The sequence below is a fragment of the Equus asinus genome, chromosome 2 (genome assembly GCF_041296235.1).
Source record: "Equus asinus isolate D_3611 breed Donkey chromosome 2, EquAss-T2T_v2, whole genome shotgun sequence".
NCBI classification, from domain to species: domain Eukaryota; kingdom Metazoa; phylum Chordata; class Mammalia; order Perissodactyla; family Equidae; genus Equus; species Equus asinus.
This window is the reverse complement of record NC_091791.1, coordinates 13,916,438-13,988,526: the sequence shown is the minus strand read 5'-3', so window position 1 is coordinate 13,988,526 and position 72,089 is coordinate 13,916,438. Positions and strand designations below refer to the sequence as shown.

The window sequence follows — 72,089 nt, the reverse complement described above, 5'->3', positions numbered from 1 at the left end:
TGCTTTTTGTCGTTATACTATGGCCTATCCTTATCTCACTCTTACTTCACACTTTCTTCTATGGTGTTCTGTGTTACTGTTAATAATAATCTACACCCCGCTCTCTCATTTAATTTTTTTCATTTTAGTATCTCTTTCTTCATGTTTTTGTTTTACTATATTTGTGTATGTATATATATTCATTTATACTATATATTATATGTTATTAATTAATCCAATTATTTAATTAGTCCAATTGATTAATCCATTCAGGTGAGAAATGTTCATTTGAAAGCCTACTATATGTCAGGTGGTACTCTAAATGCTTAGGATAGTGATAATTGCGCAAGAGTGTAATAATTAGTACTACACTTGATCTGTCTTTTGTTATATCGTGTGGTTCTTATGAAATAAATGGTGAAAAGGTCACTGGAGTTAAAATCAAGAAGGTAATCGGTGTCATAGCCTCATCGAGCCTCAGCTTCCTATCTGTAAAATGAATTTTGTGTCAATGTATCAATAACACCACCGGCAACAAAACAAGCCCCCTGCTCCAGTTTGTGTGTATCTGGTCTATATCAGGGTTACTCTTTGACTGGAGATTTCACTTTCCCTCTTTGGCCTGGGGACTAAGGTGACACCTCTGTAGATGGGTACAGCCATTATTGTAAAACACTTGATAATCATTCTTAATGCTGTATTTGTCATTAATGTCTTTAGACTATCTTTATGACAGACAAAAACTATTACCATTTTGCGATTCCCTCCTTCCCCTTCGTCCATTCATTTCTTTGTTTATTTCAACCCAAAATTCTGAAACATCTCTATTTTTCTCCTTCAGTTTTCTTGACTTAATATTCTTTTGGTTTAATAGTAGCTCCAATCAGTTAGATTTTTCAGCAAGAACTCTTTCCTTAATATTTGTTACTTATTTACTTTCCACCAGCTATTGACTCATGGTTGTTGCATCCTCCAGCATTCTTTGATGAAAAACGGTACATGGACTATATATGCCCTAAAACAGCTGTTCTGAAAATGCCTTTTAGTTTCAGTTCATTCTATATACTCACCCTGGTCAACTGCATCTACTCCTATGACATAATCACCTTCTTTATACTGATGTCATTCAAAGCTATTTCTCCAGCTCAAACCCACAGATCCTGCCACCTGCCTACAGGGTATTTCCCTGGCGTGTCCCCCAAAGCTGCTCCTTCTTCTGAATTCCCTAGTCCAACTGCTCCAGCAGAAACCTCAATGTCGTCTTCAACCTCACACTCTCCCATTGCTTGCTTGCCGTCCACCTGCATCTTAACTATCTCGCAAATACATTTGCTTCTTTCTACACCCATTGCCACCACCCTGGTCCAAGCTGCCACCATTGCTTGTCTGAACAACTACAAACCTTGTCCTTACTCATCCCTCTCCCACCAATCTTTACTCATCTTTGATTCATTCTCCCCTCTACATCCAGAGGATTTTTGAAAATGCAAAACTGTTGTATTATTCTCTTGGTTGAAACATTTCAGTAGCTCCCCCGGTGCCTTCAGGATAGAGTCACAAGGTGTTTAAAGCGGTTTGTCCGCCATGTGCCTCTGCAGCCTTTCCCTCCATGTCCCTGTCCATACTAATCCTCTGTCTCTTTCCCTGCATGATTCCTTCTCATCATCATTCAGACCTCTGAGTAGGTGCCCCCCACGACCACCACCAGAAACTTTCCTTATTTCCTTAGAGCTCTATAAGTATTGAGCGCTTGGGAGATGATGACAGATAGAGAGATATATTTTTCTATTAAATGAATAAGTGAAGTAATGACTCAGTTGCCTTTGTGAATGAAAAGCATTCTTTAGTCTCATTCTTTCTCCTTGAAATGCTTTCCATTGTTTCTGGCTTTGATCATTTAAGTGGGAAAGGATGTAAAGCCTCTCCAATTTGTTCTCTCTTGTGGGTAACCTCAATTCTTGACTTGTAAACCAGCAATATCCCTTTTCTTTTCATAAGGCTATATTTTGGTTGGTCTCCATCTATAGCACATCAACCCTATGAACCTTCTCAATTTCCAATTTCATACGTATACATTTTGCCTATCTTCTTCAGGAATTCCTATTACTCACCTGTTGGATCTATTCTCCATCCTGCAGTTCTGCCTTTTTTCTTTGTTTACTCTATATTCAGTTTATATGGCTCAAGTTTATCTTCTCTTTTTATGCTCTAATTTTAGTACTTTTATTCTAATTTTTATTACTTCCAATGAGGAGCTAGTGTTCTGCTTCCTTTTTCGTTTCTTTCCTTTCTTTCTTCTTTTCTCTCCCACTGCTTCCTCCTCTCCCTGTCTCTCTCTCTCTTCCCGTACCAGGCTGCACATGTTTAGCACTGTACCTCTTCTGTTATCTCTTTGAATATAAATTCCAGGCATTCTCAGAAATATCTGGGGTCTTTTGATGAACATTCGTTTCAGATGTAGTCTCTTTTTCACATTTCAAATCTTTTTTCAAAGCTACTTTTAAATTTGTTTATTCATGCATTCTTAAATTTCACCCACCAAACTTTGTTGAAACTTCTGAAAGTGGCCTCTGTTTCAGATGTTAAAGATTTGTTGACGGAATTTAAAAGGAGGAGATTCCTGTCGTTCCTGTTAGTCATTCCAAATGAGTCCCTCAGAAGGAGGTATGTTTAAAGAGTTGGTTAGCAGTTAATATAGAGGATGGATAAGGAGGAGTGACCGGGGGCAACACAACAGTCAGGAGGCTTTGCAATAAGCCGTGTCTGCAGCAATATGAGCTTTGATTAGGAGGACAGAGGAATAGGAAACAAACAAACACAAAGCCGCCCATGAGCTATGTTCTGACTGACCTCATCCAGAGCAGATGTTCTGCAGCATGAACGATACAAATGGATCACTCTGTCATTTAACCCATTTGACAATGAACATATTAAAAATGCTGACTAACAGCTCTCACTTTTCTTGGACAGTAATGACGATCTATTGTTTTTGAGCACAAGTAAGGAGAACACATTTCCCCCAAAGAAAATCTATCAGAGCTGCCTTTCATCAACTTTCTCCGTGCAAGCGCCCCTGTCGTCTAGACAGCACAACACAACGTGACGCTCTGATAGGGCCTTGAGCTGCAGGAAGGTGAGGCAACCACCCTTCCAGCCGTGGTCTATGGTAAGCCCACCATTCACCTCTCGTCCCTATGCGATTGTTAAACGTAAACTACAGTAACAGAGCTAATTCTTCCTTTCGCGTTGCCCCAACGTTACTGACGTCATTATTGGAGTACTTGGGTCTCTTGAGATGAGTTCTGGAAAACTCTTGCAAAGAGGAGTTAAAGGCCTGCCTCCATTGAAGAGTGACGAAAATGTAAATTTCAGTAATCTTACTAGTGAAGCAGACATATTTCACCAAGGCCAGATTAATTTAACAGCTACATTTTCATTCCTGCGTGCTCTTAAGTAAAACCAGACCTACAAAACAGTCAAACAGACAGAGGAGATTCTCTAAATACGCGTAGCGTACAGAGGCCCTGGCCAGCAAAAAGGATCCCCACAGGGACCCTAAAAGGTATGTGATGACACATTGCAGAAGAGAAAAAGGCTTTCTGTGTTGCAATTATTTATATAAATATGGTGTAGGAATGCTTAAAAGCAATACATCAGATGTGTTTTGGGATAACCAGAAAGAAAAGGCCCCAGGATATTTTACTTTAGATGGAATTGGGAATTACGTGTATACTGCTTTTGCCTGACTCTACCAATTTGACAAGTGACCACAAATTCCAAAGCTGTGACCTCTAGTTGTTGCTCAGCAACTGACTTGTGCTACAGCCCTATAAGAGCCACATAACCCTCCAGGTTTCAAAAGCCCTGCTTTATAAAGTACATCAATGTCTCACCATGCAAGTATTTTTGAGGACCTTCATTGTGCCAGAGATGCTGAAGCAGGCAAATAGGAAGGACCCTGTGCCTGCCCTCAGGGAATTTACAGAGTAGGTGCCAGACAGGCATCAGGAATCCACAAGGCAGGTGATGGGTCAATGGGAAACTGTATAAAACCAACCCAATGGGAACGAGTGAATTTGGATAGGGGGTGGGGAAAAAGAGCAGACATGCTAAAAGAGCTACATTTGTGCCCCCTGGGAAATGCAGAGGGCCCCTTCCTTCTCTGGTCCCATGATTTGGTATCCATCCATCTATTACCATTGATAGCACTGTATCATAATCATTTGCTTTTAGGTCATCTCTGCAGCTCACGTGGGCTCATGCCATGTCTCTCTATTTTTCCCCACAGTGCCTAGCATATAGTGTGTGCTCAATCTGCTTGTCTAATAAATAAATGCACGAACAACACTTCATCATCAAAGTGGGAATAAATCTGCCATGTCCATTAACATAGGAAAGATTGGTTTCCCTCTCCGCAGTGTGAACTCTCTCTGAGGGCAATGGTGCCCAAGAAGAGCTTGAAAAGTGTGCACGTGTGGTAGAGGAGGAGTTGCTGGTAGATCTGTCCTCAGGAAAGAGCCAAAGGGTGAAAGATGGAAGTCATCAGTGGGACATCAGAACTGGAGGAGCTGAGCAAAACCGAGAATTCAAAAAACCAATAAGGAATGGTGAAGTTGGGAAAATAAAGTAAAGCAAGCAATGACTTGGGCTTTATGGGGTGGCCTGGTGCCACTTTCGGCTGAGGACAGAGTCTTAAAGTAAAGTTGCCAGATATAATATGTCCCAAATATTTCATGGGACATCTTACACCAAATCCTCCACGGGACATACTTATACTAAAAAAATTATTCATTGTTTACCTGAAATCCAAATTTAACCAGGCATTTTGTATTTTTATTTGCTAAATCTGGCAACCCTGTCTTAATGGAACAACCAAGATGGAAATAAGGGTGGATAGGACTGGTGGATGAGGCTATGGAAAGTTAAATTCCGGGAAGCTTCACTTGGCAATTTTATTCAAACATTATTATTAGGTGATCAAGAAGTCTCGCAAAAAGATAAGAATGGATTTTGTGAGTAAGATAACAAGGTGATTCTCAAGTGATAGCAAATGTTGAGTTTTCCCCCCTCCTCAGACTTTCACACCTGTACCTAGGGTCACTTGAACTTATAAACATCCCACATGTGGCTTCTGTCCAGGAGCCAGTCACCCAACCCTCACACCAGATTCTACCCTCCAGAGGCTCAGGAGAAAGAAACCTTTCCTCTGTCTCTCCTGTGAGAAACAAAGGACTGAATGAATTGTCCACATGGTGGGTGGTGGGTGTACCCAATGTATACACCAACGTGTAGGAGATATTTGGCTGCAAAATCCCTACTTAAGACATCTTAAACAGAAATTTGTTTTCCTACATAGCAAGACATTTAGAAATAGGAATCTGTTGGCACTGGTTTAGTTGTTTAGCAATGTCAAGACCACATGCCTAAAATGCTCTGTTGCTGCCTCATGGTTGCAAGATGGCTGCTGTAGCATCAGCAAACACATTCCTGTTCAAGGGAGGAAGAAAGAGAAGAGGGTAGAGCCATTCAGCTGTTTCTGATCCTATTCTTCTTTCCCTAAGGAAACAAATGGCTTCCCGAATGCTGCCCACCTCAGTCAACTTTTGGTTATATCTCATAAAAGACTTTCGAGCTTCTCTAGTGGGAGATGACTAGGAAGAAGGAAGTGGAAGCAGCTTTTGGGTGGTCAAAAAACAGTTGAAAGGAGCCCTAACCTGGCTAGCCTTCTGGAAGGAACAACTCTGAAAAGTACTAAAAAGAATCCAGGCTCTGGAACCCAACAAACCTTGGTCAAATGCAGGCTCTATCCCTCACTACTTATGTGTCTTTGAGCAAGACACTTAAACTTTCTGAACTCTCATTTCCTGACTGGAAGAATGAGGGGAGTAATGGTGTCCTTGAAGTAAGAGGAGAGGTGAATATTGGAGATAATGTACATTAGGCACCTGGCATAGTATGTGGCAGTAGGTATGAAATGAAGAGTAGTTATTACTTGGAGACATCTGCCAAGTAAATGTGAATTTTTTCCTATTTGGATAAAATATACCTTCTATTTGGTACATATTTTCTAAAGATTAAGTTCCATATTATGAATATTTTAGCTCTCCAATGTATTTGCAATTCAACAGAATCATTATAGAACAATTAAAATGGTGACTTTTATGGGGCCAGCCTGGTGGTGTAGTGGTTAAGTTTGTGCCCTGTGCTTTGGTGGCCCAGGGTTCACGGATTTGGATCCCGGGTGCAGAGCTAGACACCGCTCATCAAGCCATGCTGTGGCGGCACCCACATACAAAATAGAGGCAGATTGGCACAGATGTTAGCTCAGCAACAATCTTCCTCAAGCAAAAAGAGGAAGATTGGCAACAGATGTTAGCTCAGGATCAGTCTTCCTCACCAAAGGAAAAAAAATGGTGACTTTTGGTTGTCTGGATTAATCATGGACATTTATCTACATAGACATGTCATTAGCAGAAATCAAAAAGTATTACAAAAAGAGACTTTGTAGACACAGTTTGGGGGCACTATTCTGATATTTGTAAGTTGTCATTTCTTTCTTAAAATACATGAAAAGAATTTTTGATTCAAGGAATATTTAGTTCTTACATGAAACAAGTAAGTGCCATCTTGAAAGCCCTTCATTTAAAAACATATCTTATATTCAGGTTCCCATTGGAAGAAGACTATAGAACTCAAGGTCATCAAAATGGTTTCAAGGCCCAAAGAACAGGACCTACAGACTGCGATAATCATCTATAAAATATCCCTCGACGCCTATCAGCATTTACTCTTTTTGACAATTGAAGCCCAATGAACTCTTCATAAGGACAAAAGAGAATCATGTACGTTATTGCAACATTCGGGCATTAGAAGTCTAAATATGGGCTAGAGAAATTAGGACAAACCATTACACACACACAGGTGTTTAAAATTTGCCAGTAATAAACTCACATGCCAGAACTTGAGAAAAATGAAAGAAGAAATGGCATTAGAATTCTTTATTGTTTGTAAAAACGTCTTCCATACAAGCCAATATAATACAGACAACGCAAATAGCAATGACTTGTCCAAGGAAATATTGAAATCCATTAGAATTGCACGTGCATAATCCGATTCAACAAGTAGGTATATTTTTCTCAAAAACATAGTATCTTTCCTGCATTGTGTGAGATGAAGTTTCGATTACATTTCTTGCCTGTGCAATAATTCCCACATCATAAATTCTGATGAAATTATATCAATACATAAAGCAAATGGATGTCTGACCCACCATCGCTTTCTAGTTCTCAGAGAGAGAGGCTGCCACACGAGCAAGTCCCCAGCTGCTAGGAGCGATGCTGTTACAGCGTGCCTTTGCCTGGGGACTGTTATTAACTATCTTGACCAGGAGCGGCTGCTAGAGTTTGTGGTTTCTGCTCTGAATATTAAACTTGGGCATACAAGAGTCCTTATTGTGGGGAGCACTTGGAAATGGTACTACAAAATTGCTTTATATTTGCGGGATTTGATTGCTTTAGATGATACAGCCCTAGCTGGTGGGCCTCTCTCACTGCTTGTATTTCCAGATTGTAAATCATTCTTTTGACAGGGTATCTGCCACAACCAGGTCTCAGTTTCCGTGGTATCATTTTTTATATTACAACTGGCAACTGCTCTTCTAGGCTGTTCATATACGTGACACATTTCACATAATTTATGAGAATGGGGTCAAAATCAAAGTTAATAAAAGCCTCCCCAACTTTTCTCGTACATGTCAAGGCATCTCAGGCTTTGAGTTTTGAGAGGACTGGTCATGGATAGAGGACCTTAGATTTTTGTACGGTGTTGGTAGGCACCATGTTTACCAATACTGAAATTCAACATCACAAAGTAAACACAATGCAAAGCTACAGCCACAATTAGGCAATCAGTTTCTGATACTCCACATTAAAGAGCAAAATAATATCTCCTTAAAATTTTCATAAAGAGACAAAAGCATTTAATGCATCCACACATAGAAAAGGCAGCTAGAAGTGAGTGCCTCGTTTTCCACTTCTGAAAATAGGGGGCGTTGAACCTGATGGCCCACAGGCTTCCTTCCAGTTCTGACATTTTGGTGAAGCTACAAACTGCACTGGTGGACTTAGAGTCCGGTGAACGCAGACAGCAGTAATGAACCTCTGCTCCTTCCTTGTTACAGACACGTTTAGATTTAGACCTAAGATTAAGAACCTGAAGGTGTCTTTCATTCCTGGGACCCACTACCAGCTAGACAGTAGAACCCATTTCTAAATGACACATTTGAACTCCCGGGACACAGCTGACTTCTGGTTGTGCCTTGGTTTCTCCCTGTGTGAATTTAGGGAGATATTAATTCAGAAAACGATACTCAACAAGCATAATGAGATCCAAGTAACAGTGTTAGATGCCTTCCAAATTATGCTCTTACGAATTTATGAATGAAGGAGTCGATAGTTTAAAAGACTGTTTTGAAAGAACCTCTGCCCAGAAATAAGAAGCTCTCACTCACTCTCCCCCCAGAGGCCTGGCTTGCTCTGGGCAGCCGTGGTTGTTCTGATTATATCAACGCTTCTTTGACATTCCACTCATCATAATACAAAGCAGGAGCTGTGAGCCCCGAGGTTCAACCCTAGCCAGGAGCGGTTTCCAAATTAACCCAATTCAGCATTTCCTCAGCAATCAGTGACCCTTCTCCATCCAACCTCCCCCACCACCCAAAAGAAGATTTGTGTATATTTTCAAATATAATCAAAATATACTTGTAGCATAATCAGAGAAATCTGGTACAAAACCTCTGTTGGAAACCCAAAGAGATGGTCCCTGCGCCACGTGAGCTCACTGAAGCAGTTTCCATCCTTACGGGCTGGGTTCCTCTGCATGGTCTGCACTCTTCACAGCAATCTGGGAAATCATGTCTTTCCAAAACATGGAAGATAGAGCTCAACTCTGCAGAAGAATTTTTTTTTATTGATAATTGTTGAATGCTGAAATTGATTCCTTGGGGAATTTTACTTAATCATTGGATTTTAGAACTGAGGAGAGTTTACGGACAATTCCTTCATTTTTCAGATAAGAAACTAAGACCCAGAAAAGTGAAATGCCTTGCCCAAGGTCATAGAGGCAGCAGCAGAATTGAGACTAGAACCCAAGGACTCCTGACGCTATACACACAAACAGTGACTCAAGCTCTCTGGCTTAGGAATCGCTGCACACAATGTATTGTCCATTGTAATCCAGTTACATGTGCATCCAAGCAACAGAAGCAGAATTTCAAGGAATAATTCTTACCTTTATTACATGTGATGTGCTCTGATCCATTCTGTTCTGTTCTGTTTCACTTCCTTTTTTTTTAACTCTGGTCATGAACTACTTATGCTTATCACCTACACCTTTAAAAACACTGTCCCACATTACATTTGCTCAAAAATGGCTTATTACATTCCCTTTAATAAAGACTGTCCACAAATAAACCCCTGCTCTGCCTCCCCGTCCGAGAGGCAGAGAAGGATGCGATACCTCATCCAAACCCTGCATTCCGCAGACCTGCTACATTTGATAGAAACAAACTCAACTCCTACAGGAAGTTATCAATTTTCGTTAGTGTTAGAGACTAGAAAAGCTTAAATGGCAGGAAAAAGAAAACTCAAATAATACAAGATCCAGAAGAGATCAAAAGCAACAATTCCACTAAAAGGTGAGTTGTTCAGACAATAGGAGTGGGCTGCTCTGCAGAGACGCTTACTCAGCCTCTTGGCCTAATGTTATGGCTCTTTGCCTTGGAATAAATGGCTTTTATTAATTACTGCTCCATAACACCCAGTGCAGTGTTTTGGCTTATTTGGGTGACTGTGGTGTACACTGAAATGCGTTAATCCAGTTTCACTAGCAGGGGGGAAAGATGGGTTTTGCTAAGGAGCTAAGCCAGGGTGCTAACCCATCAGAGAATGAGATGGAGAAATCGCCCCCCTAGTGGTTTTTAGGTATTTGTTTGCTTGCTGGTATTCAAATGATGCTCTCAGGTGATTGGTGCCACCAATCTTCTCTCTGGTAAAGCACACAAAATCCTAGTTTCAATACTTACATCCCTCGTTTAACATGTGGCGAGTATCCTTTCCTCGCCAGGGTAAAGAACAGAGCCAGCAAATCTGAGCGGCAGGAGAAAACTGTAAGTCTCCGGGATTCCAGGAACAGGAAACATGGAAGCAGTTCTCAGAAGACAGGTTCTCAACGTGGGCCAACTCCTGGCCTGTGATGATGTGCACACTTCCCATCTGAGTGGCTCCTGGCCAGGAGTGTGACCATGACAAGCAGGAACTCCCTTTGTCCACTTCCTCCATGGGACAAGGCATGGACCTTCAGCTCATCAGTTCACAAAATGCTTCCTTCCAGCCCTGGGCTCATCCTTACAGACTGGGGATGGAACAGCTTAGCTTCTTTTACTGGAAATCCCCATGCCTCCAAGCTATGGTAATACAGAGCCAGCCAAACCTTGTTTTTCACTCAGGGATGCTTTCTGGCAAAATTCCCATTCCAGGACTCCAGCACTGACAGAGGTTAATGGGTACCATTTAGCCACTCTCGGCAGCATTGGTTTGATCTCCTCCTCTTGGCACAAGAAGATTCAGCTTTTGCCCTTTATCTTGTTATCCAAGAGCCTGAATGCCCACGACAGCAGTGGATGCAGATGCTGCCCCTTCTAAGTCCTTGGCAGAGCGGTAGAATTCAGACCAACGCAGGCAACGTGCACCGAGCTCTTTATTTTTCCCTAAACAGCCAGCTGGTCTGTTGCTGAAACCAAGACCAATCAGAAAAGACACATATGCATATGTGGCTGATCTGCTTGTTTTCTCCTCCACCAAGAAAGACAGAGGAACAGATAGGGGCTGGAGGAAGCAGTTTCTCGCTCTTAGTAAGGAAATATGATTAAATCTGCTCTGAATCCAAAGAACTCTTGACTACCTCGGGTTCTCAAGTCCCTCAAGGTGCATCAGCCCCCAAAGTTACATATGAACATGACTTAGGAAGAAATTTGCCAAGGTAAACTTGACTGCCTCTTGGCAAACTAGTGCACCTCAGTTCCAGTTGCAAACAATGGGTCACCCTCTTCTGGGGTGCCCACTGCTTCCTTAGGTCCACTCGGAAGGCTCCTGATTCTCAGCCTCAGATTCCATGGCAGAGAAGTAGGAACGAAAAGGGCACACAGAGGTTAGGGCCACGGTCAACATGGACTAAGGAAATGGTGGGAAGTCATATTACTCTTGAAGACAGCTAAAGTCACCCATCAGGTGCAGCATTGCATCAAGCTTCTACTGAGGCCACTCGGGCGTATCAGTCCAGTCAGCACAGCCATTTCTCCTCCAGCACTGGAATAAATTGCTCTTTCTTTGGTTGAGCACCAGATGCAGTGGTTGGCTTGCATTTAGAAGTACAAAATGTATATCTTTTAACCCAAGACACACTTGGCAAAGCAAGTAGCTTGAAGGTGGGACTGGGACCCACTGAGGACACTGCATCCCTCTGTCGGATGCCTGCAGGTGGAGTGGCACACAGAATTGCCGAATCAGGGAGACACACACATATGACTCCATTTCCCTGGCTGCACCCGCCTGCTGGCCCTCCTCTCTTCCGCCTTTTCTTTACAGGCATAGAACTGAGTTTGCCCATGTTTGGGAATGAGTCTTCATTCTCAAATACAGCCAGGAAGGGAACCCAACTTCCTATTTAGAATTCCTGCCTTTCCCCACCATGAAGATTCTAGAATTATTCTTGAATAATTCCCATTTCTAGCTACATATAGATTCTGCAAGTTCAAAACAGTTGGAATGAGGACGTTGGGAAATCAAAATTCTGCTCATGAAGAACTCTGCAGAGGGAAGAGCGGAGATCTGAGGGAGCCTCAGTTTAACAGTGCTGAAATGGGCGTAGTAACACCCTCCTCTGTGGAAAGGGTGGAATCAGGTTAATTAATTGGCTTCTTCGGAGCAGAAAATGTGTCATCTTCTTCAAAACCCTAAGATGAAAGGTGTGAAATGGTGTCATTGTTTCATAAATTGCTGCATCAAACACGGGACGCCTATAAACCTGCAACACGTAATTATCATAAAAATAGCACACTGTTAAAACTTCCAGAAGAGTATGGCATATTTGATGGAAAAGGAACACTCGAGGTACCGAGCAAAGAGCTCCCAGGTCCCAGCCACTACCACCTCTCCTTGAATTTCTGTAACAGCCTCCCAGATGTTCTCTCTGATTCCATCTGCTCTCTGCGATGTTGTGATTTATAATAAGAAATATAAATTTGGTCTTCCTCCTCATTTCTGGCATGGAGCCCCTAAAACCCTCGGAATGTCCTAAGTGGTAAGAGTGACAAAGTTATCTTTTGTTACGCCAATGAGGTGACTTGAAGCCCCTAAGGGCCTGGGTGCCAGGCAACCCAAGCTTGAGATGAGAGGGTTTGAACTTTCAGTCCCCAAGCCTCCTGGGAGGGGAGAGGTGCTGGAGGTTGAATCAATCACCAATGGCCAATGATTTAATCAATCATGCCTATGTAATGAAGACTCCTTAAAAACCGAAAAAGGATGAGGTTTGGAAAGCTTTCGGGTTGGTGAACACATAGGGGCCTGGCAAGCTCAGAGACAGCACGGAAGCTCTGTGCCCGTTCTCCATACCTTGCCCTATAGATCTCTTCCATCTGGCTGCTCCTGAGTTATATCCTTTTATCATAAACTGGTGATCTCCGCGTTCTGTGAGCTGCTCTAGCAAATTAATCGAACCCGAGGAGGGAGTTGTTGGAACCTCAGATCTATGGCCAGTCAGAAGCTCAAGTGACAACTTGAGCTCGGCATCTGAAGTGGAGGAAGGGCGTGCAGTCTTATGGGACCAAGCCTTTAACCTGTCAAAGCTGATGCTATCTCCAAGTAGAGAGCAGTGTCATAATTGAGTTGAATTGTAGGACACCCAGCCAGTGTCAGTGTCAGAAAATTGCTTGGTAGTGTGGAGAATCCCCCCACACATTGGAATTGGGAGGAGAATCCTCCAGTCCTTCAGTTTGTTCTCTACACAGCAGCCCGGTGATCACGGCACTCCTCTGCCCAAACTCTCCTGTCCCCTCCCACCTCGCTCCCATGAAGAGCTCAAGTCCTGCAGTGGCCATTTCCTGAGCCTTACCTGACCATTACCTGTCCGGCCATTACCTGTCTCACCTTGTCCTCAGCTACCCTCCCTCTGGGCAACCCTCAAGTGTGGCAGCCTCAGGCCTTTGGGTTTGCTGTCCCCTCTTCCCTAATGCTTCCCCTGGATATCCGTATGACCTGCTCCTTCTCTTCCTCTGGGTCTTTGCTCAAGTGCTATTTTCTCAGTGACACCTTCCCTGACCCCCTTACTTAAAATCACAACCCTCATCCCACACATACTGTCCCGCCCCCTCCTGGTTTATTGTTCTCCCTGATTCTTGATCCATTTCACCTACTATTTTGTTTGTTTGTTTATTTTCTGCTTCCCCAAGACAACACCATCTCTGTGAAGGCCAGGATTTTGCTCTGGTTTGCTGACTGCTGCCTCCCCAGCACCTAGATCAGTGCCTGACACAAGGAGGTATTTAAGAAATATTTGCTGGATGTATAAATGAATGACAATTTCTTCCAAACGGAAGGACTTTTTGCACTTTCTGTAAGATTATCCTGGTCAGACTCTACCATTTCTTCAGTTGCCTTCCGACTATTTTCAGATGTTTGCATCTGCCCTAGAGGGCAGTATCTGGTAGAGGTGAGGGGAGCCAAAAAGAAAATGCCATTGAATGAACTCTTAAAATTTGTTTCCCAATGGTGGGGACAATGCTGTCTATTCTTTCACATCCCACTTGTTTATATTCTATCTTATACAGCCCTGAGTGCTAATTAGGAGCTTCTGGGATGAATAAATGAGTTAACAAGTGAGTGGTTAGACCCTTTCCACCATTTTTGGTTGAGATCCAATGGAACCCCTTTGTGAAGATGGCACTGGGGAGAAGATTAACATCTGTGTGTGTCTTATTAAAGACCCTTCGGTTGCAAGTAGGAGAAATCCATTCCAGTTGACTGAAGCAATAGAGTGGGCTTTATCAGAAGGACACAGGAACAGCTCAAACAACCTCAGAAAAGGAGGGACTCATGAGTGATTGAAATCGTGAACTGGAAAGCCTGCATAAGCAGTGTTTACTCTGGGTCCAGTCCCATGGTTTCTCCTCACAGCCGGCCTTTTTGTACCTGTTTTGTGCACCACTCTGTGTCTTCAGTTGGCGGTTATCATTTTCTGTCTCTCTGTAAACGTGGGTTAGACATGGCTGCCCCAGGTGACTCTATGGTCTTTTCAGGTCAAGCACCATCCAAATCCCACCAGCATCCCAGAGTCCCTGTTCCTAATTCCAGGGAGAGAAAATCTGATCAGCTGGCTTGGGACAGAAATTCACCCTGCTGTAATTTTCAGTGGTAATAGGGTGATGTCTTTTACAGGTCTGTAATTCCTTATCTGAAATTTGTGTGTCCAAAAGTGTTTCAGATTTTACAGCTTTTCATATTTTAAAATGGTAATGTGGTTCATACACTGTATATTACATGACATCATCAATGGGTCCGGGGCCACATTCTAAAATTAAAGACATGAGCATTCTGCAGGAAAATGTATGAATATTCATAATAAATGGGACAAATAAAAATTATAAACAGCTCCAAGTCAGGCCAGGTCAGCTTTCGCTATCAAATGAGTTCAGATCAGGTTTGAATTTGCCTCAAATGAGCTGGAAAATCTTTCAATTTTCAGAGTCATTTGGATTTCTGATTGAGGATAAGTAGGGCAATCATGTAATTTATTGGCCAAACTTCACTTCTGAGAGTAAATGGGATGCTATTAAGAATTGCATTGAGAGGGAATGCTGAACATACATGGTGTTCTTTTTTAATCTCTCCAACTCTCCTATAATTACAGAGCAACTAGGACAGCAAAATCAAAGCCTATGAACAACATCTACTAAAAACACTAAGTGACAAGTATCCCCATAAACTCCAAAAGGCAATTAAATATTTAAGAGCTACAAGATCTATGCAGCGTCTGCACAGGAGGAAGGAAAAGGAAGTTATGGGTCATTGAATGGAGCTGAGAACAGGAGAATCCTCAAATCTCCAGCAGGCACATGCTGGAAATGTGGCAGGCCAATCTGAAAACAGCAGTTAAAACTGAGAGGGATTGTTGCACAATTCAGTTCTCAGGGGAGTGCGAAGTTTTATGGGAATATCTTAAGCGGCTGCAGTAGTCTGGGCCCTGTGAGCAACAGCAAAAAAAAGCAAAGCAGCTTTCCTTCCAGGATAAAGCTGCTCCCTGGGAGTAGGATCCAGGGTGGAACAGGAATTCAATAGTAGACAGCAAAGAAAAAATAAGATCCAGATAAAGCTGTGGGCAGGCAATGCAGGGGCAGTTCTCTGAAGTTCGAAGCCACGTATTTTTAATCACTCTTTGGGGGAAAAAACAGAAGAGAGAGCTCTAGAGCCATAAAGGTAGAAAACAAATGTCCTAGTTACCCCCACCCCCACCTAATAACCAACAAAATATGATTGCAGTTGAATCCTATACAAACATTATTTTTTTAAAAGAGAATAAGTAGCACGTTAGAAAGACATGCCCACAAAATACATAAGAAAGGCAACCAATATTTCAAAATGAGCTAAAAAATAAAGAAGATGATATAAACTTATGGAAAATATCAAAGAAAATCATAGGTCAGAATTTTAAAACTTCAGACATGAGGTTATAGAACTCAGGAAAAATTTAGAAATAAAATAATCAATTGTTTCATAAATGAAGACCAAATAGTAAAAAATAAGTGAGTAAATGCAGCATGTAATGCTTTATGAGATATAAAGACAGAAGGAAAAAAGGAAATTTTTTTAATTAGAAAGAAATAAAGAGATAAAAAGGATTTAAAAGAAAATGGAAGATATAGGAGATAGAAAAAAAAAGTGCAACATATGTATAATAGAAGGTCCCCCTGCCCATCAAAGAAGGAAACCAAAGTAGTGTAGCAGATCAAATACGGAAAACTAGAATTCAAGAAAAGTTTCCAGAAACAAAAAGTTACTTGAAACCACATATTAAAACGACATACCATGGACCTGAAAAAAAAAAAAAAAGAAAAGGAAAAGAAAACCCAGAATGACCAATATTGAATTATAGTCTTGAACAACAACTAGACTTTAAGGAAAAGAAAATTCTTTGGGCATCCAAGAAAGGCCAAGTCACTTAGAAAGGAACTAAGATCATCATCAGACTGCTCAACAGCAACAGTTTATGCCAGAAGGAAGTGGAGCGATGTCTTTAACATAATGAAGGAAGAAAACACGATTTTGTATTTTTTTATCTAGTCAAATTGACATTAAAGTATAAATTATGCAAATAAACTGTTATGAACAGGAAAAAGCCCAAAATGTTTTCCTCATGAGCTCTTCTGAGGGATCTATTAGACAGCAAGCTTCATACAATCAAAATGGCGGGAGAGACATTGACACGAGGACTGGTGATTCAGTATTCTTGGCATGAGAAATGGAGAAACAAACGTAAGACAAAAGTTTTAAGTAAAAATCCTGTATTCCTGAACTCGAACTGAAAGTATCAGCATAAACTCATGATATACTTTACTTTTAAAACTTTCCTATCTGTGCCCACTGCAAAGGCCTAGAAACCATGACCAGTCAATAGGAATGAGCACCCTACTGCCCAGATTGTGGTCACTAAATACTACGTCCTTGGAGCCATAGCTGATTCCAGGACTGGAGCAAGAAGTGTACAAGATGAGCCTGGAAGCTCTTGTTATATTAGAAGCAAGGAAGTTACCAAAGGCTATCGGGATCTTGTTAAAGAACTCAAGAGCCAACTTGAAGAAGTCCCCACTAACCAAACATGGGACACTTTGAACATCAATAAGGATAATAACTGTAATGAATTGAAACACATAAAATGTACTTAAATCCATGAATTAATAATGACATAAAAATAATCAATTGAAAGTAAAAAGAGATAGAGAGGGAACTTATAAATGGAAGGAGACAACAGACATATCAAAATATTGCAGTGTGGGTCCTTATTTGAATCCTTGTTCAAACAAACAAAAAATGAAAAAGAAAAGAGCACATTTATAACATTTATGAGAAAAGTGAAAATTTTAACACTGACAATATTTGATTATATTAGGGAATTATAGCTCACTACTTCAGGTGTGATAATGGTATTGTGGTTCTGCTTTTTTTAAAGTTCTATCTTTTATAATTATGATGATTTGGATTTGTCTAAAAATAACACAGGGGAGGGAATAAGGATACAAGGAGATTTATTATTCTGTTCTGTGTATTTTTGTATATTTTGGAAGTTTTCCGTAAGAAGAGCTTTGTAAAATTTTTACATCAGGATAATAGAGTGCCCCAGAGAAAACAGGCTGTAGTTCACCCTATCGATAAGGGATTGTGGGTATATGCTCCAAACCTGGTAACAGGGGCCCAGAGATGTAGGTGACAGGCCTGTCAAACACCCCAAAAAGTGTCCAGAATGATTACATTCTGATCATTTAGCATTTTTGACATCATTAGCTAATCTATTTTTATTTTCATTTTTACCTACATCAATCCACACTTAATTTGTGTAACCACAATTTCTTATTTGAGAAGTTCCGCCGTGTGCTTTTTTTCTTTTTTTTAAATCTAGCTCAGTTTCTCCAAGAGAGCCTCCAGCAAACAGGCCACTAAAATTTGGCAGCTTTATTGTTGAATGCATTCAATTATCATTTTTTAAGTCTAGCACCACATTCCTTTAATGATTTAGGAACTTGCACGGTTTTAAATGTCTCCCAAAGCTTTCATTGTAAATTGTGTTAAACATCAAAGGAGGGAAGCGATGCCCAGATGCTGTTTACCTCCCGTGAAATTCTTCGCACTAAATAGGATGGGTGCCCTCGATGGCTCCAGCGCGAGAGCTGGGCAGAGAGGAGGAACCTGCAGGTTTGGATGCTAGTCCGACGCCTCGCACTGAGTATGCAAAACCACCCTAGAAAATCTTTTTAAAATTGATCTTCTGCGATGATTCCTTTCCTTTTATTTCCAGTCGCATCAAGAAACACAGTGACAATTCCCATGTCCACAGAGGCAAAGAGGTCCCATGAGGCTGCAGCTGACTTAGAGTCAGTATCACTGGGTTTCAGTGGCATTGTTTAAATGGGGCCCTGGAGCCAGAACTCTGGAAAAGTCCTCCTCATCTTTATGGTTTGTTTTAAAACAAAAGCGAAAACAGTATGTCGACATTCCCTGCTCCCTTCCCTGCGGTGTCCTGCTGTGGCGATGCTGTTCCTGTGCAGGTATGGTTGCTGATGCCAATGCCTCCGCTCACATGCTTTGATGTGGTTGGGACATTTGTGTAATTTTTAAGACAGCTTATTCTAAGGATATATTCCTTGTGCTTCAGGCCAGATTTTTAAAGGAAAAACATAAAAGCCATTTCTGCTCACCCCCCACCACCAGGGCATCTTTTCAAACCATTGTCAGCTTTGTGTTTCTCTGGATGGCTGGTTATTTTGTGACATGAAAGCCTAGCATTGGTCCATCTAGTCTGGAATTTGTCAGTGGGGAAATTCTCTCCATCACTTGGTTGTAGAGAGATCCCAGCCTTTCTTCTCCCATGCGGACATTTATTCTCTTCCCAGTAGATACCCCTGTCTGTCTGTCTGTCTGTCTGTCCCCAGATGTTTAGCAAGCATAGTTTTATGCTCCAGCATAGTTTTAGGCACTGGGTTCGCAGTCATGCAACCAAAGACCTTCCTTCTTTCCTTCTCTAATGCTTTGTTTGGTGCAGACAAATCTGCAGTGTTGAAGTTGTCCCTGGGTCCCGCTCTCTGTGACCACAGGGCAGGAGCACGGGCTCTGGGGCCAGGCAACCTGCATCTGAGTTCTGGCTTTGCAACCTCAGACAAGTCGTCACCTAGGCCTGCTCTGCCTCAGTTGACTGATCTGTAGTACGAGGATAATAAAGTTCCTATCTCCAAGGGTGGTTGTGAGAGTTAAATAAATCAATACACGGAACAGGGCCTGGAATGGTCCAATCAGTGCTCCACCCGCATCAGTGTCTATTATGAATGCAGAAGGCACGGCTGTGGGCTCCCACACAGATCGAGGCCTCCCTTAAACGCCTCCCTCTCTTCTCCTCGGCCCTGTGCCACCCCCAGCCCTCTATTATCATCCTTGTTTGCTTCTCTCACCTTCTCCCCTAGCCTCCTATTTTCTCATACTTCCAAATCATCCTTTTCTATCCCCAAAAAAGAAAGTATAAACTCTGATATCCTAACCTACTTTTTATAAATGACATCTGTCAGGTATAACAAATTCATAGTGTTTCATGGACGAAAACAAATACGAAAGCATGAGAATTTGTAACTCTCCCCCTCTCCCTTAAAGAGGAGAGCTCCCTGGGCCTGGCTCTGCTGCTCTGAGGCAATGGATGGAAAAGCAGACAGAAGAAGCTGAGAACGTGGCATCCTCCCCACATGGCAGGAGGGGCTGTCAGAGCCTCCCCAGAGAAAAGAAAGCACGCTGGAGGTTAGGAGAGGGCACCTAAGGGAGCAGAGGGGCAGCAGGGAACTGGTATGTGCTGGAATTTGGGGGGGAAAAAGGGAGAAAAGTGATTTGGGGCACTTTGGGGAGAAAGATGAATAAGGAAGATATCTAAGAAGTTTGGCTGTGTGCTGTGTGTACCATCTTCCCTCTGCTGCCCTTTCAAGAAAGCGTTCTGTAAGGACATACAAATTATTGTTAAGGCTTTTGGAGCTCTGATTTGAGCTTCTTTTGGACTCTATGAGCAGAACAGCCTGATTTGATGGGGTTACAATTGCAATAGCAGCCAGCACTCACAGCATACCCACCGCATCCCAACCGCGGCACTGGGGCCTCGCACGCAATGTCTCTAATCCTCACAGCAGCTCTGCAAAGCGGCTAGGATCATTCCTTCTTCACCGGAACTTAGTTCTGGTGACGTTAAACAAGATGCCCTGAGCCACACAGCTAATGAGAGAGGCAGAGCTGGGATTTGAACCCAAGTCCATGCAATCCCAAAGCCTGGATTCTTCCCACCATGCCACTGAATCTGAACATAAGCTTTTACAGCGCATGTCGAAAATTCTGTTACATTATTACTATTACCACTATTTTAAATTTCAGTGGTATGCCTAATGTCACACCATGTGCAGGCTAAATGTGTTGTCTTTAGCCCCTTTGAATTAAGATACCATTTTCAGGGGCCAGCCTGGCAGTGTAGGGGTTAAGTGCACACGTTCCGCTTCGGTGGCCCGGGGTTCCCCGGTTCAGATCCTGGGTGCGGACATGGCACCGCTTGGCAAGCCATGCTGTGGTAGGCGTCCCACATATAAAGTGGAGGAAGATGGGCACGGATGTGAGCTCAGGGCTAATCTTGCTCAAAAAAAAAAAGATACCATTTCAGAGTTCATAGATGCTTCTGATTATATAGTTATTAGAACTTCATATCAAAACCTCATATCCATGTGTTGAAAATGAGCCTCAAGGAAATTGATCATTTCTCAAATATTTTATTGTGTGTGTCTACGTACTGGCAGAGAAAGAAAGGCTCCAAGGAGGCTGTTTAAGATTTTAGTGCAGCTACTTAAAAATAAGTACATAATGTTGTTTGATTTCCGAGAGGCCTAAAAGAATAGTAAACAAATCTTGTAGCCAGTCCTTCATAACACACTACCTGGGAAAAGCATTGTTTGTTCACAGCAAATATGTAACCACAAAACACATTAAAATGCAGAAAAATCATCTGACCAAACAAAATAACGATAAATCAGCTCGAAACTTGTTGCCATTACAGGATCGTGAATACGCTCATCGAGGCAAGCGTGTGCCTTCGTCACCTATTTAAATGTGCACATAATTAAAGGGGTTGCCTCCCTCTGATTTATAGGTTGCATCTTCTAATTACTTAGCTGTAGCAATTAGGATTTTCTTTGTATTACACTTCTTCAGGCCAAAGATGCCTTCTATCGCTCGGGCCAGATTTAGGAGGGCAAATTCTGGCTGCCATCCCATCCCCTGTGACGCGCCCCCCAGTTGAAGTTCTTCCCAACTGGGGATCTGAAAGGCGAATCCAGTGCTATTGGGAGGAGAGAGGGGAAAGTCACTGTGGCGGCGGAAGTGTCCCCTCCTAGGAAGACCAGCTTGCTTTGGGGTTTCCTCACAGCTTTAGGAGGCCCACTGCCTTGGACACTTGGGTTCCTATCTTCCTTGACACGGTACCTTCCAGACATTTCCTTACTAGGGAAAAAGCAGAAGGGCCAGGAGTTGAAAAGAAACGTATATAACATTTTTTAGGCCTACATTATTCCATAAAAGTATTATTCAAATTTTTTGAAAAAGGCTTTAGGAGGCAGTGCAACAGGATCCGGAAAGGGGAGCACTTCTATTACTGATCTCTGCTCTACGTGCAGCGGTTAACAGCACAGGCTCTGGAGTCCAAATGCCAGGGTTCAAATCATGGCTCAGACTCTTATCAGCTGTGTGGCCTTGGGAGACTTAATTAACCTCTCTGAGCTTCAGTTTTCTTATCTGTAAAATGGAGCTATCAAGAGTACTTACCTCAAAGAGCTTTGAGGTTTAAATGAGATACCTTTAAAGTAAGATCATTTAGTATAGCTCCTGACATATAGTAAGCTCTTCATTCACGTATTATTTTTAGTGTATTTAATATTTCCAACCTTATGAATCCTTTATTCACTCACTTTTTCACTCAGGCAGCACATATTTGAGTACCTACTAATTGACCCAGAAGGCCACGTTCTTTTTGTTACCCATCCTTGCCTTCCTGGGACATAAACCTTAAACTCCTGGGCACAGGAAAGCCATTTATTATGTTGAATGAAAACAAATTCAACTTTTTGAAGTGCCAAAGGCTTGGATTTGGGCAGGTGTAAAGCAGTGTTCCCTGTCACAGAGCTCTGGAGAACACACACAGCCGGAACGTCAGCACAGAGCTGGGCCACGCGGCCGGAGCGCAAGCAGCCTGTTGGGCTTTCCTGTGATGGTTAAATAAAGCTCGGAGGTGCCTCGCAAGATCACGTCCAAGGGCTGGGAGAGAAGATGGACCCTCACTTCAATTCTGCAAATATTCACTGAGTTATGCTGTACACCAACTCTGTGCTGGAACCAGGGATCCAGAGATGAGCAGCGACCCATGATCTCTCCTCTTGATGGTCTTGTGGTCCGACAGGGACATGAACAAGCAAACCAGCATTGCCATACCAGTGACAAGAGCAAGAGAAGCTGCGAGGAAGAGTAGCTGATGCTGCCTGGTGAAGTCTCGGGCAGCATCCAGAGGAGGACACAGGAGCTGAGGATCCAGCTAGTGTTTGCCCGGAGGACACGTGTGGAAGAATTTCATGGGGAATGAAAAGAAGGCCTCTAACAGGAAGTTTTGAACTAAATGATAATAATAAAAATAGCTACTGTGTATTTAGTCAGATTCAAGATCCATATTAAACATTATTTTTTTATTTAAATGATCTTATCATTTAGCTGTTTGAATGACTTCCCCAATTTGAAGACATCTCTCCCAAATGAGATTCAGTTAATTAATGGCAAGATAGTGGGCCCCACAATGCTTCAAACAACAAAGAATGCCCAACAGGCATTCATCAAGACGTCCTGAACTGAGGGTGCACCCCCACAGAATACCTGGCATCTCTGGTCTTCTCCGTAGCCTGCATGGAAAAACTACATTAGTCTCTTGGCTTGTTTCCTTTGGCAAAGAGAATTATACAGTGTGCATTCTTTCTATTTATGAAAAATCAGTCGTACCCAGAAAAGCATACTATTTGTGTTGGCAATACAAGCAGAGATGGACTGGTTGCCACCAAATGATACCCAGGCCATGAAATATACACCCATCAACTTTCAATTAAATAAATAGGACCCTTTGTCAGTGGAAACAAAATAGTGTGGTCAGTTAGCAAATAGCCTAGATGGAAATACTACCCTATTTCATTTGGTGGGTCACTTGACTTTGCATTAGGGTGTTTGAGATTCTGATAAGTGTTTGGAGTGGGTTTTTCCTTTTTAATTTCATTAAACAGCATTTCCTTGGGACAAAGTCAAAGGTTTGATCTCAACAATTAGGAAGTGAGCTTCTCTTTCACCACGCGAAGGGAAAAAAATACTTCAACTGAGATAAGACCAGCAGGAAACGCCATCTTGAATAGCAGTTGAAAAATATCTCTCTCCCCAAGAGCGTTGGTGCCTGCTCAACACTGAACGTGCCTAGGAGTAGTGGGAACTAATGAGGACTCATTTACCGTCCTTATCCGGGGAAAACCAGTGGGACTCTCATGTTCATTCTGCCCTCTGGTGGCTAATTTTGTTAAATGCAGCTGGAAGGCTACATAGTAACAGGAATGATTTTCTTTTTTTCTTGTGATTCATATGATTTTATGTAATTCTTATCTACAATTACAGCGCCCCAAGCTTGCTATCTTCTGACCTGTAGACCTCAGATTCAGTTTTCTAATCAAATTGACTGAAATCCTGACTTTTATTTAATTAAACACAGAATGAGGGTTTAAAAATGTCTCAACATTCAGCTAGTTCAGGTGAGCGGCAGATGAATCGTTTTAATGAAGGAATTCACCTGGTGGGTGAGACCCAGCACACTGTATGATCAAGCCCTCGGGCATCGCAAAGATGAGTGTATTTAATTGATCAGACAACAAGTTCATTTTTTAACAGGCTATTGGTGCGCCAAAGCTAAAATCCAGATGACCAAGAATGACAAAAGCTATTGAAGAAGAACAAAGAAGCAGGACTTGCTGACTATAAAGATATACTAACTAAATCAGTGTTGGCACAAGAATAGACAAAGTTCAGAAACAAATCTCCATATGCCTAGAAACTTGATACGGGAGAGAAGGGTATTATAAGTCAGAGGGGAAAGGATGCACCCATAATAAACGCTACTGGGAAAATTGGCGATTTGTTTGTGCAAAAGTAAATTTAGATTATACCTCAAACTATAGAAAAAATAACAAAATAGTTTATATGTATGATATACCTAAGTGGGAACACCAAAATTTAAACATTTAGAAGAAAATATAGGAAACTCTGTATAAATGATATGCAAAAATACCTAGACAAAAAAAAGCAAAGATAGATGTATACAATTACACGGCATAAAACTTTTGTAAAAGTCACCTTGAAGTTAACAGAGAAGATTAGAAGAAAATATTTGCAGCACACATGACCAATGAAATCCTCATATCCAGGCTATATAAAGAATTCCTATAATCAATTTTGTAACAGGCAAATAACCCAATAGAAAAAAGAGAAAAATACATAAACAGACAATTCACAGAACAGGAAGCCCAAATGGCTAATATAATGCACAACCTCGTAGGAATGAAGGAAATGCAGATCAAGACTTCAATGAGGGACCAGTCCAGTGGTGCAGTGGTTAAGTGCTCACATTCCGCTTCAGCGGGGTTCACCAGTTCAGATCCTGGGTGTGGACATGGCACCACTTGACAAGCCATGCTGTGGTAGGCATCCCACATATAAAGTGGAGGAAGATGGGCACAGATGTTAGCTCAGGGCCAGTCTTCCTCAGCAAAAAAAAAAAAAAAAAAAAAAGAGGAGGATTGGCAGCAGATCTTAGCTCAGGGCTAATCTTCCTAAAAAAAAAAAAAGACTTCACTGAGATGGAATTCAGCTCCCATCACCTCAGCCATTAAAAAGAGAACGCTGACAATACCAGATCTGGACATAGACAGGATCTGGAGAAAGTGGAAAAGCTGTATATTGCTGGTGGAAGTTTAAATTGGCATAATCACTATTTAAAATTTAATAACTAACCAATTAATTATAACGAACCAATTAATATCTAATTGACATTTAATAATAATTGATGAACATCTAATAAATATATAATTAACATATATTAAACTCTCAGTAATATCCAATCAAGCTGATGACACACATTCTTTACAGGCGAGCTCTTCTGGATCTAGAGCATTTTTTTTGTACACACATACTGGGAGTCAACGTAATGGGTTGATGGGACATCGTTGCACAATCCAGCCCCAGGCGCCCCAAAGCTCCTGTCATGCTTCTGACAGAGCCCAGCATGGTGGTTACAAGCACGGGCTTTGGAATCACACAGACCTGGGGCTCTCACACTTTGTAGCTGTGTGACCTCCAGCAATTGCATAATCTCTCTAGACTCCTGTGTTCTCATTTGTGAGTGGGGATAGTAATGTTTCTATCCTAAACCTATTGGGAAAATTAAATGACAGATCTATAAAGTATTTTGCACAGTGCCTGGCACATAGTGGATGCCCCATAACAGCTGCTATTGTTTTCATTATCATTATGACCCTCTACACTAGGGATTAATAATAATTCATCACTAAGGAGAAATTACCTTTTTTTTTTTAAAGATTTTATTTTTTTTCCTTTTTCTCCCCAAAGCCCCCCGGTACATAGTTGTATATTCTTAGTTGTGGATCCTTCTAGATGTGGCATGTGGGACACCGCCTCAGCATGGCTTGATGAGCAGTGCCGTGTCCGTGCCCAGGATTCAAACCGCCAAAACACTGGGCCGCCTGCAGCGGAGCACAAACTTAACCACTCGGCGACGGGGCCGGCCCCAAGAAATTATCTTTTTTGACCAGGAGGACAGATATCAAGAAAGAACATTCATGGGGCTGACCCAGTGGTGTGGTGGTTAGGTTCACGCACTCCACTTTGGTGTCAGTCCGGGGTTCATGGATTGGATCCCAGGTGTGGACCTACACACCGCTCATCAAGCCATGTTGTGGTGGCATCCCATATGCAAACTAGAGGAAGATTGGCACAGATGTTAGCTCAGGGCCACTCTTCCTCACTAAAAACAAGAAAGAAAGAAAGGAAGGAAGAGAGAACATTCAAATGATATACTCTTAGGATAGTAAGAATGGCAGTCAGAGAGTTCCATTGGGGAAATAACCAGAGTTAATGAACAGTTTTACCATCCATTAGATTATAAACCAGAGAATCTCATCACCCCCAAGTCATCATCCTACTGGAGCCACTGCAGTCCCCTCTCATTCACAGGGAGATGGGTGGAATGTGGTAACTCATCATACTTCTCACTCATTGACAGACTTGGCTTCTGACTGTCAATAAGATACATGCACTAAGTTTGTGAAGCATCCCGTGATTCAATAAGGAAAGAAAGAAGACAGTTACCTTGATTTGATGCTCAATTCCTGACCCGGCCAAAGGGAAGACCAAGAAGTCAAATGTTCCGAATGAAGTTCTTGGGCTGGTACATGTCGGCAGGATGGAGACCTGAAGGATGTTAGACCAGATGAAAAGAAATAAGACCGAAGTCAGAAGAGGACTTTGTTTAAAATGGAGACTGAGGCTTCCCACCATCAAATGCATCCCAGTTAAGCAGCAGGCTGGTGCAGGGGAAAGGCAGGTAAAATTCTTTGGGTCACAGCATTTCCTGTGAGCTGAGGCTCTTTTAGAATTAATTTGCTAAACTGATATTAAAAACCCTTATGCCACTGTCTTCGTTTTTGCTCATCTCTGGCTTTCCTCAAAGGTCTTAGCTCAGAGGCCTCTCAGAATTTGAAAGCCACATAGAAATAGCATAATGAACTATAGTTTATACTCTATAAAGAGTATAAACTATACTCCAGAAATCACAAATATATTTACATAAGAAATGCAAATTAAAGGACTCTTTCACCTGTCTTTACCAGAAAGTTCCATCTAGGGCATAATAAACTGAACTTAATATTTTACATTAGATACTATTTTCCAATTCTCCAAAATGTTCACTCTTCCCTTTAAATTATATTTAAGGCATGTTAGAAATGAAAACATCAAGTAAAATTGCTCTAAGTTTAGCTTTCACTAGGAATCAGTCATCAACTGTGACGTCGTTAGGTGCTAAGATGTATAAATTCCGGAACTTCCCTTGAGTTGAAGTCACTTTTCTTCCTCAAATCCTAAGTGCGTTTTTTCCCTTCCAGTAAGATTCAGACACGAGGTTATGTCTGTGGAAGAAAGACGCTCAAGGTATCTACGCCTCTATAAGCAAAGACAGTCGTCTGTACCATTGGTCTTTGTTTCTGAAATTCATTTGCAGGACAGTTGGCGGAGTAGACTGAAAGAGCAGATTGACAGAAAGAATGTAGAATTTTACATGGCACGCCAACTGTAGCAGGGGGATGGTTGACAAGAAAAGAAATCAGTACCAAGTCAAATAATTTCACGTATATGTAAATTGGCTGGAAATGTGCCTGTCAGCCCTCGCTTCCCTTACCAGAGGCCTGAATGCTGAAAGGTTCAGGAAATTCAGTTCTTCCACAGCAACCAGCACCCACAATTTCCGAGTACCTAGCTGTGCCAACCGCCACTGCTCCCTGGGTCAGGCTGCAGGCACTCTCGAACACTGATTTGTTTGCGTATTAATACGTCAGTCATTAACTGAGCACCGGCTTCACGCAAACACAGAGATGTGGTAACTGCCATGAGATGCTTTGGCTTAAGAAGGAAGCAGACCCTTGGGACATCACCAGGACTTACCTCAGCACTTTCATCTCTTCGCCAGTCCCTCTGCCTAGCCAGGTGCAATTACTCACCTGCCCTCTCACCTGCTGGCTCCAGGCTGCTCACACCCTGACGTGACATGCTGCCCCAGGGAGCACATGAGGAGTGCCCAGTGATGTAGTATCAAGATTAATCACCCCATCTGTTTACCCACGCCTCGTCCCGTCTTCTTGACTCTCCAGAATTCTGCTTGCTCTCCTGCCTGGCAGATGACTGTGGGCTCCTTAATTCTCCTGCTGCCCAATTAGGGACACCTGTTGTCTGCAAAGCTTTCTTGTTCTCTCTTTCTCTCTCTCTCTCTCAGCATCATGTTCACAGTCCTCTCCTTCTGGCATAGGTTGAGTTTTCTGGAAGCAGATGTGTGATGGAGTTTGGGCTGCAAATGTTTATTGGGGATCAACACCTGCGAAAAGAAGGGGACGGAGTCAGGAGTGGGAAGAGGGGTAAGTCATGCAGGCCTGACAAAACTCCATCAGCTTGGTGGGAGCTCTGGAACAAATATTGCCTGATAGAGTTTTCCCATGTTGAGGCAAAAATGGCCCAGCCTTTATACTCCTGTTTGGATGATCCAGTCTCTGGATGTGGGCTTCCCCAAGGAAGCCTGTGACCCTGGGCAGGGAGCTGTCTACAGCCAAGAGAGCCCTGGAAGAGCTCACAGTTGGAAGCTGTCTGCTGATCCCACTCGCCAGAGCTGGGCAGCAAACCCTCCCTTGATGGGGTTCTGGGTGGCATATCTTCATGTCCATTACACCTGTCATCTTCAGTGAAAACCCCTGCTGGCTTTGACCTCACAAATCTGCCTGCCCAGGGCTCAGACCTATTCTGGTCTTTGTCTACAGACTCTCTTTTGACTTCCGGTGCAGAGGCTCTGTCTTATTATGATTATCGTGTGGGTGCCCAGGAGGTACATTCAGGGATGCATTTTGTGGCCATCCATCCTGGAAAGCTCTGCTGTCAGTCCACTGCCCATTGCTGTGGTCCATCCCCCTTCCCACCCCTCACCCTAGACACAGTCCTGCCTGCACCCTGGGTCCTATTGCCTGGTGCTATTCCTGAAGAACTCCCAGTGGAGAAAAGGAGACTAGAAGAGGGAGCTGCCTCTATGCCCAGGTTAACTCATCGACATGCTCAACCACAGGGCAGACACACCGTGGGGCAAACAGTAGGAGAAAGAGAATTGTATTTTATGCGCCAATATCTGCAAGACAGTTTCAGCTCCTCGCAAGTGATGCTGAAAGAAGTCATTCAGGGGGCCCGTGGTATATTCGAAGCTTTAGAGGCCATGGAAAATCATCTGAGTGGCCAGTTTCTTGAGTGTTCTGTAAATCCTGCTCTCCCTCCAATACCATTCTCATTTCTCAGCCCAAGGACTAACCCCGTCTCTTGGAGTCCTTGGCCTGGGAATCATTTCCTTTAACCCCCAGCCAGGCCTTCTCCTCCCCTACCAGACTGCTCACCTCTCTTTCTACCATTATTGTTCCTGCTTTTGTGCAGAAATAATTTTCCCAGCCTCAATTTTCCTCCCCTTCTTAAAAAAAAAGTCACCTCCACCTGAGAGCCTTCTTTGATTAAGATCTCCTGATTCTGATTATGAGTTTACTCTGTGCGTTTTCAGTGTTAGGTTTATATTAAAACCAAATGGCATCATATAGAATTTCAAAGCATTACCCAAGCTATCATTGTTATTGCATCAGTTCCTTTCTTAAATCAATTAACCAGCGAGTAAGGCTCGGGAATATTTTAGTGCCATTAGGGACACTTTAGGTGGTGGTTCTTTGCTTTTTATAAACTGGATTTGTTGTAATGAGATTTGACCTGCTGGTGATTTGCATGTGGGTATTTGCTGAACATTTGCAATTGCTCCTAGCATGGAATCTGTATGAAATTGGTCTGTTTCAGTCACAATCAAAAGACCCCATCATGATGTAACAAGATTTCCTGTAATCCTATATGGGTTGTATTAAAATGCTGTCCCTCATTAGGGACAAAAATGTGCCAGTGTGTTTCAAATATTTGTCCCTCATCTGTGGATGGTTTTCTCAACTACGTGGTAAGTACCTCAGGGCCATGGCCATGCCTTCCTCAGGAGTCTCAGGAAGCGTGCAGTGGACATCCACTCCATGCCAAGCCCTGTGTCAGGGGCTTGTGAGGACTAACTTCATCCTTCCAGTGACCCCAGGAGGAAACTGAGATGAGGGAGGTTTGGCTGTGTGTCTAAGGTCACATAGGTAATGGGACAGGGCAGGAATCTGAATCCAGGCTTGTTGGCGAGCTGCCTGACTCCACAGCCTCCCATCCCCCAAGAAGCCGGGATTTAAAGAAGTTTTGAGAAAGAAGCAGGTTCGTGCTCTCCTAAAGAATCAGGAATCTTAATTTCCTTAATTCAGGAGGTCCCACCCCTCCTGAGCAAGGAAGCTGTGTTGAGAAAGGGTATCTGCAACACATAAACTTTCCTCTGCATTGTACGTCGACATTCTTCTGATCTCTTCCTGCCGTACAAATGTCAGGTCACATCGGGAAAAAATGAAGAGCAGGATCAGACACCACGCAATCTGTCCGGGTCTTGGATCAGAGCTCTCAGGAAATCCACAGGGACGTGTCTCGAGGTGAACCCCGGCAAGTAATCAGCGCGTGGCCTTTCAAAACCCATTCAATTAGCAGATTGCCAAAAGTGACTATTCCTAAGGACAGGCGGTGCTTCACCAAATTATCTCCCTGGGATCTGTTGTATTTAGTGCCATGCAATAACCCAGGTTTTCTTTTACCAAAAAATTCTGCTAATTACAACAGGAGTGAAGCACGCCCTCCCTTCCCGCCCCTGCTCCCCGACACGACCAGCATAGGACAGAAGGAAAACTCCGACGGTGAATAACAATCCAGCCCCTGCCTGATGTATTTCCCTTGTGCAGGAGCTGTGTGGCTTAGCAGCTCTGGCTCCACATAGGCAAAAATGCAGAGTTTGTCTCTTTTGTCAGTCTGGAGATAAAATCCTCTTCTTTGTAATCCCTGAAGAAACAAATCAAATAAACTCGGGCTGAGCTAACCATTTTCAATCCATCAAAGCAATCAAATTCTGTTTACCTGAATCGCAATGATTTCTAAAATGTTATTAAAAAGTAAAATGGAGTTTAACTATTCCAAAAAACCGAAAATGATGTGCAAACACAAAAGGGATAAGATTTCTGTAATTATGTAGACACAAAGTCGGTGCCATCATTTGAGCCACAATACATTGTAGCTATGGCATGTAAAGATAAAGAGCCCTTTGTCTAACACGACTGCTGCAAGTGATGCATAAACATAATTAATGGAAGAAGTCTTCAAAGGGGTGACTATTCAGTTAGTTAGTTTTATTGCTGTTCCGGGCAAACAATGGTTTTATAATTTAATAAACCAATTAACTGATTATGTCTCACCCAAAATATTTGTATATCACCCATTCTATCATCTCGAAAATCTTCATCCCCTTTCTTAGCCAGGGAGTGTTGTCATAAATGTGACTAATTAGGATATTTGGCAAATGTTTGGCTGGCAGGTTATTTGGAAGCAAATTCTTTGGGATTTTGTCTCGATGCGCTTTTGCAAACATTCGCAACAACAACAGAAAGCCCTTTTTTACTGCCATTAAAAGTTCAGATACCACATTATTAGGACTGTTTAGAGGCACTTTGAAAGAAATAATGTGGCCCGGCTTCTCTATCCAATTCTTCAACTATTCTGTAGGGGGAACGATGCAGTCCTTAAGTGTGGCGTGCTTTATCAGCCCCTCAAAATTGCTGGCTCTATTCAGTCGCTCCGTGGGCCTCAGGTACCTATCGCCGGCTGTATTATAATGGTGATGTTCGCCACATTGCAGCTGATGGATCTGGCAGCATTTCCATTATAACCCTCCATTATCAGGTAGAGAAAAGCCGGCTGGGAAAAAATGCATCCAGGAATCAAACTTGACATCCTGGCAAACGGCAGAAAGTTTCAACCTAGGCACACTCTTTCAGCAGTTTGACATGTGAAATTGTCATGACAGGTTTTCAGAAGCAGGAATATATGTCAACAAAGGCATAGAAATGGAGTCATTTAAGAAGATTTGCTGGAATCCTCAGTAAAAGATGTTTTTATCGTAGGTACAAATGGCACTCCCTGCTCTGGCGCCCTAAAGCTACAGATGATATCCAGTAGGGACTTTACTGACAAGTGTTGCCCAATGAACACTATTCTGACCTGCAACCCTCAGCTTCTGCCTTGTCGATCAAGTGTTCATTCATGCACTCATTTGTGGAACCAAAAATTGAGAGCCTCGAATCTACCCATCATGAACTAGAAATGGTCCCTGTCCTCAGGGAGCATATTGTCTAGGGAGTTATTGCAAGGGCAATAAAGATGGGATGGGTCCCAGGAGAGGGGAAGTCCAGGTCTCGTGAGGCCACATCAGAGGGCACTTAAGTCAGGCGATCCGGGGAGCCACCTTCTGCAGGAGGTGACACATAAGCTCCTGCATTACGGAACGAAAGTTAACCAGGTAACTGTGAGAGGACAGAAGCTGTTCGTTGAAGAGAAGATCTTGCTTGAAGGTGCGGTGGGGAGAGAAAATGCCCATTGGAGGCCCTAGAAGCCCTTAAATAAGGTGGGAGCCTGGACCACGAGGGCTAAGGGATGGAAGAGGAAGTTAGAGGGTGGACAGGCCCAGGCTGTGCAGGGCTTGAAGCCACAATAAGGACTTTGAACTTCATGCCAGGAGAAATGCGGAGCCATTGAAGGTTTTAAGTGGAGGAGTCACATGATCAGATTTACATCCTGGAAACATACGCCTACACTTTCAACAAACCCCTCTCTCCTATACCAAAAAAAACGTCCTAATGGTTTGTGGTTAATATGGTTACTGCAGCGCCATGATTTGTGGTTTATTTTCCCCGGGAAAAATAAAACTGAGCCATTTGTATAATTCTTCCCAAAGGTGGAGTGGGGCACCACCTTCCAGCTTACCATTCACGTATTCTAACGCTCTCGTAGTGCATACACCTTTGTTAGGGTCTCTGTGAAGAAACTTTCCCTCCAACTCAGGAGAAAATACAAGCCTCAATTATACGGCAAACTCAAGAGCCAAATAAACGTAAGACCCCCAAGGTCCCATACAAATAAGGGACAGACAGGAAGCCCTGGAAGTTCATGGGGTGGCTTGCTGTGGACTGAGGTGGCCAAAGAGGGTTTATGGAGGTGGCACTCTGAGACAGGTAGGAGGGATGACATGAACAGAGGGGAAGGTGGAAATGAACAGAGGAACAGTCGATCTGTCAGTGGATGGTGATACCAGGGGGAGAGAGTTGAAATGAACACAAGCATATCAGACGCAAAGCAAAGGGTTTTTGGATTTGATCTTGTGGGTGACTGAATGAGGTGACACAGAACCATCAGCATCACCCCCAACGCCACCGTGAATGATGCTGCCAGGGCACTTTTTATCTTCAGGTCTCTGACTCGGGACCCTGTTAGTTCCTACCATGCCTCACTGCCTTCCGTGTACCAAGAGGGCTGGAGAGAAACGAGTGACAGGTGACGCCAACACCATGGGATGCTCCTTGAAGGAAAGCTTTAAATAGGATTCCAAGGAATAGCTGGAATTTAGTGAGTCGTGGGAGATGCTTTGTAAGCTGGCCCCACCGCCTCCAGCTTCATCTCTCCCTCAGGCATTCTGAAACTCTTGCAGGCCCCACTCTTGGCTGCATGCGTCTTCCTGCACCACCCCAACCTGCCCAGCCAATCTCTACCTCCAAGACCCAGGCATCACCTTCTCCGGGAAGTCCAGCCCAGCGACCCCTCCACCCACTCTGGGCTGCCCTCCACTCCCCCTGTCCCTGGGAAATGCTCATGAGAGAGCTTTGTTTACTGAACGTTTGTTTACTTATTCTAGTCAACCTCTGGTCTGGGAACTTTCTGGTAAGCACAGTGGTTAAGAGCTTGGTCTCTGGTGGGAATCCCCAAGACCTCCTAGGACAGCACCAGAATGTGGCCGAAGCTCGCTTGTTTGACAAATGTAAGGCTGGCTGAATGACCTCAGGGAGGGAGGGGGATCTGGTCACATCAATCGGCCAACCCCAGGGGTCCCTCTAAGCGCACATCATAAAAGCCTAAATGTTAGGGAATTGCATCTTTTGAGCTCCTGAAACAGACAGTGGCTCCTAGAAGAATTTTCACTTCAAGGGTGCTGCTGTTTAAAACAGGCCTCTTGGCTGCATTACACCGCTGCTAAACAACCATTCAGAGCAGACCCTGTGCAAAAGAAAAAGAAAAAAAAAAAACAGTTGATCAGAGGGGAAAAATCAACTCCAGAGGTTGTTTGATTTCGTCGACATTCCGACTCAATCAAAGAGGTCCCTCTTAGAGTCCTGAGTAAATACAGCCTGGGTCTGAGAGTCTAGAATGAAGCGACAATGTTCTCATTAATCTCTATGACAAGTATTACCTGAGGGCCTAAAGTAGGGATGCTCAAGTTTCAGGGTACATCAGAACTGCCTAGAAGGCTTATTAAAACGCCAGACTCGGGGCTCCACCTTTAGAGCTTCTGACTCAGTAGGTCCAGGAGGGAGCTCATCAACTCACATCTCTAACGCCCTCCAGGCGATGCTGCTCGTGCGGGCCCTGGGACTGCACTTTGAGAACCACTGCCCCAGACTATGGATTATAACCTCACATAAGAACTCAATTTATCAGCTCTCAGACATTTGGTGCCAGACTGACTGACTTCAGCTTAGCAAACACCCAGGTAGCAGCATAAAGGGAAATCAGTGTGCTCACCTGGACCAAATTGCCCCTCCTGTCATTAAAAAAGGGAGTGGCCACCTGCCAGCTCCAATCAGGTCCCAGGGCTGGAGAAAGCCAGGGCTGGGGGTATTATTTTTTCAAACAAGAATCCCTGATATCAACTGCATGCAAATTACTCTGGTTCTCCCTTTGAGATGGTCATGGTGGGGATTTGAAAAGGAGGTCAAAGTAAAATTGAGTTCTGACTCAGATTTCACAAAAATGGATTTTCCAATCAAATCAGATGAAACCTCTAGGTGCAGCAGACTGCTTTACCCCTCTCCAAACGTGACCTTTCCTATTAAGAAGGGGGAAAATGCTTTAAAAACCTCTTCAACATCAAATAGCAACTTAAGAGCATTTTCTGGTGATTTAAATTTAAACGAATCAGAAACATCTGGATTAAATTTTACTCAAATTCTATACAATCTAAACAATTAAGGTGGGGGAGGAAGCACTTGGCAAACTGTGCCTTGGGTTTAATCAAGCCTGGAGTATTTGAAAATTGGTCTGAGGTGTTGATGAGCTCGGAGTGAAGCCCTAAGGCCCAGCGTTACCTCTCTGAAGACTCAAAGTGAGCACAGGCAGCACCTCCCAGGACTCCTTGCAGGGCCTCCCTTACATCCGTGTCCTTCATGGCCGCCTTTGGACAGCTAATTTGATGCTCCAGACGAATCTGGATGCCTGATGACCCGAGGCAAATGGGAATCGTGGAGCGGACAATAATCTGAGCCACAGTGAGTGGTTAAGAGTCTGATCGTGCTTGTCGGGATCATAAACCATAGCTGCTGCAACAGACAAGTCCAGGAGTCTCAGTGGTTTTACACAACTAAGTGTATGCCTTGCTCATGCCATCACGGTTGGATGACTCTGCAGGACGTCTGTCCTCCAGTCCCTCAGGAATCCAGGCTGCTCCCATCTCCCCAGTCCGCCATGCATCATGCTCTGCCTATCTCCATGTCTGCTGCTGAGGGGAAGAGAAGCATGGAAGGATGGAATGCCTGGTTTGGAGTCTCAGACCTGTCATTTAAGAGCGGTGAAGAGGAGAAACATTCTACAAGACCCTTGACCTCTTTAAGTATCAACTTGTTCTTCCCCCATAAAATCGGATTAATCATAGCACCCAGCTCATGGGGTTCACGTGAGAATCAAATAAGCTTGGCACTGGGCCCTTGCTACTCAGAGTGTGGTCTGCTGACACAGGTGCACGGGCACCAGCCAGGATCCTACTAGAGATGTGGACCCTCAGGCCCTACCCGAGAATCTGTCTTAACCAGCTCCCGGGGTGATTTGTGTGTGCTTCAAAGTCTGGGAAGCCCTGTGCAAAAGCACCCAGCACGTCAGCTGCCGCCATTATCCTGCAAACTCCAGCTGCCTTCCCAGGCCTGGAATCACCCGTCAGTGAGCCCCTCCCCCACTCACAATCAGCAGGGACAGCAATGGGGATTATCGGGTTTAAGGGACTGGCTTCTCCTCACGTGAGCAGTGACACTTCCTACTCTTGTCCTTTCATGAAAGGGTGGAGACGGAGTCTTTATTTTAACTGACAAATCAAAGCAAGTCGAGACTAAGACTGCAATCATTTTATGCTCATTATCCCAAGAAATTTCAGCCCATATGGCACGCTGCCCTCATCATTACACGCTGATCACAGACCCTGCGTGTTACCTGGGATCAACCCAGCAACATAAAAGGTAGGGAACGGACCCAGATTTCTAGACAGGCTGTCATGGAAAATTTCCTTCCTGGGGGGGCCGGGGAGGGGAGGATTAGGACCCATGTCAAGTAAATCACTCCCCCCCTCCTGGTGAAACACATTTCCACGGCTAGCCCTGCTTTCCAGAACGAGTCCTGTCCAGCTCACTTAGTTTATGGCGCTTGTGCTCCGGGAGGTTGAGGGATCCTTCTGGCTGGCTGCCTGCATGCCTAATTTCCGTGATTACACCAAATCGTCATCCAGAAAGAGACCTCTGCAAAATGACTAAACTCATATCAGGTGTCTCTCCTCTGCCCCTTCCTGCTCCCACCTCCCTCCACAAAGGCCCCGTCTGAAACACATGACACTTGAGTGCTTTCTCCTGGTAATGGATCACACAACTTCTGAATCCCAATTTCCTCTCCTCGGCTCTGTGTCACCTCCACCACATTGATCAGTATGAAGCCGAGTAATGCTCATAGCAGCTTGCAGGCTGCCGCTTCTCTCCCTCCCGTCTCCTCTCTTCTTCCCTCTCTCTCTCTCACACACACACACACACACACACGCACGCGCACACACACACGCAAAATACTCAGAACATTAAAGAAAGCTGTTAAGCTAATCTGGTGCATCTAAATGGGCAATATATATTGAATCCATGCTCCATTGATCATAATTATTGCAGGGCCCTTTATCAAGTAGCCATCTTAAACCATTATTTAGAGATCATTTTGCTTTCCATTACTGTCACTATATTGCAAAATTCGCTGGGAATTGGATGCCTGGTGATAGAGGAGTATGCACTGTATTAGCTGGGAATCTGCCCATGTCACCCAGGAGTGTTTCCAAACGCAGGGACTTAGTGCCAGAGTCAGCGAACTTTTGAAGAGGCCCCCGTCAGCTTTATGGCAGGAAAATAAATCCTCCACCCGGGTCTGATTTTCCACCTTGGCTCTGCAAACAATATCACCATTATTCTTGCCTTACGATAATCCCCAGTAAGACCCTCGACATACAAAACCCCAGCTCACACTGGGCATTCTACAGATGAAGTGCAGTCGCCGTGAAGTGCCTGAAGAATGGCATCTGGCCTGCGGGAAGGAAAACAAGGGCGCCTTATCTGGAATGCCCTGGCCCCCTAAATGGGAACCTTTATACCAAAACCCTGGGTCCCTTTCTTCCCCATCCCAAGGATGCCCCTGGGAGATGAGCTGCTTCATCTCCCCCGAAGCCCTTGTCCTACAGCATCGTCATCGCTCCTCCATCCCTCCTTTATTGAAGATACTCGGCAGAGAAGGAGACAGCTTGGACTTCTCAAAATTGAGTGGAGGGGAGTTAAGCATGGTGGTTAGGGCCATCAACTCTGTCTTCAGAGCCGGACTCAAATCCAGTCTTAGCTACCCGCTCCCTGCAGAGCCTCAGGCAATCCATTCACCCTCTGTCAGGCTCCAATACTGCTTCTGAGGAAATAGGAGTTAAGATGCTGTTAATTCCCTCGTAGGGACCCCCGGTGGAAGGGTTCAGATCTGGTGCAGAGCAAGTGCTCACTATGAGTCACTGTCATCGCTGTAACCTAGAGGAGTGCTTCTCAAACATCAGAATCACCCGGAGGGCTGCTTCAAACTGACTGCTGGCCCCACTCTCGGAGTTTCTGAATCAGTAAGTCTGGGGTGGGAGGAGGATTTATTTCCTAACAAGTTCTCAGGTGATGCTGCTGGTCTGTGGACAACATTTTGGGTGCCCACTGCTCTACGGAATGGACACCACAAAATGAAGACAACGGAGAGTTATGTGTGCACACCCCCAACCAGTCCAGGACTGTCTGAAATGAGCACTGGGCAGACTTTACTCCCCGTCAAGGGTCAATTTACCAGCAGTGAAAACCAGTGAATGAAGCACACCCAAGACTGTCCTGTTGTCAAAGAAAAAGCCTAACATTTGGGGTCAGACTGACCTGAATCTGCCTCCTGGCTCACCACTTAACTAGCTGTGGGACTTTAAATGACTTCCTTAACTTCTCTGAGCTTGTTTTCTCATCTCTAGATTGGGATGATCATTCCTACCTTAAGAAGTTGTTATGGAAATAAAATTACATGGCCTGGAGAAAATACTGAGACTGAAAAGGCTGGTATATAATAGATGATAAATTCTCATTATTAATAATGTTAGGTTAGAACATATGAAATTGCTGATATTTCACCATAGTTTACCCACAAAAAATGGCATCATCCTAATAACGGATCAACCTGATAATGATAGTAATAACAGCAATATCACTGAGCAGACTTTAGCCATAACTACCTGACAGCATCCACTGCAGGAAAGCTGAGGACGTCAGTCAGTGAAGTTGCAATATCATCTTAGCTACCTAGATGCCTGAGTTACTGTTCCCAGCCCCCCAGCACAAACACATACTTACATGCACACATACACACACACGCACTGATTTAATGGGCTCAGGCATAGTTTTTGTTTGTTTTTTTAAGATATTCCCCAGGTGATCTCTGTGAGTGTCCAGGATGGGAACCACAGAGATAGATATGCTGGGCGGGGCCTCTGGCGTCTCCTGGACACAGCTAAAGGGCCACACCTGCCTCCGTCCAGCCCTCCTTCTTTCTCTTTAGCAACTTCTAATTTGTTAAGAGCTGGGAAACCAAAGGACTTAGCTCTTCCGATTATCTTGGTGTCTCTGTTTTTCAATAAAATGACTAGTTACATAGTAGATGCTCAACAAATGTTGAATTAATTGTAACAAATAATTGTTACATAGGGCAATGAAGGAAAAACACATGATCATCCCGATAGATCCTGAAAGGACATTTGATCAAATGTAATATCCGTGTTTTAAAAAAAAACCCTTAATAAGCCAAGAATGACCTATATATAATGTGGGTTTTCAAACTAACACCCAGAATCATGATTAAGTGTAAAATGGAAGACAGTATCATTAAAAGTTAGGAACGAAATAAAGATGCCTACTCATGACTGTTTAACCTTGTTCTAGAAGTACCAACTAATACAATAGAAAAGAACATGAAACAATAGGAACAACGTTGGAAACTGCGGCCAAAAATCATCATCACTTTCAGATGATGTAACTGTCTACTCAGAAAACCCATGAGGAAATGTTAGCACTAATAAGAGGCTTCAATGAGGTGGATGGTTATAAAATGAGTTTACAGAAATCAATCACATGTCTATAACCACATAGAAAATACGAGCTTCATAATAGTCATAAAAGTGTAATGTCTAGCAATGAGCTTATCAAAAATGACCACAATCTATATGATAAGAACCATAAGACTTTACTCAGAAATACAAAAAGATACCTGAATAATTACAGAAAACATATCACATCCACGAGAGAGAACCGATATTTAAAGATATTAATACTGACAAATCATGCTATGAACTTCATGTAATCCAAGTCAAAATTCTGATACTTCCCTTCAAATTTGACTAAAGTTTATTTAAAGACTATGGTGTGAGAATAACCAGAAAAAAAGTCTGGGGAAAAAAAGAAGGCTAATGAGAGAGGATTTGCTTTTCCAATTATTAAAAGGTATTAAAATTCTGATAACCAAAACTGTCTCCATCCCACAACTAGAAGGACCCACAACTAAGATATACAACTGTACAGGGGGGGTTGGGGGAGATAAAGCAGGAAAAAAAAAACTGTCTCCAAAAGAGACAGATTGATTAAATATACTAGGAAATTCAGAAGCATACCCAAGAATATAAAAAATGTTTACATAGGAGGCCAGCCCCGTGGCCGAGTGGTTGGGTTCGTGCACTCTGCCTCAGCGGCCCAGGGTTTCGCTGGTTTGGATCCTGGGCACAGACACAGCACCACGTTGAGGCAGCATCCCACATGCCACAAATAGAAGGACCCATAACTAAAATATACAACTATGTCCGGGGGGGATTTGGGGAGAAAAAGCAGAAAAAAAAGATTGGCAACAGTTGTTAGCTCAGGTGCCAATCTTTTAAAAAAATGTTTTTTATATACAATAAGGTTAGAATTTCAAATCAAGCAGGAAAGCTGGGACTACTCAATAAAAAAAATCTAAGGATAACCATCTGGAAAGAAGACAATTTACACCAACATAAATTCCATATGGATTAAAACTTTTAATGTAAAAGTACTAACAAAAAGATATGAAAATATTTTCATCAAATTTTATGGGAAATTGCTTTCAAAGAATGGTACCAAAACAAAATTTTATGATGTTAAAATTTAAAACTTATTCTAAATGGCAAAAAAAAGAAATGAAGTTAAAAGGCAAACCAGAAAACATATTTTCAACGTATGTGATATTCAAGGGGTTAAGGTCCCTAATACTTAAATATATATCAGATTCCACCAGAAATATATATATATGAAAAATCCAAGAGAAATTTGGGTGAAGGACATAAACAAGATATTCAAAAACAAAGAAATAGTAAACACACACAAATGTTCAATATCAGTTGTAATCAAAGAAATATAAGCTAAAACACAGTGGTCCACACTTTTTACTTAATGTATTATTATAGATTGTAAAAAAGTATGGCCAAAATTGTCAAAAATATAGGGCAATTTATAGGTATTCTCATAGATTGTAGGTAGGAACTTAAATTAAGAAAGTCTTTTGGAAGGCAATTTGGAAGTGTCTAAAGCCTTAGACCCAGACCCAGTAAACACGCTTCTGAGAGTGTACCTGAGGAAATAAACAAGTACACAAAGATAACACAAGAGTGATCTTTGCAGCATTACTTGTAGTAATTGGAATATTAGCCATTAAAAATTATGGCCCAATCCATATGTATTTACATGCCCACAAGGTCATGGTAGAGCAGGGATCTCAAACGGGAGTGTGCCCTCAGGATCACCTGACCAGGCACCAGCGCCATACTCTCTTATTCACTAGGCCTGGGATGGGGCTCCAGAATCTGCATTTCTAAGTGCCTGAGTGATGACGCTGCTGAGGGTCCAGGCGTCACACTTCAAGAGTCACTGTGCTAGAATGCTGCTTAGTGAGAAAAGCAAATTACAACAGAGAGAGCATGACCCAGGGCCTCCTATAGTCACACAGAAAAAAATGCTCAAGGATAAACCCAAAAATGTTGACAATGATTACTTCTAAATGTCAAGATTATGGGTGCTTTTAATTTTTTATGATCAGCATAAATTATTTACCTACATTTAATTAATTGGCCATTTCTCCTCTAATAAGTGAATTTCATGAAACCTACATGTGCCTGAGTTCTCTTGAACCACCTCCGCCTTCAGACACTTGGGGCCAGACTCTACACATTGGGTTTTTTTTATTATTAATAACTACTCTATTAAGATACAATTCACATACTACACAATTCACCCATTTGAACTGAACACCCCAATGGCTTTTAGTACATTCACAGAGTTGTGCAACCATCACTACAATCAATTTTAGAACATTTTCATCACCCCAAAAGGAGGCTCATCCGCCCAGCAGTCACTCCCATTTCCCGCAGTACCGGCCCTCCTGCCCGGGCAACCACTAACGTACTTCCCTCCTCCACGCACTTGCCTGTTTTAGACATCCCATATAAATGGAATCACAACATCTGGTCCTTGGTGACTGGCTTTTTTCACTTAGCAACGTTGTTTTTGTACAAAATTTCCACCCTTGTAGGGTAACTCCGAAATCCCCTTTGTCCTGCATGCCCTACTCAACAAAGCTCAAGCTTCCACCTTAGGAAGACTCTACCTGCGCGGAGTGAAGCGCGTGGAGTTTAATACACTCTGTGCCTCACACCTGCCCTCACCCCGGGGTAATTTTAGCTTACAGTTGGGTTCTTGCCTCTGTTCCGGACTAGTTGAATTTTGAGACACAAAATTCACACCTCGTAAGAGATATGACAGAGAGTCAGTATAACCTCATAGCAAGAAGGCTGGCCCAGGGCCCTAGCACTGCTTTCTCTGGGACCCCAAGAAAGCTGCTTGCTTGTTCCGGGTCTCCGTTCCTCTTCTGGGTGCAGATGACACTAGCACCTCAGAGTTGGTGGAGAACTCGATGAATTGACGCACGTCCACTACTCCTGCTCCAGCACCTGCTACCACATAAATGCTCAGTACGTGTTAGCTATTAGCACTATTTTAACAGTTAATTGGATTTCAATATCTGGCAAAGTTTCTTTGTCACGAAGCTCTGATACGGTCACGGAAGCAGATGCCTGGAATAGATTTAACAAAATCTTCTCTTATGAAAATATCGTGCCTCCTTCTCCTTGAAAAGATGGGAGAGGCGGGTTGAGGAGAAGAGGCTGATTCCAGCCCAAGCAGCCGCCTTATGCTAGGTAATTAACACTCGGGGAGGACTTCGGGAAGTTATTAGATCAGATACAAGGACAGACCATAATAACAATCACAAAACCAATAAAAATGAATGTCAAGTCAACACCATCGTACCTGTGTTTCTGCCAAAGACATGTCTGCCATCGTCACTCAGTGCCAGATCCTCTTGGGGCCCTGGTAATGTCTGTGGGCTCCTGACTTGCTGCGATCAGTTCTGAGGCCCAGGAAAAGCCAGGGGCGACTGCATGAAACAAAAAGGAATACATGGCCAAGCATCCCAGAGCAATGATCAAGCCCTACCAGGTCAGCACTGCTAACTAGACGCTGCGAGTGGAACACAGCAAGGTCAGTTGCTCAGATTTTTCCCTATTCTATTTAGGGCCATTTACCGTTTATTTACTATTTCTGTTTCTTCTCTAACTCAAAAGCATCACTGCCCTTAACTTTTAAAATTCAGCCTGATCAATAGCTGGCCTTTGCGAGCAACCATGTCATAAGGGTTGGCAGAATTTGACTATGCTGGGCAAGACTATTCTTTTAGGTGAAAACATCTAAGATGTTTAAAATAGCTTGGACTTCCCTCCAGGTGGAGGAACAAGGCTGCTTCATTATGCTCATCTGCATGGTGTCAGGGAAAGTCCTCAATGTGTGCACCCACCAGCGGCCAGAATGCGTTCTCTGGCTCTGAGTCTATACTGTGGCGCCTCCCTCTGGCTGCAGTCTCTCCAGAACACTCTGTTGTATCCGTCAGGCTTCGCAGCTCTCGGGCAGGCTCGGCTGCCATTTTACACCAGGCTCAGGCAGGAAAGGAGTTTCTAGGTGCTCTTTGCCTCGCCTCCTCTTCTCCCTCTTTTCCCTTTCTCTCCCTCTTTTTAATCGCCAATAACACCTACTCTTGTGGTTAAATAGATGGTTATGGGTATACACGCTTATAACGCCTGCTTGTCTACTTTTTCTTAATCCCCAGAAAGTACTTCTAATTAGTTTCAATAGCTGGTACCTCACAAGTGAAACCCAAGAGCCTCACGGTGCTCTGTAAACTAATAAAAATATGAAAGCCCAACACAATCATTAATAAGTCATCAGCAGTAGGGCCATTCATTGCCAGGGCAAAGAGTTCTCTCAGGCCTCAAAATATGGGAACATGTTACTGTGATACTATTCAGTAAATTTAAATGTTGACCCTTGCTTCCCATATGAAAAAGCTAACATTATGTTCAGCACTTTTTTGTATTCTCCAGGATGGTCTGAAAGTGAGTGATTATATATTCTCAACATTAAAAAAAAGTTAAAAGGATCAAAGTTGTCGCCATTGAAAGACCTAGATTTAGCTGTTTGAAAAAAATCACAACGTTAAGTGGACCGTTTCCAGTGACAATCAGATAACTGAAGTGTTACTGCACTTATTTTAACAAATAAAATGCAAATGTGTCATTGTTTCCCTTGAGTCATTACAGGTTCTTGTTACTAGCGCCTTTCAGAAAATTAAAAAATTTATGAAACTCAGTAATACATAATTAATATTTTAAGACGTTTTCCGATTCTGCTAAGCTTCTCCTTTGCCGAGCGTGAAACTGACTCAGTCAGTTACAAAAAAAAAGATGGCGGTGTATCTTTTCACTCTGGGTGTTGGGAAAACGTTTCTTAGAGGCCTTGAGAATGGATATAATTGTATTTATTTATTCAAAACAAATAAAGTCGAGACTGCCAGGCTGTACAAATAATTGCTGCCAAGGGTTAGAGAAGATTGCTTGGTGATATACACTGTTTGTAAATCAAAGGCTAGAAAACAAATGAATCAGTTGGTTTTTAACAATTTTTGGTAGAAGGGCTTTTGAAAGCACCTACTATAAAGCACTGCTGTGAGAATTAAATTTTATTTTTATTTCCTCTCCAAACACTTATGTAGAGCTTACCACATGTCATTCATTAATCTAAGGCTACATATTACACATATTAACTAATTTAATCCTCAGAACAACACTTTGATGGTAGTTTTGTTATTGTCATCTTATAGAAGAGGCAACACGAGCAGAGAAAGGTTCTATGCTCACTGCCCCATACGTGGGGGACAAACCCAACGTTGTGACCCACATCCAGAATTTAACAAATGCTAGGCACCATTTCCTTCTAGGTCTTACTGACTATCCAAGTTGAAAAGTGAATGAATCTACCTACAACACTTGTAGGCCTAGGAGAAAAATTGGAATTTCTGATTTACAACAATTTTAGAACCCAGATGAATATGATATCCATACGGTTCAGCGTTCCTGCTATTTCCTATTCAAAGGAAATTGAGACATTTGTAAAGAATAGATGAGTGAACAAACACATCCCTGATTTGGAGATGTCCTTATTGGGTATAAGGGATCGGTTCTCAAATCTTAGTGACTTTCCAAACATACTAATTGGAGAAATCTAGACAAAAGTATTTACTATTGAAAATCTTTGACCTGATGCCTTATTTTTATCAATCTATTGAAGGTATTTTAAGAGAAACAGCTGCTATAAATGGACGTGTTTGTCCAAATAGGATCCTATAGTGGGCAGCTCAGTGATAATTAACCATCTGCCTCCAAGAGTGCTGTGCGTGCAGAATTTCTGTTCCCAGTCCCAACTGCAGAGAACACCCAATCACAAGCATTTCAAATTAATCAACCAACAAATATATGAGCATATCGGATTTCGCAAATATATGGTGTACCTGCTACACGTAAGGAGTTTAGCCTAAGGCACTGAAGAAAGGTTCAAAGACGCAAGGACCTTCAAGGGGCCTTCAGCCTAAGAGAGAAGCTAAGACAAAGGTGAATTCAAAGACAACAATGGAATGAGCAGAGAAGTACAATGGCAAGGGCACAATATAGTTGGTGACAGCTTAGAGAGTGCAGAGCAGGGGCAAGACCACAGTGGACTGGGCAGGACTGGGCAGGACTGGGCAGGAGAACTGGGACCCTAACTGGGTCTTGGGACTTCTGCCGGCTCACACAGGAGGCATAGGATTCGACTCAGTGAGGGAGAGAGAGGGCAGTCTGGGCTGGTCTGTTCATTATCACTCCAATGCACATTGCTATGAGCCCCTTGGTGTGATTCTTGTTTCTCCTCTTTAAGTAGACTAATCCAGATGTAATTTTTTTGCCTATAATTCTCTGTTCTTTTGCCGTGTTTTGTGGCTTAGTTTCTCTTTGTGTGCTCCATCCATCTCCTAAGTGGCTGTGTTTACTTTGCTCTCTCATTCCCTTTATGTCTCATGAATAACAAAATTATAGAAACAGAGCGAACATGTCTGAAATCACTCACTTTGTGATGAACCTTTCGGGTTGACTGTCTCACAAGCATTACCCCTTTATCTTTTCTCCTTTCCCCTTTTCCCACTGCACCTCAAAACATTAATGGTTAATCGGCAGTTGCAAAATAGCTTTTTCTCTCCAAAGAAATGCCACAGGAAAGAGCTCAAAAGAAAATGTCAATATATGTTTCATTGTACACTCTAGGTCTTATGGTGTCTAAAGAAAGATCTATGTTTTCTTTAGCGTTCTGTCTGATATGGGCATATCAGAAATATAGCAGCTGACAGGGGTGAACTATCCTGTTCTGGGCTAGGGGAGTGTGTCACGTGGGTGGGGGCTCGGCAACATGACCCAGTGGGAGTGACAGGAAGCTGGGGACAGTAGGTAGGTGAAGTAACCCACCTGTAGGGCTTCTTCTCAGAGGCTCAGAAGTCCAATATATGGTGTCAGAGGGGCCTGTCAGTAATCTGGAGTGGGTGGGGGTCCACCAAGCAATGGACAGGACAACAAGAGGCTCCAGGTTATGGGGGTTCTCCTAGGCAGGTCACACCAAAATGGTTCAAGAAGATCAATCCATCCAATACCCCGTGACTATAGGTGTGGAAGATGGGTTCAGGTACCTGGCAAAAAAGATGCTAGTAAGAGAAAGGCATGGCATCAGTGTCCCCAGCAGTGGGCCTGGGTTCAACACACAGCTACAAGCCTGTTGGGAATCTGCTCATAAGAAAATATGACATGAGCAGCAGTGTGAGAAAGTGTCACTGGGCATGAAGATGCCAAGAATGAGCCACAGGCACCCCACGTACTGGGTCCCTAGCAGTGTGACTTTTATTCCATACATGTCTGATGGGTCAAGGCTGCCCACTGAGTCCGAACTGATTTCAGAACGATGTAGTGGGAGGCTGCTGCAAGGGGCATCCTCGGAGACCTTCACTCAATTAGCAGGGGCCAACACTAACTCCCAACAACTCCGTGCCCTTGAGTGTTTTTGGCTTTTGTTTTGTTAAATTTTTTTTCTTTTGCTGAGGAAGCCTCATCCTGAGCCAATATCTGTGCCAATTTTCCTCTATTTTTTAGTATGTGGGCCACCAGCACAGCATGACTGCTAACAGAGTAGTGTAGGTCCACACCTGGGAACTGAGCCTGGGCTGCCGAAGCAGAGCACGCTGAATTTAACCAATAGGCCACTGGGACTGGCCCCGTGAAATTTTTTTAATTGAAGTAAAACCTACATACAGTGCAGAAATCTTAAGGGATATATTTTTGCTTATGTGTACACCCATGTAACCACCACCCAGATCAAGATAAAGAACTTTCCCAGAACATGGCGGGCTCCCTCATGCCCCTTCCCAGTCAATAACCACCATTTCGTCTTCTATCCTCATACATCAATTTGACCTGTTTTTGAGCTTTATATAAGTGGAATCATACAATATGTGTTCTTTAGTGCCTGTTTTCTTTGGCTCAACAGTATGTCTGCAAGATATTTCCATACTGTTTCATGAAGGTGCAAGTTTTTCATTTTCACTGCCGTATAGTATTCCATTGTATAACTCTAGCACAATTTCCTGTTGTCAGTGGACATTTGCGTTGTTTCCAGCTTTTGGCTCTGATGGATAAAGCTTCTGTGAACATTCACGTACATGTCTTTTAGTGAATATAAGCACTGTTGTCGTATACCCAGGTGTGGACTACTGAGTCATAGTGTAGATGTCCTTTAGCTTTAGTCCCTTGAGCACTTTTTTTAAAAAGACTTTATTTTTTAGAGCAGTTTATGTTTACAAAAAAATTGAGACAGAAGCACAGAGATTTCCCATATACCCTCTGCCCCCACACATGGGTAGCCTCCCTCCTTATCAACATCACTCACCAAGTGAGTACATTTTTCACCAAGGATGAACCTACATTGTCACATCATAATCACCCAAAGTCCACAGTTTACCTTAGGCTTCGCTGTTGGTGTTGTACATTCTGTGGATTTGGGCAAATGTATAATGACATATATCCATCCTTATAATATCATACAGAGTATTTTCACTGCCCTAAAACTCCTCTGTGCTCTACCATTCATCTGTCTTCTCCATCCCACCCCGGCAACCACTAATCTTTTAATTGTCTCGGAAGTTTTGCCTTTTCCAGAATGTCATATAATCGGAATTGTCCAGCACGTAGTCTTCTCAGACTGGCTTCTCTCACTTAGTAATATGCATTTAAGTTTCCTCCGCGTCTTTTCATAGCTTGATAGCTCATATCTTTCTAGTACTGGATAATATTCCATTGTCTGGATGTCCTCGAGCGCTTTTAAGAATAATTTCCCCACCAGTCAGTTTAGAAAAGAGATAAGAAAGCAGGAAGTCTAACTCACAAAGAATATTTTGAAGCCAGCACGACCTTAGATACTGGCTTATGGACTAAAGTAATCCATCATTGCTACTACATCAGGCTGTACAAGACAATAAGCATTTCAGGAAGGTGATTCCTGTGCTCAGAGTAGCTCAGATTCCTGTGCAACAGAGAAATGGGGGGGGGGGGGTGAGGGGACGGGGCACAGCAGGTGGCTGACTAAACAAATGAAACGCAGCAACATCGCGTGGGGTTCGAGTTTGCATTTCTGCTCCGTGATGTACCATAGAGGTTAGGAGTCAGACTCAGGAGCGAGGCCGACCCGGGTTCCCATCCTGGCACTACGTGTTCCCATTATCTGGTTATAGTCAAGCCATTTCACATTTCCAAGCCTGTTAGAAAAACGAAGATAATTAGCCTACCTCATTTGGATGTTGTGAGGATCAAATCAGATAGTGGTTGCAAAGTATCTACCACCGCGCTTGGCACATATAAGCCTTTAAACAGTATCTGTTTTTATTAATAATATAATCAGTGATCATTTTGTAATTCTTACTAATGATAATTATTATAACAAATAAAAAATTGGCTGTGACTCATAGGATCTTGAGCTAAGGACACCTACAGCCCATCTTGTCCATACTGCGTGTTCCACAAGTGAGGTCACTGGGGCACAAAGGGGTTAAGCAACATTTCCCAGGCCACGCGGTGCATAACTGCAGGGTCAGGACAAGCACACTCTGCACAGCCCACGGCATCGTGCAGCATCAGCTCTTCTCAACAAGCCCTTTGTTGGCTTTGTTAAGCCCTACAACAAAAATCCCATCTCCTTCAGGTGGAGGATCCTGCTTGGAAGGAATCTGGGTCCAGTGGGTATTTAGACACTGACTGAGCAAACCTGGGAGGCAAACTCCAGGCAGATGTTCTGTCTGTAAACAGCAAACCTCCCTACAAGTGTTCACGTGTGTTAAGTTCTTAATCGCAAGAAGGTTGCTTTTCTAATTGTTGAGTTCTCTTGTGACTCACAATTTGGTGATCAAACTCTCCATAACTGTGGGGAGAGAGACAGTCTGCCTCACTCGCCTCCTCCCACAGCCTGCCAGTGGGAGAACGGCCTAGCTGCCCCGCCTCACCATGAGCTTCCTGGGGCTCCCCGAGCCACGTGTGAATGCAAAGAGAGGCAGGCGCTGCTGCGTCATAAAGCTCTCCTTGGATGAAAGTGTGGGGCATCTCTAGTTGGAAGTGTGTTCCTGCCCACCCCCTTGGCCCTGTCACCTCTCACATGCTCCCCAAGAGCCACAGGGCAGACCTGAAATGGGTTTGCCCTTCACCTTGGTCCATTTTCAACCTTATTGGCATGCTCACATTGGGTATTTCTTCATGCTAACAATTCCTCTATTTTTAGATTTTAGGACTGAAGGGGAATTGAGAGATTTTCTAGCCCATGTTGACCCTTTGATGGATGAGAAATTACAGACTTGCTCACATCTCCGAGCTATTTAATTGCAGATAAAAGACTAGAACCCAAGTCTACTGGCTTCCTGAGCAATGCCCTGGCCGCTGTGGGCTGCTTCCCCAACCCCTGGCTTCCTCTTTGTTAGCCGTTCTAACAGGCTTTGCTCACATGAAAGTAACAGCTAGTGTCCACGGAGCACCTATGTGGCAGTGCTCTTTATCTAGTGGTCTTCATTTAACTTCCTGGTCTCCCTCTTTAGGTACCATCATTATACCCACCTTGCAAAAGAGGAAATTGAGTCTTAGTGAGACGGAAGAATTGGCCCAAGGTCACCCAGCTAGACTAGCAGAACCAGGAATTGACTCCAGCCCATTCTACATAATGCCGTCCTTAAGAGAAGAAAAGACAGTGTCAGGAAGACAATTAAATACAGCAATGTTTCTAAGTGAGTCCCTGGATCTCTCCATGCCAGGAGACAGGAATGGACCAGGATAAAACCCAGATCTGTTATTTCCATGACATGAGACTGCACTGGCTAAAAAAATTTAGAATGAAGAGAAGATGAAAACTTTCATCAAGTACTTTTGAAGTATCTGTGAATTTCAGACCTCTGACCCTGTAAATGACAGACAAACTAGAGTAGTGATTCTGTATGGATATGAAAAAAGGCCCATCATCTTGGGCTGACACCAAACATTAAAAAGCTTGATTAAAACCCTTGGGGGGCCAACCCGGTGGCATAGCGGTTAAGTTCGTCTGCTCTGCTTTGGTGGCCCAGGGTTTGTGGGTCAGATCACACTTGTGGGCGTACATACCATTCATCAAGCCATGCTGTGGCAGCATCCCACATACAAAATAGAGGAAGATTGGCACAGATGTTAGCTCAGCAACAATCTTCCTCACCAAAAACAAAAACAGAAAACTCTTGGAAGGAAGTGTTTGAGGATGGGAAAGGAAGTGGATTCTGGAGGAAATGTTGCGGTCACTTCTAAGACCCATTCCAGTCTAGTCACCCCCAGACGTCCCGACATAGGTGTTCTGCCTCAGTCAACCCCTCCTTGAGATGCCAGTCTTGCCACAGGGAACCCATTGGGGTGATATCTTGAGTCTCCATCAGGAATTCAGGATGGAGAAAGGGCCTTTCACGAACGTGGAGGAAAAGAACTTCAAATTACCTCAGGTATCTAAATTTTCCTGTGTCTAATTTCCTGTAAATAAATTACAGATACAAGAATTAACCTTTCCTTGTGGAGAAAAACAAATTATGAGAGACTTCATCTAGATTTTTTGCTAAAGTGATAAGAGAAGAGAAGACAAAGAGAGGAAGGAAGAAAGAAACAATGTTGGCGGGACCAGTGTTAGCCAAGACAGGGCCTCAGTATGAATCAGAAAATGGTGCCCGTCCTCTAAGAGGACAGGGCCAGGGCCAGGGCCCACCTTGGGGCAAGTAGAGTGTGGTCTGGATTTCAGCCGCACTCTCCTCCTTTGCTGCACGCCTTGTAAAGTGCACAGTCTATACAGCTGTACGCAGCAGCCCTGGATGTTCGTTTTCCTTCCTTCCTCTCTTATTTCGTGAGTCCAAGCATGAAAAACATTACCTGGGAAAAAAAAACAGATAGCATTTGTTTTGGTCAACTCTTGAGGGAAATGGGGAAAAAAGGAAAGAAATAGCCATTCAAAGGGCATCCTTCCAGGAGCTGGCCATGAAAGATTAAACAGGCTTCTCCAAACAGGGCAGTGGCTTGGCTCTTTACTAATTCATGACTTAGAGTGGATCAAGGGATGTGATTTATCTAAGGAAACACAGGGCAAAGGGAGGGTCTGGGTCTGGATGAAGCTAATAGAGAAAACTCAGCTCACCCTGCAAATGCCACATGCAGTTTGCCGTCTTCAAAGGAAGCGAATGTCAGTGAGCTGCAGCAGGGCCGTGCGGCCACACCTCCATTTTTTTTCAATCAAACAGATTCGGATCATGTGATGACACTGCAGTTGTCTTCAAGAATACGTTTGTTTGGACGTCATCCAGTAATTCCAGGTGGCCTGTGCTATAAGTTGACCCACTTAGAAGAATTACTGTGGATCCATTTTATATGGGTTATCCTGTGCCGTAAAACTTTATCTATAGAAAAATGTCGGGGGATGAAAAGTTAAAAGGAGACTCAAACTATTTCCCTGGAAAAGGAGAAGTGTGGCTATAAAGTAATAAGGCAGATTTTTGCACACAGTGTTTCCAATCATGTTTTTAGTCACATCTTGTAGTATCATTTCCCTTGAAAAGAAGCTAGTGGACATTGCCTGTGGGAAGCCTAAAAGAAACACTCTTTGTAGCTGTATTATTTCCATGATGGCTCACTCACACAGGAGGCAGGAGGCCTCCATTCCCCACCACGAGGAGCTTCCCACAGGACTGTTGGAGTATCTTCAAGACACGGATGCTATCTTCCCCAGAGTGAGGGATCAAGGAAAGAGGTTGGTGGAAGCCACAATGTCTTCTACGACCTAGTCTCAAAAGTCACACTCATCATTTCAGCAATATCTCGTGGGTTACACAGTGGTCCCTACTGATGTGAGAGAGACCACACAGACATGAAAACCTGGAGGCCGTTGGAGGCCATCTTGGAGGCTGGCTGCCACACCTTCCTCTCACCAGATCCAATGATGTCTGTTAATCCTTCTCTCACTTCCCATGATGCTGGACACTCTTGGCTCTCCTTCTTCTCCAGAATCTTCCTTCTCCTGTACCTGTGGCACCTCCTCTTCTGTCCATGGCTTTCATAATGGAATTTTCCGAAGTGGGACTTCCCTTGAGTATGTGTATATATATATATATATATATACGCACACACACACCATAATATACAGAGATAACTCCCTAATCTCTAAATTTATCCTAGATTTCTCTCAGAAGTTGTAGGCCTATGTTAACATCTTGCTGGACTGGAAGGGTCAATGGAATTCATCTCACTCAGACAGAGAGAGGGGTGGGGAAGAAGGGCCACGCTCATGACCTTTGTCCTCTCCAGATGACACTCGCTTTGCCTGTAAGGGAAAGGATAGAGAACAAAGATCATAGCTGTGCCCTATGTCTTAGGTGTCACATACCTCATTTTTCTGGGAACAATCCAGGTTTATGTCCTTTGTCCCCATGTAATTATTAATATTGCCCATTTTACTCTCTAAAATGTCCTATTTCAGGTGATAAATTATATGGTCACCCTGTTGCCCTTTTACAACTCTGGACTATTTATCAGTGTTTTATAACAGGTAAATGTTAAAAGCCACCTACTGGATCTGGACCGAAGCAGGGTGCCAATTGCACCAGTGAAACTGACCATTAGAAACAATTAGATGATGAGTTATGGAATGTTATTCTCTGAACATTTCCGTGGTATTTAACATTCTCTGGCATTTCAATGACCTTTTATGAGGCATAACACAAGCTGAAGGACTCATTTATTCCATGGTCATCATACCGTCTCTAAGAGAAAAGAAGAAACCCAAGGCAGGTGTCCTGAGCTGAGTAGCATATTGCATTTCAGAATCTATTGACTGGATGCTAATTTCTACCATTTGCATGGGGGCCCCCATGCTATCGCTCCTGTCACAGGATCCATGTCAGCTCAATTTTCAGAGCAGCTGTAGCTGAAACATTGACCCACCACCGATTACAGTGGTGTAATGAAGTGCAATGGACCGGCAATTATTCTACATTATCCTGATCGAGTAACATACAGCCTGAAGTTATCACAGTGAGATCCCAGTGCTTGGGCAGAATGGGAAAAAATGCCCGTGAATGTTATTTAAAGGGTGTCATCAAAAATGAGTCTGGAAGGCTAGAAATGTCAGAGGGCCCCATCCCAAGATTTTGTCTTCGACTCTGATCTTGTAAATGCCTCACATTTGGTGCATGGAGGTCTCCCCTCATAAACTCGTTTCAAGTAACTTAAAGAAAAGTCACGTTTTAAAAGCCACCTGTAAACTGAGAATGATATTTTGGTAGAGAAGAGGTCTGGGGAGAGGACGGGGGGAGGGGTGGAAAATCTATTAACGAAATTTCAAGCAACTTGCCATTCAAAGCATTCTGCTCACTTGCCTCAGGAAAGAGCATTCCTGCCCTGATGAGTGTCCCCCAAACTAAGGATGCTGGGGGAACAGGCCCATAAAATCCCCTGAGTATGGCTCCCAAATAGAGCAAAGCTCAGGTTAAAACTTGCTTTTAAGGGCTGGCCCAGTGGTGCAGTGGTTAAGTTCCCACAATCTACTTCAGCGGCCCGGGGTTTGTGGGTTTCAATCCTGGGTGCGGACCTGTGTACCACCCATCACGCCATGCTGTGGTGGTGCCCCACATACAAAACAGAGGAAGATTGGCACAGACATTAGCTCAGGGCCAATCTTCCTCACCAAAAAAACACACACACAAAAAAAAACAAATTTGCTTTCAAATGAATGTGAAAACCTGCAAAGATTAAAGCAAGCTCCAGGAGTTTACTAAGCACTCACGAAGGAGAGCTGATGGAGTGGACCATTTAACAACTGCCTCCTCCCTATTTAAAGACAGTTCACAGTTCCGTTTCTGCTAAAGCACAGGGTTGGTTCTGGAGATGGCTGCAGTTGGGTTTGGCAACCTGTTGAAAAATGTGGACCCACAAAGTTGTAATTGCAAAGAAAAGTAGGGGAACCCTACCTCAAGTCTTTCTGCCACAGACAAAGCCACTGGGCAACACACGTGCACACACGGGTGCACATGAATGTGCATATGCACACAGCTCAAACCCTCAGAAGAGCGTGAGAACAAGAGCTCAGGTGCTATATCACACAGAGTCAGTCTGCGACGCATGGAGTCCACCGGCCTGTAGCTAAGAGCTGCGTCTCCTGCCCATCACCCCTCCTCCCCCACCTGCTACTCCTCCCACCCCTCTTCCCTGTTGTCTTCCTCTTCCCCTTCTCCACATTGCCCCCTTCTGCCTCTCTTTGTAGGAATGAGGTAGAACAGATAACAGCTGACAGTGCAGGCTCTGGACAGGGCTAGTCTGAGACTTCGATAGGTGGTAGATCCCACACCATATCAATATTCAATTGTACCCATACCCTATACTAAGTGCAAAAATTTGGGCATGGTTTTTCTAATGTTACTGGTGAAATTATTTGGCCCAAAGCAACGGATTCTATTTATTTATTTATTTATTTATTTATTTATTTATTTATTTAGAGGAAGATTAGCCCTGAACTAAGATCTGCTGCCAGTCCTCCTCTCTTTGCTGAGGAAGACTGGCCCTGAGCTAACATCCATATCCATCTTCCTCTACTTTATATGTGGGACGCCTACCACAGCATGGCTTGTCAAGCAGTGCCACGTCCACACCCGGGATCCGAACCCGCTAACCCCGGGCCGCTGAAGCGGAGTTTGTGAACTTAACTGCTGCACCTCTGGGCCGGCCCCTCAATTTGCAATTGGCTATAATTTTGCGACACTCACCGTAGGCAATCAGGAATTCTTGCAAAATGAGAAATTTTAATTGCTGTGAATCCTAAACTTTACAACAATGTTAATATAATGCCACAGTCTATGGATAGGTCCTCCTACATTTATCAAGTTTGAGTTTGAATTTGGACTGAATGCGTTAAACAATGCATTGTTGCTTTAGCTTTCAAATTTTCCACAAGTCGTTGAAGAGCTTGTAGGCTCCATGTGCTTTGCCCATAGTGCCTAAAATTGACTAAAAGAGCCCAGTTCAAGAGCCAGTCAGGCTGGGTTCAAACCCTTCTATCTGGTTGAGCAAGTTATTTGACCTCTTGGAGCCTCAGTTTCCTCATCTACAAATTAAGGCTGATAGCCAGGACCACCCTGCTAAACGCATGGAAAGTATTTAGCGCAAGGTCAGGTCAGACAGCGTTAGCTATTATTCTTAGTCATTATTTTTAAACTTTTTTTTTTTTTGCCTAATAAGCTTTATAATAACAATAAAGGATATTTAAAGAAAAAAAATTACTCATACTCTTATAATCAGACATTTTCTAAGCTCCATTCCATGCATATATAATTTTATACAGTTGTAATCTTTTATATTTAAATTTTTATATTCTGGGTTTTTTCTTACAGCTTTGGATCAAAAATACTTTTCTACATTGTTTTGGTTTTCATATAATCATTCTCAAAAGCTGTATAACATTCGATGATGTTAATTTACCATAATTTGTTTAACTGTTCCCATATTGCTAATCATTTGGATTATTTTCATAGGCATAATTTATGACTATGTCATTTATATTTTTTAATCCATTTATATTCCTAGCCCTCTTTGCCTTTGGAATGAAACATTCCTTGAGGTTGCTTTCTACTCTGGAAAGTAACATTTCCTTTAATTTGTCTAAAATGTAACTGGATCCAGTTTCAAAGGGTCCCTTTCCTTGCTCTCCTCTTGTCTCTGGACCTCAGATAAAGGCTGTGAGCAAAGGAAGGAGAATAAAGAAAACCTCTTTGCCTCTTCCAGGCTTTGCGAGTAGAATTTCCTGTGCCTTTTACACGTGCAGAACACGCCCTGACCACATGCCCATGTTGCTGGGCACGGCCCCACTGGACTTTGTGTACAAGGGGGACAGTCATTGCCTGACCCAGCCATGCTCACCGTGTGACCTCCCCCATGGACAAGGCTGAAACACCCAGAGAGGTGCCCCCCACCCACCCTGAGGCCGGGATGTATGAGGTAGCCAGGTACAAAGGAACGAGCTGGGTTAATCTTTCTTTCTGGAACTTGAACACAGAAATATCAAGGAAAGGAGCCAAATGCAATAAGATCTTAGGCTGGAAATGGCGTAGAGGATCAACTCCAGGGCGCCCCCATGACTCCTGGTGCTCATGCCTTTGTGTAGCCCCCTCGCCTTGTGCATGGGCAGAATCTGTGATTGCTTCTATTCAACAGAATGCGGCAAAGGTGACAGGATGTGTGTCATTATGTATATTTGGCTACATGATTACATTGCACAAGAGCGTACTACCCCCGTTGGGAGGAGACTTCTCTCTTGCTGGCTTTGAAGAAGCGAAGACCCTCAGAGCACAGAGCTGGGGGCAACCTCCAGGCAACAACCAGAAAGAAACAGGTTCTCAACCCAGCCATCTGCAAGGAACTAAATTCCTTCAACAAGCGTATGAGTTTGGAAGCAGACCCTTCCCCACTCAGATCTCAGATGAGACCGTGGAAATCATGAGATGATCAATGTGTCTTATTTTAGGCCACTAACTTTTTGGTGATATTGTTATGCGGCAGTAGAAAATTAATACTGTTGATATAAATAGAAGATGGTCCACATAAGTCGGAATCATGAAGCCACGGGAACTAGGAGTAAGCAGAAACTTGAGGTGAGTAAAAGAATCACAGAGTAGAGGGCAAAGGCACCAGTTGGCAGAGAGAAAAGAAAGAAACTTGTGAGAAGCCAAGTTCCATTATTGGTGGAGTAATTGAGCCAGCATCTTAGGGTCATCCTATGAGTTTCCCACATTTCAGAGCTGTGCTGTCCAATATGGTAACCACTAGCCATAAGGGACGATTAAATTTAAAGTTAATTAAAATTAAACAGTTAAAAACTCAATTCTTCAGATATACGAGTCACATTCTAAGTGCTCAATAATCATGGAATGGTTACCAAATGAGTGTAGAAGAGAAAATCTCCATCAATCTAGAAAGTTCTATTGGCTGGTGATGCTCTAGGGGTTCCCGGGGCTGTGTGAGTCAGTTCCAATTTCTGAGAGACTCAGCTCTGCCAGCATTACTGCCTTCTCATTCCTGACTCTCCATCTTTTTCTGATTTGCTGAGCATATGGAATCGAGATAATATCCAATATTTTGATATCTATTCTCCTACCCAGATGACCTACCCTACAACACTTCTTCAATGACAACAATCACCATTCCATCACATCCAGCACACCAGCAATCATGAGCCTTCCTTTCTTGTCACCCAGGCTGCTTCTCCCCTCCTGCCCTCTGTCCCTTGGGGTAAGTCAGGAGACATTCAGATGTCAACTGATTTTTTTTTCCTTTCTAGCCTCTTGAGAATGGACTTGGGGTAAAACTGTTGCACTGTCTGACAGGCAGCATTCTTCCCCTGTGTGGGTCCCACAGCTCTGGCTGAGTTACTGGGTTTGCTTTCTCTTTGACCTCTGCCCTACCAAGCATGGTTAGCTCATTAACCATTTTGCTATTACTGTACCTTTAAATCAGTCACCAGAAAACTAATTCCCTTGCCGCTGTAGGTGTCTGGCATAAAACTTTATCTCTCCCTTAGCTCAGGTAACAGGATATTAAAATACTTGTATCAAGCATGCTGAAAAGTTCAACTGTCAAAAACAGTAATTTCGTGTCAAGTTCAAAATGAACTAGACAGTCCCAGAAGGACAATTTTGAAGAATCTGCTTTTGTCAAACCAAGGGGGGGAGGGGGAAGGAACAGCAATGAATAAGAGCAAGGGAGTGAAAGGGGTGAGAGGACGTGAGGTCTGCATTTGATAGGGCTGGATTTTCACATCCAGCTCGTATGTAATTCACACGTAGTAACTCACAGAAAGCAAAATAACAGGTGGTGGATCCACTGGCACATAAGCCAAGGGGATTTACTGTCTAATTGTCCACCACTAAAGGTTCCATTTCCAACTCAGCTTCAGTCAGGAAGAGAAATAAGATGTAAGAAATGAGAAATAAGGGGTGATGAAGAGGAGGAAGCAGTGGAGGGGAAGACTGGCTAAGCAGGGATGGGAAATTAAACTTATATTCAGCCCAGGGTTGCACGTGCGTTCAATTGTTTGTGTTGTCTCCAGATGGTGAGGGGTGAGGTCCTGTGGGTAGGGCTGAATCCTGTGCACTCTGTATCCCGTGCCAGGCATGTGCCAGGAGCCGATGAACGCTCTGTGTCAACAGACGGATACCAGGATGTGAAAGAGCAGCGCTGATGTAAGCCCCGACGCTCTCCCAGATTTCCCCTTTTGTTCCTCTAATGGAAAATTTCAGGATCGTACCTCCCATCTGGAACTCTACTCCCCTCTTTGCTGGCAACACACCCTAGAAATTAAAGAGCATGAGTTTTGGAGCTAGTCTTTGGTTCAAGCCTGGCTGTGCAATTTACCAGTTACAGCTCTTAGGCAAGTTACTTCATTGTTCTGGTCCTCATTTCCTCATCAGGAAGACACAGATATAATAATCCCCACCTCATAAATGTGGAAATTAAATGAGATAATTTAAGATAGCACAATATACACCAAGAATCAATAAATATTAGCTGTTGCAATTATTGAGGTGGTGGTTGTCAGATCGTCATTGTTATTGTTATTCTTTATCCTTATTATTCTTATTACTCAAAATCCAGCACAAGTCACACCTCCTCCAAGAAAACATTCTCATCCTTCCTGGACCACACCTTAAAGTTTCCTCTTCTGACCATAGCACTTTTGTCTGAATCCAAGTTTTTTGCCTATGTTTACCTTCATAACACACAGTGCGGTTTGAAATTATACATACGCATACATACATATACACACATTTACATATATATATATTTCAATATTATATTATATTGGTTCTTTTGCTGGTTTCTTGTCTGTCTTGCTCCATTCGACAGACTAGAAAAGTCCTCTCTGTCTCGTTCATCTCTTGAATCACACCAATTATATTAAATTTCAGCACAGGAAAACTAAATTTCACCTCAGATGACTGGGAGGTCCAGGGTGGCATTGCTGGATCCAGAGTTCAAAGGAAGCCATCAGGGCTCTTGCACTCTTTATCTCTCAGCTCCTCTTGCTTTTTCTTTGCTCCATCCTCCAGCACTTTTTCTCCCCATGGGGGCAATGTGGTCCCTGGCAGTTTCAGAGAAAGAAGTAAATGATTTTCTGAAACCTCTGGTGAAAAATCCTGTGGGAGACTCTGATTGGCCCATATGAGGTCACATGCTCGTGTCTGAACCAATCACAAGTGGCTATGGGTGTGTGGCGTATTCTAATTGGCTAGTCAGGGACAGACCCCACCCTTAGTGACAGGAGAGCAGAGACAGCCTTGACCAAATTGAGTAGAGGGAACAGGAATATTAGAGAGTGAGTGAGGGGCGGTTTCCCAAAGGATGCTAAGCAGACAAAATGTAATCATAAGCACCACTCCACTGTGTAGATGCCTAGTAGGGAGCAATCGCAACATAGATGCTCAATAAATGCTTTTGGAATGAATAAGTAATTTATGTGTCGTTTTCTCACCTTCCTGACGCCTAAAGAGACAAGGAGGTGAAAATTGAGGCAAGGTCCATCTCAGGATTGAAAGCTGACTCCAGCCCCTAACAGCAGGGTGATTTTGAATATGTTACTTTCTCCTCTCCAGATATCTGTTTTTCCCTATAAAACAATATAGAAAATACTTTATTTATCTCTCTCAGGATTGTTATGAGGATTAACTCAGATAGCATATATAAAAGGTCTCTTAAAGTACAATAGTACACAAATGTACAATAGTACAATAATATCACAATAAGGGTGGAAGCCAGCCACATCTAGGAAGCACCTTCAAGACTTCGCACATCGCTGTGCACATAGAATGTGGTGGCAATAGGACCCTCTGTGCCTCTTCTTTCTTTAATGTCGGTGTCGTATTTATATGAACACTTCAGCTAAAGAAATAGAATAGTAAGTTGTGAGTGCAGGCATGGTGTATATGCGAGTGTGTGTGTGAGTGTGTGTGTCTGTGTGTTTTAAACTGAGATTTAACTAAACCTCAGGAGTTTTCCATCTGTTTTCCTAATAAAGTTTACTCAGAAACCTTGGATCGGCAGTGACTGTCGAGAGACCCCAGGGCTCTTTGTGTAAATTGGAAAGACTCCTGCGCTTGCTCCTGTTTTTATTATGGGAATCACACTAAATGTGATAATTTTTGTGAAGTGTGTTTGCTGTCAACTTCTAATTGTGCTTGTTCATAAGCAGCTGAATGGGAACGAATCATCTCAATCCATCTGTGATTACAGTCACCAAACATAGAAATCTTCCCGTCAGACCTGAATTAGAAAAACCTTGTCTTTAATAATTCACTTAGAGCAAATGCTGGCTTCACAGACTCTCAGAGGGAAAGTGGCACCTGAACGTTCTCTCCTCTCACAATTGAAAGTGCTGTGTGACTTGAGGTTTGATGTGTGGCTGTGTTCTCTGCAGACCAAATCTGAAATGCTTTCCCCAGGTGGGGTCCTCAGATGTGTACTGTGACCAGACTTGCTGACCTTGCTTAACAGCTGTTATTTTGAATTCAGAATTAAGCTGATCATTAGTACTACAGACCTACTTGGTTATATTTTGTTTTATATAATTTTTCTTGCCATGAAAGCAAAGTTATCCTCTCAGTAAAATTCTGAGCTCTTGAGGACTTCCTTTAAGTTTAGAACTAGGGAAAAAAAAAAAAAAACTCAGGGGCCAGCCCAATGGCATAGTGGTTAAGTTCACACACACCACTTTGGTGGCCTGGGGTTCACGGGTTCAGGTCCCAGGTGCAGACCTACACACTGCTGGTCAAGCCATGCTGTGGCAGCGTCCCAGATACAAAGTAGAGAAAGACTGGCACAGATGTTAGCTCAGGGACAATCTTCCTCAAGCAAAAAGAGGAAGATTGGCAATAGATGTTACCTCAGGGCCGATCTTCCTCACCAAAAAAACCCAAACAAACAACAACAACTCTGACCATTTAGTCTAAGCTTGATTTAATAAATGAGTAAACTGAAGCATGCGTAAATTAATCTATCCATTGTGAGCACAATGCTAAGCACATAGAAGATGCTTAATAAATCCTTGCTAGTGTGTTTCGAATTGAATTTTAGCCTATTACTTTTTACCATAATTAGTAATTTGCATTGAAAAGAATATAGGGCTCAAACTTGACATGATATGCTTGACATCCCAGTAAGGAGATAAAATGGATGGCAACAACATGGCCCTGCATGAAATGCACCAGGCTGGCAGGCGGTGGCTCACTACCCAGTCCAGACCTGGCTCTCACGTTCTTCCAACTGGAGCTGGGTTTAACCACGAGCTGTGCAGAGACTGGAGAGTAAGGGGAGGCTTCTGAACCCGGATCCCTCTCTGAGAGCTAGAAAATTCCCTGAAAAAGATCTTCTAAGGGAGCCCTCCAACCCCTTGTACCCAACACTGCATATTTATCCATGCCTTTGCTTTGCTGTTCCCTCTGTCAGAAATGCCCCTATTCCCTTTTCCTCTCACGCCCTCCCCCGTTTTCCCACATCATCGCGCCTGCCTGTCCAGACCCAGAGCGCAACCCCCTTCTCCCGGGAAGTCTAGTCACAGTTACAGATTCCGCTCCTGGGAGCCTCCTGGGAGCCAGAGTTCGGGCAAGGCCCTTTGCACTCTTATCTCATATGATCAACCACGCAACCCCATAAAGGTAAATTATTTTACCCCTTTTACAGATGACTAAACTGAGACAGAGATAAGTTAAGTTAAAAATTACCCTAGGTCACACAACTAGGAAGTGGCCAGACAAGTGTCAACCCCACTTGGTTTCACCACAAAGCCTGTGGTCGTGATCTCTCTCAAGACCCCCTTGGCTTGCGTAGACCACCTTAAAAGACTCTCATTTAGTGGAGTCTTGGCTCATCCAAGTCTGAGAACTGAGGTTCGTATGAAATTTCATGGGTATTTGCCATGAGCCCTTGAGCCTATTTGGTCCTCCTAGGAGTGGCTGTGATGCCATTACCCTATGGGAGCAAGGCCCAAAGCTAAATTAAAAGCCTACGGAAATGAGTCTGTTGGCTGGGAGCCTGTAGAGATGTGCGGAGAGCATGAGTCACTGAGGTGTCAGCACCTGTGTGCTCTACAGATTTCCCCTACCACATCAAGCTCTGATATTTGGAGTGTTTAGGGCCACTGTGTAGCAAGAGTGCCATTTTGGCAGCCTAAGCCGGGCTCTCTGTAGGATTTGAGCATGTCTAGGCATTTGGGAAGGGCCGTGAGGCAGGCCTGCCAAGGGTCTGTTTGCATGAGGGACCGGAGCCTATAAGGAAAGGACTCCCCTAAGGGAGAGACAGTGCAGGGTTGGAGGGGACAGGGGAATCCAAGCACAGTCCTGGGTGACAAGGGTCCTCCTGCTTCCCTCCCCACCCTCAGCCTCTCGGCACTCACGCTGAGTTCAAGGCAGAAGACACTTCAGAAAAAGAGCAAATAAAAGTAAAAAGAACTCGCTCACTAAAACGGCCATGAGTGGGTGAGGGCCCAGGATGGCGCCTTGCTGTTCCCCTCGGGGTGGCATTGCTACTTCCCTGTCGCAGAAGGTGGTAGCCAGCTTAGTGAGCAAACCGTGGATCTGTGACCCAGTTACAAGCAGAATGTGCCTGCGTCTGAAAATGTGCCCGACTGAATACCAAATTACCACCACCACCCTTTTGCACACACCTTTGTGTCGTTTGTTTTTCACGTTAAATGTATTATGTTTTTCTCAAACCATATTCTGGCAAAATTCTTGTTAGCTTCTACATGTGGAGCTCACCCACCAATCGTCAGTCCCTTCTGGAGAGTGGTCCGTGCAGTGTGACGGGCACTTGTCATTCAACAAGGAACCCAGAAATGCCTGGGATTCAGAGCGCCGTTTGTCCGGTGGCTCCTCGGGGCTCACACCAGGCCCACGGCTCTTGCAATCCCCCATTCCTCGAGCGGCGCAGCGGTTTCCAGCTTCCAAGAGGCCTTTCCCTCGTGAAAGCTCCAATGACTTCGCTCGGGGAAAACATGATTCCTAACCTTATTGTTTTCTAAACAAATTGCTGGCAAGTTACATCATCAAATGCAGTTGGCTTTAACGTCATCTTAAGATTTAAAGATTTTCTGATATCACTTACTTTTTTACCTCTTCTGTGCCCTTCTGGTTACATAATTGTAAGCAATGGCTAGAGGTATCTGCCCTGGGAAAATACAGAGACGCCAGGCCGTCTCATGTTCTGAGCCTTTGCTCACGCCTTGCACTGTGCCTGGAACGCTGATGACAGCTGACATGACTGAGCACACACTGTGCCACGCACGGTGCTAAATGTTTCACAATACCCATACAAAACAGATACTGGTATTAGCCTAATTTTGTAGATCAGGGAAACTGAGGCACAGAATAATAAATGACTTACCCAAGTTCCCACAACTAGTGAGAAGTTAGCACTAAAACTCAAAACCTGTCTGTCTGACACCAAAACTGACCTCTTGACCCTTCCAACAAACTGCTCCCTGAGTGAGTGTCCATTCCCGCTCCCTTATCCAACTGTTGAACTTCTATTCAGCCTTCAGAACCCTGATCCAGAATCACGTCCTTTATGAAACCCTTCCTGACTCCCACAAATGGAGGTAACCTTTCCCTCTGAGCCACCTTGGCAATGTGCACACTTTTTTTTTGGTCGTTGGAGTTATTTGCTGCCATGTCTGGCTTTCACATGGGATGATAAATTTCTTAAGGTCAGGGAGCGTGTCTTATGCCTCTTTGTATCTCTCATATGCCTAGGACGTAATAGACGCTCAGTGCCTGTTGACCAACCACCTATCTGAAGACAGGGATCACCAGTACACAACATCCTGATATTTTATGGGACCCTTACGTTTCCTCCCCCTCTGAGACTTTCTCCAACATGAAGCATGCCACAGAGTATTATTTAAAACGGCTTTATAATTCAGCTCCGAAATTTTCTGAGCCTTCTTCTCCTTAGAACTACCACTGAGGAAAGAAAGCGGGCTCATAAATTTGATGACCATGCCCATTGTCTGTCTGTCACCATCTGCCCTTGTTCCATCATCACCGATTGTTCTCTTTCCTTCTCGGTGCTCTCTGCAAGCAGCTTAAATAAAAAATGCTGAAATGCCGCAAAGACAACAGATTGTAATTGCTGTTTTTCATTCAAGCTTAATGATTCTCTCCTTACAACTAACCCATAATTACTGTTCAGAGTTCAGCGTATTCATTCAGTAATAACGAATGACGGGTTCCTTCCCTTGCATATCTAATTTAAATGGTCTTTTCTAAATGGTAGCTACCACATAGTGACAAGATAGTACATAAGCTCAGATTTCTGTTGTTGTTAAGTACAAATATTTTGATAAGTGCAGCTAATATGAGATATTTCCTCTTAGCTAGATGTGATACACATTGAAATATGACATTGGTACCATCTGTTCTTCATCATAAATATAAATGAAGTGATAATGAGCAAAACGTGATAAGGACCATCGGGATGATCACACTCCGATGGTTTAATTTGGATCTTCATTAATCTAAAAATAAAACAATCTACAAACGACAAATGAACGCATTTTTACCGATGATGTGCAAGTATCTTCTGGGCTGCGGACTACGTCTTGCCACATAAAATAAGAAGCGAATAATGCAAAAGAGATTTTTTTCTAAGCTCCCAGTGAGTTCTCTCTTCAAGTCATTAACACACTGTTTCCAAGGATCTGTATCAAATCTCCGTGTGGATACCTCGCCTGGTGCTGAGGAAATGGAAGCAAAAAAAGACCTCCGTCCAAGCACTTCCTCACTGTGTGATCTTGGCCAAGTCGCTTCACCTCTCTGAGCCCCCATCTCCTTCCCTCCTGAGGTTGCAATGAGAAGTTTGAGCTGGCCCAAGTCCGGTGCCCAACACAAGGCTTGGCCCCACACAGGGCTCGGTAAATAGACGGTGAACTGACATTTACTAGACTCTTATTGAGTGTTTAAACGGATCTTACATAAAATATCACTATTCATCACCATTTTTCTCCAGTTTACACATGAAGAAACCAAGGCATAGGGAGGTAAGCAACTTGCCAGAGATCACATGACATCACGTGTCAGAAATGGGGTCCCAGGCAAATCACATCCCTGAACTTTTTAATTTTTATTATTATTATAATTATCTATTCCCAGTTGTGAAGGAAAACAACACACTATTTTCCAGCCAAAGACTAGACAGCCAAAACAAAGCACAGGGTTCTGCGGTTAAAAGCCTGCTCACCATGGAGACCTTTCTGGTATTTACAGATTTCACCTGCGCACCAATTTGTCAGTAAATTACCTTTTCCCAAGCCTATTAACTCACCTCATGGGCGATTCTTTATTTCTCTCTTCTTGGGCTCTGCCTGCCAATAAGTTCTTTGAGGAAGCAGGAGGAAACTTCCATGAGACCCCTCAGGTTTTGCTGGACCATGAGCCTCGAAGCCCACACAGCTGTGACAGCATGGCTCCCAGGATCTCACTTGATCCTCACTCCTGGCCCTTCTGCAACGGCCGCCCCCTTCCCATCTCCCACTTTCTGCTACTGCCTGTAATATTGGAGCCTTGTTTTCTTAGTCCTTCTCTTCCCTGGTGATCAGGGCTTCCACTTGCCGAGGAAGTAGCTGAGGGCCTACTGTGTGCCAGACACCATTCCAGGCAATTGATATGCATTATGTCCTTTCATTCTCATGGCAACCCTCAAATTGTCTCCCCCATTTTACAAAGAAGCTGAGACTCAGAAGATTGAAATAACTTCCTCCTTTTGCACCTCTCCTCCTCTGACCCAACCACTACTTAAGGATTGTGTACTCTGGGAGGTGTTCCCTGACACCCCTTCCTTCTCCCCAACCCACAGTCTTTTTGGATGCCCCATCTCCAGGCTCACACAGCACAGGGACTGGTGGTCATCTGCTCCTATAGCTTTTATCCCCCTGTGTTAGAATCATCCTACCCTCGCCTGGCTTTCCCGCTGGACTTTAAGCTCCAGTGTACAGGCCATGCCTAACAGGGCATCCATGAACAAATAAACAAGTGAACAAATGCACACCAAAGGTCACATAGAGGTCATACACCATGGCGGCAAAGCACACACTTGCAAGCAGACTGCCTGGTGCATATCTGGCTCTCTATTCTCTGCTAGCTGGGTGTCCCGAGACAAGTAGCTCAACCCCTCTGGGCCTCACTTTCATCATCGTGGAGAAAATGCCAACTGCCTTGCTGGGCTTATATGAACATTAAATGACTTCTTAGAACAGTGCCTGGCACAGAGCAAGAGACCAATAAAGAGTAGTGATTATTACTATATCTTTATCATTATCCTCATCGTCAGAGCTGTACCTGGCAGAGGTCCCTAAAGCCCAGGGCCCTCTGGCCTTAAAGTCCACACATTTGCCCCACCGAGGAAAAAATCACCAACATTGTAAGTCTGGAAGAAATTAAAGGACTCAATTAGAACATTGTGAAAATACAAATTTACAAAATTGAATTGGGAAATACTTTGAACTGCCTTTGATGGTACTGGGGAAAAGAAACGAAGAGCCCATTGCTGCTTCTCAGCTGGCCAACCCAGCAGGCTTCTCGGGGAGGCCAAGGAGTGATAAGGCACAGAGGTACAGAAAGGGCGCAAACCTGAGCGAGGCCTGCTCCTCTGACTTTGTTCTTTCCACCACCAAACCCTTCTTCTTGCCTGAGGCCAGGGAATCCAGTGGGTGGTAAGGAGAGAGCCCGGCTGAGCCACATGGCCCACATTACCTGCTCTGGACGGGGTCCCCAAGGAGCCCTGAACCATTGTTGGCCATCCTATAGAGATGCCATTAGAGCAGACAGGCCAAATCCACCAGCGCTGTTTGAAAACCAACCCCAAAGACAGACCTCCCAACAGCCTTCATTGATATCATTCCCATGATATCATGGGATATCATGATACCTGAGAAACAGTGACTCCTCTCTCGGTCAAGCTGAGGTCCTGTTCCCAGGCATCCCTTGCTAATCCCTCCTCTGGGCCTTTGCTCATGCCTAGCTCTTGCCCTCAGGGCCCTTCCTGCTCCCTCCCATCTTTTCCATCCTCCAGTGCTCAGTTCAAGTCGTGCCTGAAGTTTTCACTGGCGCGTCACCCAACTTCTGGCTCCTCTGAAATCCCCAGCAGTGACTCTCATGTGGCACCTCTCACATCAGGCCAGCATGGTAATGTAACTTCTCACATCTGTGACCTGCATCCCAGATAGAGCTCGAGCTGCTCTGGCACCATGCCTACCAGTTATCCTTCTAACATGGTGCTATGAATATTGCAGGCCCTTAATAAATATGTAGGGACTAAAAGATTCGATTCAGTGGGCGATGAAACAACTCAGTGATGCTCAAAGAAGATCTGGGGCTGAAATAAAGTTCGTGTGATACTGAGTGTTTGGAAAATCGTTTTTTGTGTTTCTAGTGGAAATGGCTTATGGTATGCTTTTATCATTTAAACTCTGTGTTGTTTTTCTCCGAGAGTATTTTACCTCTGCTCACCATGTGTGAATGAATAACTCTGTAGTCTGTGGGAGAGGTGTAAGCCGAAGTCCAAATGATGAAGTCAAGCACAAGAAGATATTTTGAGCTCTAACGAGTAAAATACATGAACTGTTTGGGGGAAAAGCAGGCGTAATTCACCAGTGTTCCACATGGCTATTTATTCTACTCAGAGCCCTGCTTACTTGGATGAAAAATACAGATAATACACTGGCATATGCCACCATTGACTAGATTCAAAGATGTTATCCTGTTTCCTAATGGAAAAACACCCAGTAAATAAAGAGAGGATGTAATAGATTACCAAATTTTAATCATTGCTTTTTAAAGATTTTTTTTTTTGCAGGATCCTGCATAAGGTTCCATATTCATTAAAAAGTGATCTGAAAATACTGTGAACAAATTAAAACACAAGAATATTGGTTTAATGATCTCTTTAAAGTTTAGTTATTCAGCTGTACCTTGACTCCCAAGTGCATTTAATTCATTATCACCCTTGTTAGGATAACACTTCTTTATAAATGCTCAAAACACTTAGATCTTGAAAAGGATGTCTTAATGAGGGAGGAGTGTGGTAATTATAGTTAAATCCATCTATTTAGTATAAGCTATTTACATTTTGGTAATAGACTGAATCAAGTCATCTTGAAAAATGGTACGGGGACTTGTTTCTTACCTTGCTCCCTTATAGAGATTTAGAAGTTGTTAAAACAAACAAATGAAACCCTTGTTATTCCAACTTCATGTTATAATTATTTCTCTTACCTTATGAATAAACGTAAATCGAACATCAAAAACCAGAGGGAGCTCTGCCGATCGCAAATACTGCAAGTTTCCTGCTAATGCAAGTCAGAAAGTTGGATTAAGAGCAACTCTTCTGACGCAATGCTGATCATTTATTTGAAAAAGGTAACATTCTGGTTTTCTGCAATTAACTGTTTTCTTGAAGAGCAACAGGCATAGAAGAATCACACATCTACGGTGATTTTTTTCAAAGAAAACAATTAGAACCCATATCAAAAAAGCTAATTCGGATTAATTAAAGAACACTCACATCTGTTAAATATACGACTTCCTCTTTCGCTTAACTCAGTGTATACAAAGTGTTACTAGAAAGTGTTGGGCTTCAAGATAATCAAGAATGACAGTTGAAGGGTCTGGAGCCTGCAAGAAAACTTTAGGGTCTGCAAGCATTTTAATTGTACATAATTACGGATAAGGAAGTGGAACAATTTAATTTCTGGGCCTTCATGCTATTAGAAGACTAATAGAACAGTATCAAAATTGGATATTTAAGTAAAATTGCAAGAAGCTGTTTTTGATTCAGTAATATAAATGGAAATTAAATGAAAGGTTGAATAACTTCTGTTCCATCTTTTCATTTATATGATATAATGGTGATTCAAGTTCTAGTAGAAAGTATCAATGGAGATTTAGAACAAGTAAAGTGAAACATACTTTTGAAATATTGGTTATATTTTTTGATTTGGAAAATACAGAAAAGTATGATGAAGAAAATAAAAATGCACCCTAATATGTAAAGAATGTCTCTAGAAGGAAACACAAGACAAAGCAATCCCGAGAAAAAAATAACAAAGCTGGAGGCATCACACTCCCTGATTTCAAAATATACTACAAAGCTAGAGTAACCAAAACAGCATGGTACTGGCGCAAAAACAGACACACAGATCAATGGAACAGAATTGAGAGCTCAGGAACAAACCCACACATCCATGCACAGCTAATTTTCAATAAAGGAGCCAAGAACATACAGTGACAAAAGGAAAGTCTCTTCAATAAATAGTGTTGGGAAAACTGGACAGCCACATGCAAAAGAATGAAAGTAGACCATTATCTTACACCATACACAAAAATTAACTCGAAATGGATTAAAGACTTGAATGTAAGACCTGAAACCATAAAACTCCTAGAAGAAAACATAGGCTGTATACTCTTTAACATAGGTCTTAGCAATATCTTTTTCAATATGTCTCCTCAGGCAAGGGAAGCAAAAGGAAAAATAAACAAACGGGACTACATCAAACTAAAAAGCTTCTGTACAGCAAAGGAAACCATCAACAAAGCAAAAAAACACCTAGCAATTGGGAGAAAATATTTGCAAATGATATATCAAATAAGGAATTAATACCCAAAATATATAAAGAACTCGTACAAGTCAACAACAAAAAACCCAATTTAAAAATGGGCAGAGGATCTGAACAGACATTTTTCTAAAGAAGACATATGGATGGCCAACAGGAACATGAAAAGATACTCAACATCACTAATTATTAGGGAAATACAAATCAAAACCACGATGAAATATCACCTCATACCTGTCAGAATGGCTACTATTAAAAAGATAAGAAATAAGTGTTGGAGAGGATGTGGAGAAAAGAGAACGCTTTTTCACTGCTGGTGGGAATGCAAACTGGTACAGCCACTATGGAGAACAGTATGGAGATTCCTCAAAAAATTAAAAATAAGACTACCATATGATCAGCTATACCACTTCTGGGTATTTATCCAAAGACTATAAAGCACTAATCTGAAAAGATATATGCACCCCTATGTTCACTGCAGCATTATTCATAATAGCGAAGACTTGGAAACAACCTAAGAGCCCGTTGATGGACAAATGGATAAAGAAGATGTGGTATGTATACACAATAGAATACTACTCAGCCATAAAAATGATGAAATCTTGCCATTTGCAACAACAGGGATGAAAATGAGGGTATTATGCTAAGTGAAATATGTCAGAATGAGAAAGACAAATACTGTATGATTTCATTCATATGTGGAAAATAAAAAAAAGAACAACAACAAACAAACACAAAGACACAAAGAATAGATTGGTGGTTATGAGAAGGGAGGTGGGGGGGAGGGTGAAAGGGATAAAGGGGCAGATGCGTACAGTGACGAATGGCAACAGGATATATGGTGATAAACACAATGTAGTCTATATAGACGTCAAAAATACAATAACGAACACCAGAAATTTATATAATGTTATAAACCAATGTTACCTCAATTAAAAAAAATAGAAGGAAACACAAGAAACATAATGGTTGCATTCAGGGAAGGGAGCTGGTGGTGTCGGGGGTACGGGTGGGAGGAGTCTTAGCTTTTACTAAGTACTTTTTATTATGTTAGAATGTTATGTTTTAAAATTATATTGAATTGGGGCTGGCCCCGTGGCCGAGTGGTTAAGTTCGCGCTTTCCGCTGCAGGCGGCCCAGTGTTTCGTTGGTTCGAATCCTGGGCGCGGACACGACACTGCTCATCAAACCACGCTGAGGCAGCGTCCCACATGCCACAACTAGAAGGACCCACAACGAAGAATATACAACTATGTACCGGGGGGCTTTGGGGAGAAAAAGGAAATAATAAAAATCTTTAAAAAAAAATAAAATAAAATAAAATAAAATTATATTGAATTAAGTCTTTAGAGAATTATCCCTTATCTTAGTAAAGATTAGACTGTTAACATTGGGGTATACTTTTTCCCTTTTACAAAATCAGGATCGTTGCGTATTTTATAACCTATGATATTCTGAGTTTGCTCGTGTTATTACACGTTCTTCTGAAGCTTGACTATACACTGACAGTGTTCGGTGGTGGATGTATCATTTATTTACCTAAATCTTCTGTTGTTGGGCATTTAGCTTATCTTCCATTTTCTATTGGTGTAAACAGCTCTGCAGTAAATATTCTTGTACTTACTTCTTTCTATACCCTCTCGATTATTTTCACAAGCCAGATCTTGTGGATGTATCTTATGGAAATATTAATAGTTGAATTACTAAGTCAAAACAAATGAACATTTTCGAGCTTTGCCTACACGTTGCCGAAGTCTCCTCCAGGAAGAGCTCATTGCTTCACTCTTGCGAAGCAGCCCACGGGAATGCCCTTTGCAGGGCACACTTTCCGACACCGGGGAGAGACATTTGGGGAATGCTCGCAGGTAGACTGCGTCTACTGAAATTTTCTAATCAAAATAGGGACTCCCAAGTAGCCATGAGTAAACTTTTTATTCCAACATTCAGATGTTGTGGAGAAGCTGCCATAGTTAATTCTTCAAAATACATTTCTCCCTTCGGGGCATGGAATGAAGTAAGGCGGATCCTACGTTCCCCTCTCAAAAGGCAAAGACTTCCCAAATGCCAAAACCAGTTCTCCGTCTTGAAAGCTGAAAGTGCTTTTTGAACCACGAAGTGTTCCAGAACCTCAGGTCCTGTAAATCCATCACCCAAGTCTTCTGTCTTTGGCACCAAGAGAGAATTTAAG

At 43.1% G+C, this 72,089-nt stretch overlaps 1 long non-coding RNA gene across 1 annotated transcript; it reads right to left on the bottom strand.

Annotated features, from left to right (window-relative positions):
• Positions 1–48,283: 48,283 nt before the first annotated feature.
• Positions 48,284–59,379, bottom strand: LOC139044587 (uncharacterized). Its single transcript, XR_011501652.1, has 4 exons — positions 59,232–59,379; positions 51,401–52,579; positions 49,819–51,138; positions 48,284–48,476 (listed from the first exon to the last, which is right to left on the bottom strand). It is a non-coding gene; the product is annotated as an uncharacterized lncRNA (long non-coding RNA).
• Between the last annotated feature and the right edge of the window lie 12,710 nt (positions 59,380–72,089).